Raw genomic sequence first — 72,089 nt, forward strand, 5'->3', positions numbered from 1 at the left:
TTTGTCCCTGTATGTGGTATTTGGTCATTATGTGGTGGTAATATGTGGTCTGGTCATAGTGTGACGGTATTTGTCCCTGAATGTGGTATTATTCGGTCACTATGTGGTGGTAATATGTGATTTGGTCATGGTTTGACAGTATTTGTCCCTTGTATGTGATATTATTGGTCATTTAAAAAAAATTATGTGACACATTCCCTTAAAGACACATAAATAAAAATATACCTAAAAAGAGTATTGGATATTTTAACAAATGTTTAATAGGTTAGAGTAGAGTATGGCCCTGACAGAAGAGTCTACCTTTCAGGGTGGTAGTTTAAAAAAATATTTTGGCCAAAACAAAAGCTGATGTCTATGTATGCGATATGGTGTTTGATGGGAACTGTAGGTCATGTTCACACGTTCAGTGTTTAGTCAGCATTTTACATCAGTATTTGTAAGCCAAAACCAGGAGTGGGTGATAAATGCAGAAGAGGTGACGTGTTTCTATTATACTTTTCCTCTGATTGTTCCACTCCTGCTTTTGACTTGTAAATATTGATGTGAACGTGGCCTTAATGTGTGATTGGTGAGGACGTGGTGCAGAAGTGGAGTTTTTCCAAGAGTGGGAGGTGGGACTGTGGAAGGTTCGAAGGGTGGAGGCGGAGCTGGGGTGAAGCCTGGGCGGAGTCTCAAGGGGGCCCAAAATTTTCAGCAGTTCCTGCTCAGACACAGAAGGAGTAAGTGCAGTCGAGCCAGAGCCTAGCAGTTCCTGCAGAAAGAGTTCAGTACAGTCTGTAGAGTGAGTCCAGACTAGAACTCACAGAGCTCAGGATAGAGAGCTAGGAGTGTGCCGACACTCTGAGAGCGGCGAAGAAGAGCAGCGTCCCGGCTGCAGTGTGTGTAGCCTAGTGAGGGCCCGAGCGGGGCTGAAGGCGAGTGGAAAGTGAGTAGCAGTGGGGGCAGAGGAGCTTACCCAGCTCACCCCGAAACATATACCGGACACCGGGTCCGAGCTTAGCGGGATCTCTACGACCCAGTAAGGCATAACCGAAATCCCTGGAGAACTACAGGTCCCAGGTTCACCAGAGAGCTGATACGTAACAGAGCCAGGAGACACATAGGCCCCGTAAACTGGGAGCGAGCACTCCAAGAGAAGGCCCTACCACAACGTTAGCCGGTGCAGGACAGAGATAAAGTTAAGCCTAGCTTCAGGCAGGTCAGAAACTTACTACGCAGAGGCAAGAAACAGGAGGCCCTACACCCGCTCATTGGGGAGGATCCTGATATGCACCTTTCACCCTACAGTGGTCCGGGATGTGCCTGATTTTCCAGCAGTAAAAGGTACTGAAGTGACTACCATGTCCGTCCCCGTTCTTGCTCTGACCCGGCTGGGTCTCGCCTGTCCTGCATCCCCCTCTCCGTACGCTGCCCTGAGGCCCAGCTCCACCTGTGGGGAGCTATACCATGGAGCTGCCTTATCACCGGCCTCAGTGGACTGCTGCAGCGCTGGTGATTCTCACCAGAAACCACAGGTGGCGTCACGAACTTTCATAGAGTTAACAAATAATCCCCTTTTAAAAGCTGACCCCAGGGTACGGTCCCGGGAGCCGACCACCGCGACATCCCCAAGGCCAGTCAAAGGCCCGGGTACCGAGTCGTCCCCATCCCCCTTGGCTTGTCAATAACAGCAAAGAATGAAAGAAATAAGAATTATAAAATAAAAAAATAATAATCTAAGGGGAATGATTTGCTAATTATTGGCTTTTTATCACTGTGATAGGGTCTATCTTGAAGTAGCTTGTAGTAGTGGGGACGTAGTAGGAAAGACATCAGCCGAGAGGCTGGACATTGAGGGCAGCCCGGCGGCGAGTGTACGGTCAGGCCATGATACTGTGCTGTCCTGAGAGTCCTGGTCCTCCCACAAAAGTGTTATTTTGTGTTTGCGCAAGATTCTGATGCTAAGTGTTAGCGGCGCCTCACAGCAGCTCGAGATCAGCGGCGCCTGGTATCAAACGGTAGGCAACGTTAATAACCAACTGATGACATGGAGGACACACATAAGACCAGGTTGCCTCCAGTTCTATGGAGGTGGCCAAGCCCCTTGCGCCTGATGATGCCAAAATTTCACCGAGTGTTATTACTGGTCCAGCAGGAGTGAATGTGGTGGTGTGTGTGAATGAGGCCAATTCTTTGTCTAGTGGTATCGTTGCTGGTTTGGTGGAGGGTGATATGGTGGTGGAGGTGGGTAATAGTGATGCTGTTGGAGCCGATGTAGTCACTGGTCTGATTGCCCCTCCGGTGGTGGCAGCACCTGTGAGGTGTTGTGCCAGTGTCACTTCTGGGGGGACTAGGGCGTCCTCCTCGTCTCTGGGCTCTGGGGACAGCATTTTGCAACTGTGTCTCCTGGTCAAGAGGGAGGTTACTTACCGTATGTGGAGACTAGGAGGGTTGGGTATGGTCAAACCTGTGGTATTCCTTGTGAATACCTTCATTAAGATCAATATTGCAAACCTCTGGAAAGAGAGGGCTACTCCGTGGGTATTCTCTTGTAGGGGATGGTTTCAGCCTTTCTTACAGGAATGGGAGACAGGAGGGCAAGTGAAGGATCTACGCACACCGCATGGACACCTCCCGGCTTACGCTACCCTGGTTCTGAAGGTAATTCGCTGGTGGGGTCTGGGAATGTGGGAGGTCAGGACTCTGCCGAGGAAGCTCCTTTACAAAAGGGTTCTGTTGACCCATTTTCAGAGGCCTCTGGCGATCAGGGATTGCCCAAGTAGGGATCTTGGGGTGGGTCTACATCTTTTGAATTCTATCAGGATCCCCTCGAAGTTTTGGGACTTAGCTTGGCGCTGCTTCCATGGGAAACTGTGTGTGAGAGACAATCTGAGGTGTAGGAGCTCTGAGGACAGGAACTGTCCTTGGGAGCATTGTGGTACCATGCTAGAAAGCATGGACCACTTCGTGCTTTGTTGTCCTTTTAACACAGAGGTGTACAACAGGGTGTGCGCCTCCATTGGCTGGCCGGTCTATCTTATGCGGAATGGGCCTATGGAGCATTTGGAGACCTGGGTGGTCGGGACCGCTGCACCTTATTTCTAGTTAGCGCAGTGGTTAGGTATCACACGTGGAAAGCACGGTGCTTAGTATCGACGCAACGGAAAATTCTCCCAGTGGACGACGTGTTTAGGACCATACTCGGTGACCTGGTGAAGGTGCGTTCTCTGGAGTATGAGAGACTGGGTACACGGAGGGCCGCTCTCCTCTGGAGGGGCTTTTCTTTTAGAGTGCCCTAGTCTGGTCATCTCCTCTCCTGGTGGTGGGCTGCTGCTGACACCATAGATTTTTGTTTTGTTTTGATCAGTAGACAGTGATGTAGGGCTGCAGGCACCCAACTTGGGCTTTGTTAGTTGTGGTTATTGTATTGTTTGTTATTGTATTGTTTGTTTCTGTATATATTGTATATAAGGATATGGATTTGGGTGTAGGTGTTAGGTTGGGTGGTGGGAAAAGGGGGGAGGTGGGTTCATCTTGTGGGACACTGGTTATTTGGGTGAAAAACTGGCACTGCCTGATCTGGCCTATGGACGTTGGACATGGACTGAGGCATGAGACGTAAGACCAGCTCTCAGGTCAGTGCTGGGCTTGGGACTGGTGGGCTTGAGTGTGGGGTGCTTAGTTTAGTCTTGTATATGTTTGTATAGTTAGTATTTATTTTATATTATTTAAAAAAATATATATATATAAAAAATGTATATGTATATATTAGTTTGTATATATTTTTGTCGGCTATTTTTTATTTTACTTATTATATTGTTATTATTTGTTTGGTAACCGGACCAGATGTCATAGTGTAAGTAGTTGTTATTCTATATATATGTATAATATGTGTGTAAGGAGAGAGGGAGCGGCTGGACCAGTTTCATTACATTGTTTATTTTGTGGTTATTAATTTTGTTATGTTTCTGTTATTATTATTGTTATGTTTTTCATTTTTATAATAAAAGATCTACAGGAGGTAACTCAGGATCAGTACAGGATAAGTAATGTATGTACACAGTGACTGCACCAGCCGAAGAGTGAGTGCAGCTCTGGAGTATAATACAGGAGGTAACTCAGGATCAGTACAGGATCAGTAATGTAATGTATGTACACAGTGACTGCACCAGCAGAATAGTAAGTGCAGCTCTGGAGTATAATACAGGATGTAACTCAGGATCTGTACAGGATAAGTAATGTAATGTATGTACACAGTGACTGCACCAGCAGAATAGTGAGTGCAGCTCTGGAGTATAATACAGAATGTAACTCAGGATCAGTACAGGACCAGTAATGTAATGTATGTACACAGTGACTGCACCAGCAGAATAGTGAGTGCAGCTCTGGAGTATAATACAGGATGTAACTCAGGATAAGTACAGGATAAGTAATGTAATGTGTCTACACAGTGACTGCACCAGCAGAATAGTGAGTGCAGCTCTGGAGTATAATACAGGATGTAACTCAGGATCAGTACAGGATAAGTAATGTAATGTATGTACACAGTGACTGCACCAGCAGACTAGTGAGTGCAGCTCTGGAGTATAATACAGGACGTAACTCAGGATCAGTATAGGATAAGTAATGTAATGTATGTACATAGTGACTGCACCAGCAGAATAGTGAGTGCAGCTCTGGAGTATAATACAGGAGGTAACTCAGGATCAGTACAGGATAAGTAATGTAATATATGTACACAGTGACTGCACCAGCAGAATAGTGAGTGCAGCTCTGCAGTATAGTACATGATGGAAGTCACATAATGGCTAGTGTACCTGCTGCAGGTTAAGGTTTGCTGGAACATGAATTAGCAGCAGTGATGAGGGTGTTGTATGGTCAGGGGTCAGCAGGTGTGACCTCTGCCCCCCTCCATCATTACATACTGCGTTGTTATACGAAAGGTACAAAACGCTACCTGTCTAATACTTCTCAGTAGAGGGTCCCCTTCCCCCTCCTGTCCACTTGCCCTAGGTCATAAGGGCAGGTAAGAGGGGCTGGGAACTGTCAGAGTGTTTTCTAAGCCCCTCACACTTAGGGTCCAGATGGGCATCTCAGCCCCTGCTCCGTCTATGAAGTCCTTGTCATCTTTGTACACTGTATGTATGAATGCTGTCCCCTGGGGCGGCCGCCCTCTGATATGTGGACTGGTGTGTGTGTATTTACCCTGCAAAATCTCTCATCTCACTTTAAAAGGACCTAGCCCCACCCCACGGGCCGCCAGTCCCTAAGGCAAGCACATAATGTGTCCTTTCAGGGACTGGTTGCAGAGCCTGAGAAGAAGGAGAAGGAGACTGCTGCACCACAGCCCACACAAAGACACCTTGTTATAATCATTTACAGAGCAGCATGTGACCACAGGCCGCCTGTACACAGAGTGAGGAGGGTGCCAAAACTTCTGCAAAGGACCCTGTACTGGGGAAGAACTTGTCCAGGGGTCCCTAAATCTCATACATGGTGGGCTTAGATATAGCTGCTCAGCAGACAGTATCACACAGGTAAAGATTAGATACACTGCTCAACAGGCAGTATCACTCAGGTTAGAATTAGATACACAGATGGAATGGTGGCTCAGTGGTTAGTACTGTTGCTTTGCAAGTGCTCGGTTCTTGGGTTGAAATCCCACCAAGGACAACATCTGTATATGTTCTCCCTGTGTTTGCGTGGGTTTCCTCCGGGTTCTCCGGTTTCCTCCCACACTTTCAAAGACATACTGATAGGGAATGTAGATTGTGAGCCCCAATGGGGACAGCGATGATAATGTATGTAAAGCGCTGTGGAATTAATGGCGCTATATAAGTGAGTAATATAAATAAAATACACATTAGATACATGGCTCAGCAGTCTGTAATACACAAGGAAAGATTACACTGTGTGCCGAATTATTAGGCAAGTTGTATTTTAGAGGATTATTTTTATTATTGATCAACAACTATGTTGTCAATCAACCCAAAAGACTCAAATATCCAAGCTTAATATTTTTGGAAGTTGGAGTGTTTTTTTTTTAGATTTGGCTCTCTTAGGTGGATATCTGTTTTTGCAGGTAACTAATACTGTGCAGAATTATTAGGCAACTTAATAAAAACCAAATATAATCCCATCTCACTTGTTTATTTTCACCAGGAAAACCAATATCAGTGCACAAAATTTAGAAATAAACATTTCTGACATGCAAAAACAAAAACCAAAAAAATTATTGATCAATAAAGCCACCTTTCTTTATGATGACACTCAACAGCCTTCCATCCATAGATTCTGTCAGTTGCTTGATCTGTTTTCGATCAACATTGCGTGCAGCAGTCACCACAGCCTCCCAGACACTGTTCCGAGAGGTGTACTGTTTTCCCTCCCTGTAGATCTTACATTTTATGATGGACCACAGGTTCTCTATGGGGTTCAGATCAGGTGAACAAGGGGGCCATGTCATTATTTTTTCTTCTTTTAGACCTTTACTGGCCAGCCACGCTGTGGAGTAGTTGGATGCATGTGATGGAGCATTGTCCTGCATGAAAATCATGTTTTTCTTGAACTGCTTGAAGAAGTTGTCTTCCAGAAACTGGCAGTAGGTCTGGGAGTTGAGCTTCACTCCATCCTCAACCCGAAAAGGTCCCACAAGTTCATCTTTGATGATACCAGCCCATACCAGTACCCCACCTCCACCTTGCTGGCGTCTGAGTCGGAGTGCAGCTCTCTGCCCTTTATTGATCTAGCCTCTTGCCCATCCATCTGGCCCATCAAGAGTCACTCTCATTTGATCAGTCCATAAAACCTTTGAAAAATCAGTCTTAAGATATTTCTTGGCCCATTCTTGACGTTTTATCTTATGTTTCTTGTTCATAGGTGGTCGTTTTTCAGCCTTCCTTACCTTGGCCATGTCCCTGAGTATCGCACACCTTGTGCTTTTTGATACTCCAGTAACATTGCAGCTCTGAAATATGGCAAAACTAGTGACGAATGGCATCTTGGCAGCTTCACGCTTGATTTTCCTCAATTCATGGGCAGTTATTTTGCGCCTTTTTTGGCCAACACGCTTCTTACGACCCTGTTGGCTATTTGCCATGAAACGCTTGATTGTTCGGTGATCACGCTACAAAAGTTTGGAAATTTCAAGACTGCTGCATCCCTCTGCAAGACATCTCACAATTTTGGACTTTTCAGAGCCCGTCAAATCTCTCTTCTGACCCATTTTGCCAAAGGAAAGGAAGTTGCCTAATAATTAAGCACACCTTATGTAGGGTGTTGATGTCATTAGTTAATACCCCTCCTCATTACCGAGATGCACATCACCAGATTTACTTAATTGGTAGTTGGCTCTCAAGCCTATGCAGCTTGGAGTAGGACAATATGTATAAAAAGCATCAAAGTGATCAAAATACGCATTTGCCTAATAATTCTGCACACAGTGGCTCAGAAGACAGTATCACACAGGATAGGATTAGATACACAGCTCAGCAGACAGTATCACACAGGATAGGATTAGATACACAGCTCAGCAGACAGTATCACACATGATAGGATTAGATACACAGCTCAGCAGACAGTATCACACAGGATAGTATTAGATACACAGCTCAGCAGACTATATTACACAGGATAGGATTAGATACACGACTCAGCAGACAGTATCACACTTGGTAGGATTAGATACACAGCTCAGCAGACAGTATCACACTTGGTAGGATTAGATACACGACTCAGCAGACAGTATCACACTTGGTAGGATTAGATACACAGCTCAGCAGCCAATATAACACTCGATGGGATTAGACACACGGCCCAGCAGACGGTACCACACACAATAGGATTAGATACACAGCTCGGTAGCTGGAGATATTCTGACAGTGATGTTCCGTACTATTATGTGGCAGGTAGTTTAGGGGGAAAATATTTTTAGGATTTTTGGATCTTTCTCTGGAGTCACATATAGAATGTATAGAGGTGCAGATTTCTGTCTAACAGATGAAGGGTTAACCTATAAAGCAGCCATTAGGAAGGTGTTATCTGGTCGGCTGCCTCCGCTCTCATTGCGCCTCGGTTGGCTGTCGCCGAGCGGCCGCTGATGTCCTGTTCTCCCCCCTGGCGGCTCCGGTGAGGACAGTGGCACCTTGTGAAGATCCAGGACACCTGCCGTGCCGGAGCAGCTGAGGGAGATTAGCCTTTTCCAGTAGAGAGGATCCATTAGAGCCGGGCAATAGACTATCACTTCCGCTAGGAGAGGCCCAGAGATGAGATATTGATCGAGGTCATCTTACGAGGCCTGACACGCTTACAGATCAGCCTGGGAATCCGCCGCGCCGGGAGGCAAGATGTGCGCCAGCGGGGGCCGCGACCTGCTCAGCACCGGGCCGATAATAGGACAAATCGTGGGTGATAACCGAGAAAATGACAATTCAGGAGACGCATAGTGTCCTGTGCAGCACCTCCTGCTCACATGTAGCTGTCGCTCCACAGAATCCGCGCAACTGCGCCTTTCCTCAGCCAAAAGAGCAAAGAGGTATCTCCGTCTGCCGCACTCACTGATCGGCACCTGTAATAATCATTTCAGCGGCAACATCAGTAGTCTATGGCCCTCAGATGAGAGCCCTGCAAACCGCCTCCTACCTGGTGAGATCTCTGGTGATCCTTTTGATCCGTAGGCCCGGTGCAACTTTCTGAGCATGTCAGGGCGCAACGATGATGCGGGGCCGGCAACTGAAAACTAGAGTCGGGGATCCTGGCCAGTACCACGTGAATCTCGGGGCTCCCAGAATACTGACCTGATCGCTAGATCTGGGTCCTGCAAGTTGATTCACTCATCTTTAACCTTAACCTGTTCTGATCCAATGCCAATGCTGAGGGGTCGTTACAATTGTATCCAGTTTGAACATCCTGATGCACCTGATGTGCACCAATACATTGTAACAACCGGCCAGCTGATAGGGAATTGTCCATACTGGATCCAGTTATAACAAACCCTCAGCTGTGAGCAGCATTAGTTTTCAACCTCCGCTTGCTGTCAGTGAATAGAAGCACTCTTATCCATAGAGATGTTGAAAATGGTGAGGAAGTGAAATTCAAGAGCCCTGATTCATCATTGTTGTTTGTTCACTTTTCTGGAGTAATTTGTTACTTTTTAGTATTTGCTCCTTATTCTCAAAGTTTTATGCTACATTTTAAGTTGTTTTTCTTTTAAGCCTTTTTCTTTATTTTTCCTCGATAACTTTGCTTATTCAGATGTTCTAGATGAATTCATAAAACGTGTGCGCCATTTTGAAGAATAGCACAAGACAAAAAAAAAAGAAAAGTGACTTCAATAAATCGTAAATGTTGAATTGGCCCAAGGTGGTTTAGAGAAGTGCAGAATCTTTCATTGCACAACAATTATAGGGAATGTCGATTGTGTAGAGCAGAGTCTTAAAGGGAACCTGCAGCTAGAATATGATGGTCCTGATGACATGTCAGTGGTGCTCTGCAGGAGCTGTCAGCAGGCAGCGGGGGGCGCGATACAGTGTGAAAAGGTCAGTGCATTCATCGTTATATCACTATTTTGCTCCGCATATGCGCACTCATTATTACCTTGAATCATCTGGTCCTGAGCGATGATGGTTTTGTGGAAAAGGGACTGTGGCTCTTTAAGAACCAGGATAATTTGGGGTCCTATCAGATTCGCCCCTTTTCAGTTTAATATCTTTTCTCATTTTTACACAATTAGCGGTACAATGATGTAGAACATGGATAAAATAACTGTAAAAGGTAAAATTCCTCTAATCCGGTAACCACAGAACCCAGATAGATGCCGTATGATCAGATATTCCGGATTATAGGACAGAGAGTTTCATTTCTGGTCTTCAATTTCTGTGCAGGAAACAGGTGGCGGATTACTGGATTGTCTGGATTCTCAGAGTATTGCCTGTTGGCTAAATACCAGAAATTCGCACAATCCTTATTTCTGCTTTTATATGTAGTTTGCTTTGAAATATTGTGAAAATCATTTTTAATTAAGAATTTTGTTATTTTGATTTCATGCTTTTATGTTATGTTCATATAGAAAACCAGTGAGCTACAATCCTAACTGTAATAATCAGGCAGTGTGAGCGGATGGGCCTGGTAGCCCTCTGGGACCTTCGTATATATGATCATATGGGAAACCCAAGTAATGACCACCTATGTGATAAGAAGGGGGAACCCAACTGGGGTTATCGTTGCGTTATGTCCTCCCACAGTGCCCCGCACAGTAGCGTCCCATTATTTGGGAGGGACGTATTGCTTTCCTCAGCCTGAGCTACCTGGTTCATGAATAGAATTCCAGAAACAGAAATGGGCGGTCACAGAAGAGAAGGAGATATATACCGTGTCCAGTGCTGACTGCTACTGGTGCTCTTCACAGAGTTTTTTTGCCCTTGTAAGACATAGATTCTATAATAAAGGGAAAAGGCAGCCTCACCCTGATGTTTTCTATAACTAATATATCACATACAGTGGTGTGAAAGTTTTTGCCTCCTTCCTGATTTCTTATTCTTTTGTATGTTTGTCACACTTAAATGTTTCAGATCACAAAACTAATGTAAATATTAGACAAAGATAACACAAGAAAACACAAAATGCAGTTTTAAATGAAGGTCTTCATTATTAAGGGAAAAATAAATCCAAACCTACAGGGCCCTGTGTGAGAAAGTGATTGCCCCCTAAATCTAATAACTAGTTGTCCCACCCTTACCAGCAACAACTGCAATCAAGCGTTTGCGATAACTGGCAATGAGTCTTTTACAACGCTCTGGAGGAATTTTGGCCCACTCATCTTTGCAAAATTGTTGTAATTCACCCACATTGGAGAGTTTCCGAGCATGAACAGCCTTTCTAAGGTCATGCCACAGCATCTCAATCGGATTAAGGTCAGGACTTTGACTAGGCCACTCCAAAGTCTTAATTTTGTTTTTCTTAAGCCACTCAGAGGTCGTCTTGCCGGTGTGTTTTGGGTCATTGTTCTGCTGCATAACAAAGTGTGTTTCAGCTTGAGGTCACGAACAGATGGCCGGACAGTCTCCTTCAGGATTTTTTGGTAGACAGCAGAATTCATGGTGCCATTTACCACATCAAGTCTTCCAGGTCCTGAAGCAGCAAAACAGTCCCAGACCATCACACTACCACCACCATATTTTACTGTTGGTATGATGTTCCTTTTCTGAAATGCTGTGTTACTTCTACACCAGATGTAATGGGACATACACCTTCCAAAAAGTTAAACTTTTGTCTCGTCAGTCCACAGAATATTCTTCCAAAAGTCAACATGTTTTCTGGCAAAACTTAGAAGAGCCTTTATGTTCTTTTTTCTCACCAGTGGTTTTCGCCTTGGAACTCTGCCATGCATGCCATGTTTGCCCAGTCTCTTTCTTATAGTGGAATCATGGACACTGACCTTAACTGAGGCAAGTGAGGCCTGCAGTTCTTTGGATGTGGTTGTGGGGTCTTTTGTGACCTCTTGGATGAGTCGTCGCTGTGATCTTGAGGTAATTTTGGTCAGCCGGCCACTCCTGGGAAAGTTCACCACTGTTCCATGTTTTCGCCATTCGTGGATAATGGCTCTCACTGTGGTTCGCTGGAGTTCCAAAGCTCTAGAAATGGCTTTATAACCTTTTCCAGACTGATAGATCTCAATTACTTGGTTTCTCATTTGTTCCTAAATTTCTTTGGATCACAGCATCATGTGTAGTTTTTGAGGATCTTTTGGTCTACTTCACTTTGTCAGGCAGGTTCTATTTAAGTGATTTCTTAATTGAGAACAGGTGTGGCAGTAATCAGGCCTGTGTGTGGCTAGGGATATTGAACTCAACTTCCCAAAGATGTGATAAACCAGTTAATTTATGTTTTAAGGGGAGGGGGGTTCACTTTTTCACACAGGGCCCTGAAGGTTTGGATTTCTTTTTTGTGTTTACTAGTGTTATCTTTGTCTAATATTTCAATTTGTTTTGTGATCTGAAACATTTAAACAGCGTGACAAAGTTGCAAAAGAAAAAGAAATCAGGAAGTCGGGCAAACAGTTTCACACCACTGTATATGTGACTGCGCATATTATATTTGGACTTAACCCTGGGATTAGTCCACATGGAATAATTTTGTTATTATACTCCAGAGCTGCACTCACTATTCTGCTGCTGCAGTTAGTGTACATACAATACATCATTTATCATGTACTAATCCTGAGTTACATCCTTTATTATACTCCAGAGCTGCACTCATCATTCCGCAACTTTATCTATGTATCATGTACCTCTGCGTGAAATCTCCTTGTTTCGTTACTCTATTAATACATCGCAGCTTTGTGATTTAATCTTCTGCACAGCCCATTACCCGTCAGTAACAGACGCCGCCATCGCTAACAACCTCGTTGAATACACAGCTTTTATTTAATTTTAATTGACTCTACAGAAATGATTTCCTTTAATATCTGCGCTGTTAACCCCTTCCATCCCGCACAACCTCCTGGTAATTGCTGCTCGTAGACTTATCTAACCTGCGATTTACAAAAGCTAAACATCTTCATTGATCACAGAGACCAATCAATGCGAGGAAGTAGAGACGGGATGAGGATAAGATACAGGCAGCCGCCGCTCTCCTCTTCTATCGCCGCGGCTTTGTTCGTTTTCTTTTTCTTTCCTTTTCTTCCTGTTTTTATTTTGCGGGAGCTGTGACCTTCTTCCCTAATCGGTGATATTCTTTTAATCTGTAGAAACCGAAGAGAAGAAAACAAAAGGTGGGGGAGGGAAAAGTAAATTAGCGAAAGGTCGATGTCATTCATGTAAATCAATGGCAACGAGTTACAAGGTCAATTTTATTTGTTAATAAGTCAGGTAAGCGCTTTATTATGGATGCATGAATTATATGGGGAGAGGGGTATTATTATTCCAAAACGCCTTGGAAGATGCGAAGGTGAATGCAGATCACCGGCAATTGATGGAGAGAAAGCCTTTCATGTAAATGCGTGGGAACCCTCTAAGAACCCATACAGGACCTGACTGAGGGTTAACCCTATCAGCGTGGTCATTCAGACCTACAGTATTTGTGCAAAAGGTAAAAAGCTTTCAGAAATAACAAACTATTAACAATTCTTCTATCAATTAACAAAATGCAAAAAAAAGAGAGATACTAATAGAATTTATATCTGAAGGCTGCCCATCATCTTCATCACTTCTTCTAGGTCACTTGTACAGTCCGGCATTTTGTAGGATTATAGTTGTGTGTGAATAAACAATTCTATCAAACAGGTAGTTACACTGCATCAGCTAGGTCTCTCCCAGGCAAACTTTTCACTGCAGACTGGGGTGACCTGCTGTTCAAGCTCTTTTGAAGTAGCACCAAGAAATGGACAACATTGAGGACCTGTATACACAGTGGTCAGCCAAGGAAACTTGGCACTGCTTGAGATCTTCATTATGTCTTTCATGTGCTGCATGTGCAGGAGGGTACTAAAAGTTTGGGGCAGCATTTTAGCAAATAAGGATTTGGTCAGGATTTAATGAGGTCTTGAATGCTGAGAAATCCCAGCAGATACATCCTCATCATAAAATACCAACAGGGAGGTGTCCGATTGGCTCCAAATTTATTCTGCAGCTGGACAATGAGCCCAACGGCGCTCACCATATACTAATGGGATTTACATTTTTCTTTTGTTCAGTCACTTTGCATTTTGTTAATTGTTTACAATAAACTATTAACACTTCTGTATTTTGAAGCTGAAGTTATATACCGGGGGGCAACGGGACCGGATACTATACACCAGGGATCAACGGGACCGGATGTTACACTTCGGTGGTCAATGGGGCCGGATGTTATACACCAGGGATCAGCAGGGCCGGATGTTATACACCAGGGATCAACGGGACAGGATGCTATACTTCGGTGGGCAACGGGGCCGAATGTTATACTCTGGCAGGCAACAGGGCCGGATATTATAGACCAGGGATCAACGGGGCTGTATGTTATACTCTGGCGGGCAACGGGCCCAGATATTATACACCTAGCATAAACGGGGCCATATGTTACACTCCGGCAGGCAACGGGGCTGGATATTATAGACCAGGGATCAACAAGGCCGTATGTTATACTCTCGCGGGCAACGGGGCCGTATGTTATACTCTGGCAGGCAACGGGGCCGTATGTTATAATCTGGCGGGCAACGGGGCCGTACGTTATAATCTGGCGGGCAACGGGGCCGTATGTTATAATCTGGCGGGCAACGGGGCCGTATGTTATAATCTGGTGGGCAACGGGGCCGTATGTCATACACCGGGGATGGTGGGACCTAATGAAAAAAACAGAATTTAGTAATTAAGACGTGTGGCCCAGTAGTTTTCTCCATATAGCACATATACTGGTGCAGAGGTGGCAGTACAAATGTATTAGTAACTATTAACCTATGTATAGTGATAAACTGAGGTAACTGTTTGGACCCGTTCACCTCCGTGTGGAGGACACGTTATAAAACACATTACATTGGTTCTCTGCCTCTATTAAAAAGCTGTTTTAGTTTGATTGTAGTCGTTGCTGTGTGATCTTGGAATTTTTGCAGTCACCAACAGGTGACTTTGCTTACCTTCAGCTGTTGATTAACTTTTCTCCTTTAATATCATGATGACTCATCCTATACCCCTCAGCTTTACTCTCGTCTTCACATATATTGGACTACATTTATCAAAACCATGTAATAGGCCTCATCTTCCCTAGAAACCAATAAGATTGCAACTTTCATTTCTTATCTTGCTCTGGAAAAATAAACTCCACTGTGATTGATTGCTAAGGCCCGTTAAATATCACACCCAAATACTAGCAGGTCTCAGCTCCCATAACAACTAATCACAGCACAGGTAACATTTTCCAGAGCAAGTTAAGAAATAAAAGCTGCACTCTGATTGGTTGCTATGGGAGAAGAGGCCTATTAGATTATTTTAATAAATGAAACCCAATGTATTTGAAAGAGAATAAATCTGATGAAGGGAAAGTCCAGTATGGAAAATACTGAAGGAGACAAGACAGTATTTTATAAAGGAGCTATGGAAACTGTTGGCATGGCTGCGGTGATTGATAAGAAACACCTGGAGGTGTCGTCCATAGCAACCACTGAGATAACTCCTAACTTGCGCCGGAAGAGTGAAAGCCGGAAGCTGATTGGTTGCCGTGGGTAACTACTCCACGCCGTCACCATCACACGCAGTCTTACCATATCCTTGTTGCCTATCAACCAGTGAGCACGCTTTAAATGGCAGCACACATATGCCTTGCTCCAAAAAATGAATGGGCCTCACCTGACAGCATTAATCCTGATGAATCCAGATGCGTCACAGGGCTCGTAATCTCCCTGCTTGTCCATGCTGCGGAGGGAAAGAGGAGTGTCAGTACAGGACAGTAGTGGCTTGTTACCCAGCTTTTCCAGACCCCAGGTTGTCAGGTCTGTGATTGACCCTGATGTAGGGGCAGAGGTTGATCACTACAAATCTGGCTAGTCAAAATTCTGGGAAAGCCAGATAACAATGGCATCCATATATAAAAGGAAGGTCCTTTACGATGCCCCTTGCCCCTTCTTTTCCCATCTCTATGTCCCTAACGTTCCCTACTCGCTTCTCTCTCGCTGTTAATATCAAACTTACAATTACGGGGAGATTGAAACATGGGAATTGTAAAAGCGAACCGCCGGCGTGCCCTGCCAGCACTGCTCCTACCCCATCATAGAAATTACCACCAAAAAAACGCTCCCAGAACGATTTTACCTCCCCTGACGTGAAAGTAAAGTATGAAGGAAAGAGACACAGAAGAAAAGCGGCGCCTTTTATTTTTGCTCATTGAAGTGACTGTGCCCTGCTCTATAATTACATTACTTTATACCCACTGAGCGGAGGCATTTCCACCCGGCGCTGGTTGCAGCGGTGCGCTCGTTCCCCCTGCATCCCGTTACGCTGTCATTCAAAAGCTTTCAAAGCAAAGATGCAAAAGTCAAGAAGAAGAAAGGCAAAATGGTTGGAGCCACAGCGAGCATAAAAGCCGGCTCTCTACTGATCGCGCTCGCTTTAGCGGGTTGTTGGTATTTTTTTTCTCCTCTTTTCACTTTATTCATCTAATCTCCCCAAGAGAGAGAGCGCAAGTGACATAATGAGAGGGGCTGGATGTGGATGGAGAAGAAGCTGATTTGGAAAAGGATGGGAGGAGGGATGGGGTATGGTGGAGATAATATGAGAGCTTCGCCTCCACTAAGGTAAAATAAATACAGGTGGGGTATCGCCTTCAGGTTGTGCTGCTCTTACTCTTGGCAGGCCTATCCAGAGATGATAAAGCCCTCGGGGATTGGATTGGTGGCGGTGTCATGGCCGACTTGGTAGCCACAATGTTGCCTTCCTTGGCCCTTTGTACCATCCAATCCTCTTTGCCTTTTGTAATTTGGTAATGGGCAAACTATTTCACAGGTAAAACTGTGGTATACAGTATCTGCAAAATTGTGCGGGCATTAACAATTTGCTTGAATATTGTACTGACCGCACGTCAGCATGGTTTTTGGCTAAGCATTGTATTGTCAAGGCACGACCCTAGCAGCACAATACATTTGATAGGGCAGGGTCAGACTACACTGACTGACCCTTATGTAGTCTGGAGCCGCCCCCCTCAGATGGTATTAAGAGGAGCTGCGGCAGAAAGGACGATAACTACAAATCTGGTGATTTCTATATTGCACCTTCCTGCAATGTAAAGATGCGATGGTCAGGAGTGACGGGAGCAAACAAACAATCTCAGAATGGGGTCTTACCTGACCAACTCCTCGTTATACAGAGACTGCGGTGACTCACGGCCCAGCACGTAAACTTGCCCCTTCAGGACAGACACCTGCACTTTGCCTTCCACCTGCTCCTGGGATTTGAAGATACAGGCACGGACGAACTCGCACTCAGGGCTATACCAGAAACCTGCAGAAATTAGACCAGGGGATTGATCAGGACAGAGAAGCTACAGCTGCTAAGAGGACAGAGCAGGCAGCCGGCAGCATTGGGTATTTGTCCATGTGGCCTGGTTGTCCATTCATGCAATGTGATGTACTAAGAGCTACCATCATTTTCTGGAAAAGTGGCCATCAGCATCTGTGTAGAGTAATAAATCATACCCGATGGTCCAGAAAGCTCACTAGTCCAGATTGGCACGCCAGATTTTTGGAATTTTACCAATAATTTACTAACTTTTCGTAAATCGAGGGGCTGTGTTTTTTTTTAGCATGAAATGTGAGCGCAGGGTTATTTGCTGGCGATTGCTCCTGATAAGTTCCCGTCTTTCATGCATGGCTGCGCTGTGTGCTCTAATTATCGACGTCCGTGAACCGCAGGAGGAAACGCGGCGGTGACTTGAAACGTTTGGATGGTAATCCTAGAAAAGCTGCGATCTATAGGCAGAGCTGGGGCCGCACAGGATAACTCTGCTCCCTGTATGAAAGACACCAGGCTGCGGCCTGACCCCGCGTCTTATCAGGGTCAGGAATCAGAGACCATATGGACGTGTGTGCGCTGGGAGCCGGCTCAGGTGAGCTCACCTTCCATAGCATTCTCCGAAGGTAACATTAGTCACAGGCAGAAGAAAGGACTTCAACTTTCCTCCCGGGAAAGGAATACCAGAGCACATCTGTCCCTAAGTCTCCGGGCGTTCCCCTGGGCTATGCGGACGTCATCAATTAACCGTGCAACTGGCGCTTTAACAGTAAAGGGGCTTTTTTTTTTGTAATAGTAAAAAGTCCTTAAATAATCACTTCCATCCAAATTTGTATCCTATTGATATATTGCAATCATCATATTATATAGCACTGTGTACTTACAATTGCTCATTTTACCCTTCTACCCAGATAATTCTTCTCTTTTCCATTAGGTCTATGACTTCACATGATTAAAAACTGACTAGCTGAATCCATCTAAGCTCTATGTAGAAACAGGAGGTCAATTTTCCATGTATGAGTCATAAGTGATTGCAAAAGTCCCTGGCAGGAGGAGGAGGGAGCAGCTGGGTCAGGAGTTGAAGAGGGGAATGATTTCTGCAGGCACAAGAGACTTCCTGTTATTACATAGAGCAGAGAAAAGGTAAAAATTAGCTGAGTAGAAAGGTAAAATGAGCAACTGTAAGTTACACAGTGCTATATAATATGATGACTGCAGTATATTAAGAGGATAAAAATGTTGATACTGCTTCTTTAAAAGGAACCTTCACGTTTCTTTGCTGTATCTATTCCAGGGAACCAATATGGCCAAAATGCATGCTCCCACAGGGGTTGTCACCCAGTCCTCCTGTAGTTCCACTGGACAATGGCTGCCACTCAGCAGCCTGGGTAATGCCGCCTAGTGGCAGCCATAATGTTTAGTCCTAAGAAAGGACAGTTAATTTGACTGCAGAGGAGGACCATATTGTTTTGTACATACCATGAGTTCTTATTTTTATTTTTTTTTTTTAACTAAAGGGTCTGTACAATTTTTTTTTTATAAAACATGGCTGCTTAGTTCAAGAAACAACGCCTCTGTCTGACCCTGGGTTGTGTAGGGCATTTCAGATTCATTGCAGTTAATGAGACTCAGCTGCACTACCACACACAACCTGTGGACAGGGGGGACGCTGTTTTTTTTTTTTTGGCGAAAGCAGCCATGTTTTTCTAAGCCTGTGTGACTTGGCTATGAACGTCAATTCTTATCTGAACAAGCTGCTTTCCCATTTATTTTCACTTGATTTATTAATTTTGAGAATGTTGATTGAAATCAATAAACAAAATCCAGTGTTTATTATTTTTTCTCCTTCAAACCACCAAATTGCTGTGAGCATGTGACTATTGTGCCTGCTCTGGGGGTTGCCGTGAAACCATCAACAGACTGAAGGTACATTCACAAGCATCTCTGTATGCAGGGAGCTCCCCCTAGTGGTAGTTGCAGAGAGAATGTTATCATGTATCTCTGTATACAGGGAGCTCCCCCTAGTGGTGGCTGCAGACAGAATCTTATGTATCTCTGTATACAGGGAGCTCCCCCCAGTGGAGGCTGCAGACAGAATCATATCATGTATCTCTGTATACAGGGAGCTCCCCCTAGTGGAGGCTGCAGAGAGAACCTTATCATGCATCTCTGTATACAGGGAGCTCCCCCTAGTGGTGGCTGCAGACAGAATATTATCATGTATCTCTGTATACAGGGAGCTCCCCCCAGTGGAGGCTGCAGACAGAATCTTATCATGTATCTCTGTATACAGGGAGCTCCCCCTAGTGGAGGCTGCAGAGAGAACCTTATCATGCATCTCTGTATACAGGGAGCTCCCCCTAGTGGTGGCTGCAGACAGAATATTATCATGTATCTCAGTATACAGGGAGCCCTCCCTAGTGGTGGCTGCAGACAGATTCTTATCATGTACCTCTGTATACAGGGAGCTCCTCCTAGTGGTGGCTGCAGACAGAATCTTATCATGTATCTCTATATACAGGGAGCTCCCCCTAGTGGTGGTTGCAGACAGGATCTTATCATGTATCTCTGTATACAGGGAGCTCCCCGTATTGGTAGCTGCAGACAGAATCTTATGTATCTCTGTATACAGGGAGCTCCCTCTAGTGGTGGCTGCAGACAGAATATTATGTATCTCTGTATATAGGGAGCTCCCCCCAGTGGTGACTGCGGACAGAATGTTATTTTGTTTCTCTATGACAATGCATTGCTCAGTTTACCAACCAGATCTCCAACCATTATAACATTATTATTATATTTACCATTGTGACGTTTTAGGTCTTCTGTATGTGCATCTTCACGTTGAGCTTTGTGTGGAGCTCTCCTTTAAGCCTCATAGTCACCATTGCTGGGGTGTGCAGCAATGACAAGCGGCACTGTTCGACGGTTATCACTATTGACACTTGTCAGTGGCACGGGTAACACTGGAGAGGCAAGGGTCACCTACCATTGTAGACCTGCTCGGAGAACCTCAGCGACAGCTGCTGCTTGATCTTCCGCACCTCGCGGTCCATGGTGAACGTCTCGATATCTAAGTGAGCGTGGTGCAGTATGGTTCCTGCTGGCGTCTCGTAGATACCTAGTCAGATGTTTTTTTTTTCCCAGGCAGGGGGAGGGAGAGAGGAAAAAAAGAAAAAGACAAGGATACATGAAGCCCAAATTGCTGTCAAATGACACCATTAATGAGGCCCGTGACAGCAGAACTGCAGACGGACTTCATTCACTCTCAGCTTGCTGCAAAGTGTGTGTGTCATTACTACCCCGCTGGGGGCAAAGACAGACCACTTCGCACCTTGTGGTGAAAATGTGTAGATTCCTCTTTTTTTGAAGAGGTTGAAATGACAGGTTTCAAGAACTGATCGCTTCACCGTCTCTAGCCCACCGGACTCCCGCAGAAAGGCTGTAATTAAAGCCAAGGAGAAGGAGAGGAGGCACAGAGGAGAAGGGCCTGAAATAACAGTTCTGTATGGACCCCCCTCCTCGCCTCCCCTCCCTTTATTCCTCTACTTCACTCTCACTTTCGGCCAAGCATAAGCGCTTAGGAAATAATACTATTTAAAACAGCCGTGATTGGAAGCCGCGCCGGCTCACGCCGTGATGGAGAGCGATACGCCAGGCAACAAAGCTGAAAGTATCTCCCTCTCGAGGATAACTGCTCATTTAGATAAGTGTCCGCCGGCTTTGGAAGGCAGCCGAGCGGAGTGACAGGTTAATTCTCCGCCTGTCAGAACAATGTTAAACTATGTTGGACACAAAGCCTGTAACTTGCTGGGTTCTGAGCGCTGCGCCAGCGCCGGTTTGGAGAGGCGGCTGTGAGGACGGTGAAAAACATCGCCTGGTGTCAGACACACAGAAGAATGCCATCCGGGCCCGTGATCCAACCTGATCGGGGCAGGATGTGTCATTTCCCCTTTCAAAAGGAGTTTAGGGACTGTAAGTTGCTTTTACTTAAATGTATTTTGGGCTAAAAATCATTTTTGCAATTGGGTTTAATTCAAAGTTTTGCACAGTTTGGCTTTTACAGGCTATTTGTTTTCCTGCATATTCAACTTAGCTGATTTATGACAACATCAGAGAGGAGCTCAGAAAAAAGACAGATAAAAATAAAAATTCTCCCATTGAGCCATCAGAATGAGCTCACTGACAGATACTCAGTTAACTCATTCTGCAACCAGCAATACACAGTGCAACACAAAGGCTATAGAAGGTAATCAGTGCTAAATGTTTATTGAAACCCAATTGCAAAAATTATTTTTAGTCCCAAATACATATACTGTCGGTAAAACAATGGTCTCCAAAGGTGGGCAACCACTTAAGAGATCACTCTATTTCTATATATTTAAAGTTGTTAGCCAGCTTCCCCAAGAGATGACATAAACCCTACACTCTCGTTTTAAAGGGATTGAACAGAATTATAAAAACATAGCTGCTTTCTTCCAAAAATAGCGCCACCTCCGTCCACAAGTTGTGTCTTGCAGCTCAGCTCTGTTCCCTTCTCCTCATCGGCTCCTGCAATCAATGAGGTCAGAAAGCCATTGATTCAGTACAGACCCGCTTTACCCCTGGTGGCAGGAGCCTCATACGAATTTCTCTATGAGAGTCGCAGTGCAACAGCACAAAGAGGGTTAAACCCGAGCTGTGCCACCATGGTCCCCCAGCTGCAGGGCTGGCTCTATGGTATGGACTGTGGCACCTCTGGCACATGGTGAGCGGGCAGAGCTGCAGTCATACCCGTTCCATGGCATAGACCATCAGTCGCACACGTGGTGGCAGCTGATGTCTGTCAGTCGCCCGGCACACGCCTCTATTTGCTGCTGACCCCACTGTCATCCTGAAAGCTTATTAAGGACAGGAGTTATCAGGAGAGATGTTGTGTTAAACCAGCCGCAAAGTGACATCTTCCCATCTCTACTGTCTCCAAAATTACTCCCTGTACAGTCCTCGAAATTCTGTGCAAAATGAAGTGCAGGAAATGGAGAGCGATGACAGGTCCAAACGCGAGGGGAGGGAGAGAGCCGGGACTGGGGGCAGCCGAGCTGGATCTAATCCTGTCAGTGTGATACTGGCTGCTGAGATGTATCTAATCCTATCATGTGTGATACTGTGTGCTGAACTATGTATCTAATCCTATCCTGTGTGATAAGCGGTGTATCTAATCCCATCCTGTGTGATACTGTCTGCTGAGCTGTGTATCTAATCCTATCCTGTGTGATACAGTCTGCTGAGCTGTGTATCTAATCCCATCCTGCGTGATACTGTCTGCTGAGCTGTGTATCTAATCCTATCCTGTGTGATAATGTCTGCTGAGCTGTGTATCTAATCCTATCCTGTGTGATACTGGCTGCCGGGCTGTGTATCTAATCCTATCCTGTGTGATACCGTCTGCTGAGCTGTGTATCTAATCCTATCCTGTGTGATACTGGCTGCTGAGCTGTGTATCTAATCCTATCCTGTGTGATACCGTCTGCTGAGCTGTGTATCTAATCCTATCCTGTGTGATACTGGCTGCTGAGCTGTGTATCTAATCCTATCCTGTGTGATACTGTCTGCTGAGCTGTGTATCTCTAATCCTATCCTGTGTGATACTGTCTGCTGAGCTGTGTATCTAATCCTATCCTGTGTGATACTGTCTGCTGAGCTGTGTATCTAATCCTATCCTGTGTGATACTGTCTGCTGTGCAGTGTATCTAATCCTATCCTGTGTGATACTGTCTGCTGAGCTGTGTATCTAATCCTATCCTGTGTGATACTGGCTGCCGGGCTGTGTATCTAATCCTATCCTGTGTGATACTGGCTGCCGGGCTTTATCTAATCCTATCATGTGTGATACTGGCTGCTGAGCTGTGTATCTAATCCTATCCTGTGTGATACTGGCTGCCGGGCTGTGTATCTAATCCTATCCTGTGTGATACTGGCTGCCGGGCTTTATCTAATCCTATCATGTGTGATACTGGCTGCCAAATCAAATCCGACCATGTATGTAAACACTGGGGTCTGTCTTGTTGACTGCACGGACATTGCGGGGTCCCATGATCCTGGCATGTGGGCAGGTGTGGGGGGCACACGCCCATTCCTGGCACTGCCCTCCACACCGGGGCCTGCTTGCTGTTGTGTGTGATCCTCCCTCTCCGCAGCGGATGGTGGGGGTTCTTGTTTTCATGTTTTCTCTGCTGTGACATCTGTCAACAGTTAAAAGAAAGTGCGCTGAATCCACTGACAGCACTGGAGGCGCAGCCCCCTGCCAGCACATGAGGACGGCGGAGATGTGACACGGCCCCCAGAACACGCGGCTGCCTCACCGCTACACCCCGCAAACATGTCTGCACGCGGGAACACGCCTGTCATATGTGTGATCAGAGCACTGCACCGCAGACAGTATCACACAGGATAGGATTAGATACACAGCTCAGCAGACAGTATCACACAGGATAGGATTAGATACACAGCTCAGCAGACAGTATCACACAGGAGAGGATTAGATACACAGCTCAGTAGACAGTGTCACACAGGATAGGATTAGATACACAGCTCAGCAGACAGTATCACACAGGATAGGAGTAGATACATCTGGTCAGCAGACAGTGTCACACAGGATAGGATTAGATACACAGCTCAGCAGACAGTATCACACAGGATAGAAATAGATACACAGCTCAGCAGACAGTATCACACAGGATAGGATTAGATACACAGCTCAGCAGAGTATCACACAGGATAGGATTAGATACATAGCTCTGCAGACAGTATCATACAAGATATGAATAGATACACAGCTCAGCAGACAGTATCACATAAGATCGGATTAGATACACAGCTCAGCAGACAGTATCACACAGGACAGTATTAGATACACAGCTCAGCACAGTATCACACAGGATAGGATTAGATACACAGCTCAGCAGACAGTATCACACAGGATAGGATTAGATACACAGCTCAGCAGACAGTATCACACAGGAGAGGATTAGATACACAGCTCAGCAGACAGAGTCACACAGGATAGGATTAGATACACAGCTCAGCAGACAGTATCACACAGGAGAGGATTAGATACACAGCTCAGTAGACAGTATCACACAGGATAGGATTAGATACACTGCACAGCAGACAGTATCACACAGGATAGGATTAGATACACGGCTCAGCAGACAGTATCACACAGGATAGGAGTAGATACATCTGGTCAGCAGACAGTATCACACAGGATAGGATTAGATACACAGCTCAGCAGACAGTATCACACAGGAGAGGATTAGATACACAGCTCAGCACAGTATCACACAGGATAGGAATAGATACACAGCTCAGCACAGTATCACACAGGATAGGATTAGATACACAGCTCAGCAGACAGTATCACATAAGATCGGATTAGATACACAGCTCAGCAGACAGTATCACACAGGACAGGATTAGATACACAGCTCAGCAGACAGTATCACACAAGATGGGATTAGATACACAGCTCAGCAGACAGTATCACACAAGATGAGATTAGATACATAGCTCAGCAGACAGTATCACACAAGATGGGATTAGATACACAGCTCAGCAGATAGTATCACACATGATGAGCTTAGATACACAGCTGAGCAGTATAGTACTGGCATACAGTAGGTAAATGGGAGTATTCTGCGGCGGCTCCTTCCCATCGCCTCCTTATACTTGGTAGCACTTCATATTTTTGTGTTTGGGGTGTAATTTATCAGATTTTTGGCTCGGTTACAAGCTCGGCGTTCGACTGAATTATTTTTACCGTTTGATGAATAAACATGTTGTTCCCCGCTGTATCCGAACTGACGAGTGTAACTCATTATACAGCGGAGAGAGCAGAAATAGAGCAGAGAGGAGGCGGTGAGCCGCCATGTCACGCCAATCAGAGGGGCTGCACGGGAGATCTATGCCTAGGACCCCGTATGTCCAACTCCCTAGATCACTCCTATACTGACCATAGAGAGAACTGAGCTGAGATAACAGGTCCACATCCCTGGTGGCAGCTATGACCACTCTAGGCCACCAGGGATGTTTGCATTAAACTCTTGAATGCCTAGGATCATCGGGTTATTATAATCTATGCTTTTTCTACCAAAGACCACCAGGGACCTAGCAGTGAACACATTCCCTTCCCTAGACCACAGGGGGGTGTTACCATTAACCCTTCACTACCCCTGATCACCAGGATAATTACACATACCCATTCTTTTCTGTAGACCACTAGGGCTGTTACAGGTGCCTCCCAAGGGTATTATGTTAGACTACTAGGTAGAATAAAATAAACTCATCCATGACCCTAGGCCACCACAGAATTTACAATTACCCATACCTATGCCACTAGGGGATGTTACTAATAACCCTTTCTCAACCCTAGACCACAAGGGCTATTACCACCAACCCCTTTATTACCTTAGACCGCCAAGGAAAAAAAATTACTCCTGTACAAACCTAGATCATAAAGGATTTTACAGTTAACCCATTATACTCTTTAGAGAATCAGGTGATGCTACCATTAACCCCTCTAGAGTATTATGATTGATCCATTTACTACTACCTTAGGCCACCATGTAAAATAAAATAAACTCCTTTCCTGCCCTAGACCACCAGGAAACTTATAATTAATCCGTTCTTTTCTCTAAACCACACGGGGAATGTTATCAGTAACCCATTCACAACCCTAGACCACCAGAGAAATTACATGTACCCATTCTCTTCACTAGACCAGTAGAGGATGTTATCATTAACCGGTCTAACGTAGAAAAAATCATTTTTATTAGATATATGTTAAAATATATACACAAGGACAAAAAACACAAAACCTCACCAAAATCAGATCTATTTTCTGACACTGCATCAAGCAGGTATACAAAGATTTCCCCTAGGATTCCAGGGGAGGTCCACTACATAACAAATAAGGAAGAGTCAGTGCTACTGTATCCCTCCAATAGGCCTCAATATGGTACCTGGCTATCAGCGGAGGCTGGCACCCTATTGTTTCAAGGAGAATGGCGCCCGCTCCTCTGTGGCTTTCCCTCCATAACCCTTGATGTCCCTAACGTTACCTTGGGGTGACATGTGCTCAACATTCTCAAGGCCCAACGCAAGTATCAGAAACAAAGTGACTATGTGCAAAATATAAATATAAAAGATCCTCAGCTTTCTGCTAAATCCTGATGATAAACCAAAAGCCAGCCTTTATCTGATCCTATACATTCAAAAACTGCCTCTCCTGCGGATACTGGCACCCTATCCGGGATGACAATAGCGTCCTTGTCGATTTTCCATAGTTAGCTATATCTAATAACCAATATCAACCAGAGAAATCATCTATTAAAGGCAGTGTAATAAAGTGCTATGGTTACCAATAGAGGATACGGAGCTTGATCACAAGCACTGCTGTTGCTCAGGTAAAAGCCTCAACGCCTTTCCCCATGTCAAGGTTCCTCAGGAGGCCGATATGTCTGATGAATAGCCCAGCCCATGCGCATAGGTTTTGTTATATGATGTTATCATTAACCCAGGACTCCAGACCACAAGGGCCGCTATATCACCTTAGACCACCAGGGAGAATAATCTGAACCCATTTTTATAACTTTAAATCACAAGGGACTTTAGAATTAACCCATTATATTCTGTGGAAAACCAGGGGATGTTACCAGGGAATTACAATTAATCTCCTTACTATACTAAAATTAACTCCTTCACTGCCACCAGGAAATTTACAATTAAACAATTCTCTTCCATAGCCCATTAGGGGATGTTACCAATAACCCTTCCACAACCCTAGATGACCAGCTTCATTTCCCCTAACCTCTTTATCCACTAGGAAAATTACCGTAACTATCTTACTTTACTTCACTAGACCACCAGGGGTAAATAGGATTAAGCTTTAAAAGTATCAAATACCATACTATATCATTAACCCATAAACCACCGCAGATCTCCAGAAATACAATCACCATTCCATATGAAAAATATTAGGCACTGTTCTTCAGATCACCATAGACCACTAGGAATAATATGATCAACCCCAAAGTCCCACTAGACCAGTGGTCGGGAAACTCAGGCCCGCAGGTTGTTTACGGCCCTTGATCACCTTTTATCCGGCCCCCGGGCAGATTCCCAGGGACCGCAGTGCTTGGGCTGGCAGTTGTACGTTGCCGGCCCTTTAATTTCTTCTTGCTCAGTGAGCACGCACACGCAGTGTTCACTACTGAACGTTGAGGCTCGTGCAATGAAAGATTACATCCTGACACCAGTGCCAGCATCAGTACGTACTTTGTGGGCCAAGTTGGTGTGCGATATATACGGCCCCCGAAGGATGGTATAAATATCCAAATGGCCCTTGGCAGAAAAAAGAGCCCTGGTCTAGATTATCAGGAATATTTAGTGTTAACCTAGGACAGTCAGTAAAACCCTTCCACAATGATCTATCCAGGCAGAATTCTTCCACAAAGTTCCCCTTTTGTATGACAAAAAAAACACACAAATTCTCGGGTGTTAAAGTGCCAATCTAAGGGAATTACACAGACCCCCGCCTGCAGGACGACCTTGACTTCACAAAACGCAAAACAAACTTTTCAGAAACTTTTTTTTTTTCAGATGGTAAATGATCCTGCTTGTTTTAACGGAAAATGGAGATAAAAAGAGAAATTAAAGCAAAAAAGAAAAAAAAAGAAAAATCGCCTTTGTTCTTTTGGCAGAATTAAAAGCTGAAACGTGCCGCACTTTTTCCCTCCCACAGATTTAATTTACTAGACTTAATTAGGCCTCCTTCAGCGCAAAAAACATAATTTGATAATGAGGTTGTGAAAAGACGGAATATGCATCAAATCTACTGTAATTTCAGATGCCCGAGCGCCGAGCAGGGAGCAGCCTATTGTCAGAGGCGCGCAGAGCGAGCGCCGCATGCAGAGCGACAAGCGAGCCCTGCCCCCGCCACACACACCACAGGCCCAGGCTCCGCTTCTTAACTCTGCATTTTCAAGATCTCTGCTTGCTGTCAGTAATGGAGAATACTATAATTGTATTTTTTTTTTATTTCCAGAGGCTGAAAACCCTGTATAGGCCCAATACTTTTTACAGCAGAGGTTTTGTTCTAGTGAGCTATAAACATCAGCAGCACAAATCTACTGCCTGATTGTTACAATGTATCAATCTCCAAGGTTGATTGTTTACATTGGGTGCAATTGCAAATGTGGCTGTAACAAGTCTTATACCCGGCTGTAACAAGTCTTATACCCGGCTGTAACAAAGTCTTATACCCGGCTGTAACAAGTCTTATACCCGGCTGTAACAAGTCTTATACCCGGCTGTAACAAGTCTTATACCCGGCTGTAACAAGTCTTATACCCGGCTGTAACAAAGTCTTATACCCGGCTGTAACAAAGTCTTATACCCGGCTGTAACAGGTCTTATACCCGGCTGTAAGAGGTCTTTATACCCGGCAGTAAGAGGTCTTTATACCCGGCTGTAAGAGGTCTTTATACCCGGCTGTAAGAGGTCTTTATACCCAGCTGTAAGAGGTCTTTATACCCGGCAGTAAGAGGTCTTTATACCCGGCTGTAAGAGGTCTTTATACCCGGCTGTAAGAGGTCTTTATACCCGGCTGTAAGAGGTCTTTATACCCAGCTGTAAGAGGTCTTTATACCCAGCTGTAAGAGGTCTTTATACCCAGCTGTAAGAGGTCTTTATACCCAGATGTAAGAAGTCTTATATCCGGCACAGGGTTTTCACAATGTAATCCATGATGCTTCCATTCAATGATGGCAAGCAGAGATATTGGAAATGGTCAGGAACTGATACACAAAGACCCCGAGTCATCAAGACTGGCATTTTATATACTTTTCCTGGGACTGGTGTAAAAAAAGTCAAAAGTCCCAAAATCTTTGTGCAAATAAAAAAATTGCAACATTTTAATCCGTTTTACACCAGAATTCTGGTAAAAAAAAAAAAAAGTTTAATGAATGAATTGGCCCAAAGTTTTTTTTTTTTTTTTAGAAAGTTTAACAACTTTTCCCCAAAAAGTAGAAACTTATTTAACTCCTTCCCTGCCATCAAACTGGGTTGATAGGATATGGACAGAAGAGATGTCTCGTAGGTAAGTGCTTACATTACAATTCCCTACACACCAGTAGAGTTGCAATTACTTCAGACATGATTCTTATATATAGAGTTTCTGAGCTATTGTATGTGAAGGTGTCAGTAGTTTGTGCTTCGGAGCTGCCAATCATTCTGTAACTGGGGAAATAAAGTTGCAGACATGCAGCAAATCCTTCTGGCAACTGAGGGAGGTGCTGACAACTTAATAGCTGCTGATATACTGACAGTAGTATATGCAGAGGGTGCATTTATATGGGTGGTAGGTAGCGGTATGGGAAACTCAGATCTTGGTGATGTGACCTTAATTTTCAGCACTTTAATAGGGGAACTTACCCCGTGACTTCATCCCGATGTACCGGTTCTCCACGATATCGATTCTCCCCACACCGTGCTTACCCCTGTAGAGATGACACACATTAGTGGTTCACAAACATTTCATCTATTAACATGGCAATATGAAAAATATAATGGGCTAATATGGAGTAGGGGGTCCTCCCTATGACCACAGTCATAAGATTTTATCCTCTACAGTAGCTTTATCCTCCAGTAGGGGGCGCTCACTATATAATGGAGATATGAAGTAGGGGTCCTCCTTGAGGCCACATTCAGACTAGGCACAGCAGCCTTATCCCCCTGTAGGGGGCACTCACTATATAATGGAAATCTGGAGTAGGGGTCCTCCCTCAGGCTGAAGTCAGACTAGGTGCAGCTGCTTCATCCCCCTTTAGGGAGCGCTCACTAGCCAGAGCTGAAGACAAGGCTCTTGATTCACAATAGGCCATTTATTACAAGGTTGATCTGCTATTGTGACGGCTCTTCATTATCTCCGCAGTATAAAAGTGCATTATAACATCCTCTCTCCTGCACTTTAACGCTGGTACAGTTATTGTTTCTGGAAAGAACCATGGAAGCCGCACCGTAATGTAAAGTGGCATTGAAGGTTCACAGGTTAATAGGCGGCTGCAGGGTCATAGAGGCCTTGGTTTAATTGCACTTATTGCCTGATGTCATTTTCCAGGGGTGGGGGCCTGGTCAGAGCCCTAATGGTGGTCTTGTACATTCATGTCTGTGTTCAGGACCATGAGGCATGAAGAAACCATTGTAAATGTCACAAGTCAGGAAAACTCACCTGAGGGGGGGGGGCAAGGTGGTGCTGATTCATCATAGGACCAGAAGACCCTTGAGTGGGCCGTGACCGAATAATAGTACGAGGGTCCATAGGTTTACAACATATCTGAGAGAAACTTCCAACTTGTTGATAGGGCATACTGCTATCCAAATGATTATTATAGGATGACTCCTGGGGGGGCCCGAGTTAACCCCAGGATTCATTTTAGGAGAAATCGGAGGTGCTGGGAGATGCAGGACTAGGAGGGCATGAAGGTCCCAGGGTCTTAAAGTTGATGAAAGTTAAAGCTTTCCCGTGTGCTCTACCAACTGTTGAGGTGTATGTGGAGAGGAGGAGCGGTACTCGGGCTCACACCATTAGGAAGGTATATGGCATTAATCTGTGGCGGGACTTCATGGAGGCTGCTGTGATCAGGGGTAAAGCAGGACAATGTGATGGAGAGAAGCCGCGGACAGGTCTACATCACTTGACCCCATCTCCATTGATTGGTTCAATCTTCTTTGCTCTGTGGAGACTTTTAGATTCTAGATTGCAGGGGCATTGCAGGTAACGACGTTCCCTAATCTGAGTCCAGGTACCCCCCCCCAAACTGGATTCGTTCTTAAAAAGGACAGTGCATAGTTTTACATCTCACACTTTACCAGCTCTTCATTTCTGACTTACGCAACTTCGTTGAGATAGGAGAAAAGCTCCAGCGCGGAGTGATGCCGGCTCCCATCCCGGATGTTTGCAACTTGCACAGGGACACCTGTAATTGAGAAAAAAAGACAATATAAATGGTGTATATGTGAGCGAATGGGCAATGAGACGGCAGCTCATCCACACAGCAGCGTTTAATGGATGAGACAGATATGAACTCTAAATAACTCCTTAAGAACCAGAAGGTGGCGGGGAAGAGAAGGGAACAGGGGGGAGAGTGTACAGATTTAGGGTAAAATAGAAACTGCAATAAAATGAGCCCCTCTAAGCCCCCCGGGCCCGAGGCCTGTCTCTACTGTCACCCGGTCTTTCATTTCATACACTGTGAAATTGCCACCAGCCCCATTCTTAATTGCATTTCACGGTCCTCCATTGTCTTATGGCCCGGCACCTTCTGTCTCACCACTCAGAGATTTGAGCCTGACAAATGGGGACAGAGGAGGGGGGAAGCTGGTGGCCAGTTGCTCGGTGGGTTTCCGACCCACCCATCCATCCAATCCTCCCATAATGTCTGTTTCAATGAGCGCCAACCAAGTTCTAGACCTGTCAACACTCAAAGAGGGAATAAGGGAGGGGGTCCGCCAGTAAGAAGTTAAAGCCATCGAGAGACCCCATGAATTAATTATTACACCTTCCACAAGAAAGGCAGAGGGAAGGGTGTGGTGTACGGGGAGGGCGACTGGGGGGAGATTTTCGGATGGAAGGGCTATGGGTGGGAGGGAGAGGACAGACTATGAAAAGAAAGGCCGCATTATTCTTTTGCAAAGTGAAATGAGCAATAAATGTATCAGCAATCTGACAAGGGCTTGTTTCGCCACAAAGCGGAGCCGGGACTAGTTTTGTGCTTAATCTTTTCTCCATCTGTTGCCCCCATTAGTATTGATTGCACCATTCAATGCCAATCACCTCTTAACAAGAGCACTCTCGCTCTCTTATGCTATTAAATGTAATTCTTTGCAATAATGAACTTTAAGCCGCCTTCATCAGTCTGCAGATCCTATTTAGATTTAAAGGTTTTTTTTTTCTGGGTGGGGGGAATGATTTTTTTTTTTGGGGCCGTATTTTCCTCATCACTTTTGCCTGTCCTGGACTTGATCCACGGCTTATAGTTTTCAAATAGTCAATAATTAGATTAAAACTTCAAATAAATAAAGCATGGGAGATGAATAGATAAATCTGACGGACTGCGGCTGAATGGAGACGCCATTGTCCCGGTTGGGATGACGATGGGACTTTAATTTCTCGGGGATAATTCCGTGACAATAGCATAAGGTGCTATAATGCCACGTGTAAATGAGTCACTGGATATGACGGCGCAGGCTCCCAGCAGCTGCCAGTCTGGTATTAGAAGAGGTGACAGCGGCAGCGGTGTACTGAGACAGTGCCGACAATCAATCCGCACACAATCCTGCATTTATATATTATGGGGTTTCCCAGTAATGGATTTGGGAATGGTGGGGGATGGGGACAGACGTTCAGATATAGATATTACGGATGCATGGACTTCATATCACATAGCGAGGGTCGATATTATCGAGAGCGTGAGGTGGCGGATTGGGAAAATAAAAGTAAAAACAATACATATTGTTATATATAAATTATTTCATAATTTTATATTAGTGTTTACTATACAATATATAATCATTTAGATTTTTAGTAATAGATAATTAAAAGGAGTAAAATTTTATTGTATGAAGTTATTATTGGCGTTTTGTGTATTAGTAATAATTATAGGCGTGGTTATATCACACCATATTGCGTTATAGATGGAGCATTATTATACTTCTGATCATGATTAATTATCAGGTGTATGCGGACCCTCGGGCATCGGGGACCCCTATTCACTTCAGATTTTCCCTCCTCATCTTCCAAGATCTATTACTTTTTCTATTTTCCGGTCGGTGGGGTTGTATCAGGGTTTGCTTTTTGTGGTACGAGCTGTAGTTTTTATTATTGCTTATTTTAGGGTCTGTACGACTTTCTGATCTGTTTATTCCATTTTCTTGGGGAAACAACGTGATAAATTCTACAGTTTCAGCGTTTACTGAAATATTCTGCCATTTTACTACTTCAGACAGTCACACACGCGCCGTTACCAAATGTGGGAATTCTGATCATTTTTGGGGCCCCGCAGGCACTAGGACATCAATGCATCTGCTTATTTAGTAACATCACCATCGGTGACATTAAGATATTTAAGTTTTGCCCCCGGACTTCATCACGAATGACAAGAATGGATGGGAACGCCCACCTTTGGGCAGAGTTCAGGTAAACCATGCCCTTTCCAATTTTTCCAGGATGGTTTACAAAAATTTGGGACTGTTGGGAACTCAGTCACAGACACCCACCTTTCTTAAACTCAATCTCCAGGATGTCGGGGGTGTTTGGTGAGGCACTGGGGTCCTTCGTTTTCACAAACAGCCCGTCCGGTGCATTGTTCTGTTCAGAAATAAAAACAGTTGAGGACTTTGGGAAGTTTTGGGGTAGAAATATCCAACAAAGCGACACGGACACAAATAATTATAACAACCAATCCACAGCCTCCAGGAAAGACCACTGGTTGGGCTATTTCTCCTGTCTATTGGCCTTTGTAACCAATCACATCACTTCTCTTATTCTTCCAGAGTAGGCTTAAAAATGAAAGAAGAAATCTGATAGGTCATTATGCCTAACACTGATTATCCTGTAATGGAAGTGGCTTTCAGTCAAATGCTGCCCCTAACAACCAATCAGATCACTTCTTTCATTCTTAAACCTGTGCCGAAAGAGTGAGAGAATCAACTGATTGGTTGCTATGGGCGACCCTGGCTGTTATTAATGGGGCACTTACTGAGATGTGCCCCCTAACAACCGATCGGATCACTTCTTTCATTTCTAAACATTCTACAGAAATGAAAGAAGGAATCTGATTGGTGGCTTTAGGCTACAGTTACTATTTTGTTACGGATGAGGCCTCTGTGATAGGTGCAGCCCTCAACAACCAATGAGAATATTTTTTAAATTTTCAAACTTGTACAAACACAATGAAAGCTGCAATCTGATTGGCTGCACTAGTCTCTATATTTAGTGATTATATTAGGCTATCAGAACATGCTGGGAGTTGTAGTGTCACACCTGCTGGCGTGCCACAGGTTACTTATAAGCATACCTCCATTATAATGTCCCTCTAATAACTGTAATAAGTGACATAATGGTAAAAAGCGCAGGCCGAGCACGGGGAGGGGGTGAGCGCCCCCATAGCGGATGTACGAGCCACGTCTATCACAGCAGTTTATTCTGCAGAAATCCAGAAAGAAATCAGAGCGGGTGACCCCAGCAGGTGCTCCGCAGGAACGCACTCGTACCGTGTCCCCGAGGTTAATACATCCGGGGGAGCGGAGAGGAACAAAGCAGAAACTCATCTAAAAACAGATCAGCCTAATGCCAGCCTTGGCAGCGGCACAATGAGAAGGCGCCTTCTCTCCGCGCTCATCATTCACGCCCTTTCTGGGTTACTGGCTGAAATCTGCGGTGGCCGTTTGATTGCTCGCGGTCCCTGACTTGTGGGCGTGGTGATGGCCGTCAATCACTCCAGCACCCTGTGCTCCACGCTTGGAAAAACCACAGACACCTTAAAAAAAAAGTGCCAGAGACGCATTCCTGGCCGGGAGCGGGGCCGGGACTACCAGGGGCCCGAATGGGGGACGGCATCCTATACTCTCTACATGGGATGTCATTTTCTATATTACTGGGCCTTCCAATAGTCCAGAATAAATGCACAGGCTTCCAGTTGTCCATTAGCCCCTCCGATAGTCCAGATCCACTTAGTTACTTGGACTCAGCCTAAGTGAGCAGCACGTGGTAAATGAATGGACTGGACTAACGAAGGGAGCCTCTGTAACTGAGGGGATCAGATGATGTGACGGCCCCTGGCTAAGTGAGGGCGTCTGGTTTAGCAAGAGGGTCGGATTAAGGAAAGGATTTGGACTATGTGATGGGTATAAGCTAATTGAGGGGTAAGGATGAGAAAAAAGGGGCCTGACTTAGTTTGGCCTAAGTTAGGGGATCATGCTATGTGAGGGAATAGGACTAAATGTGGGGGTCAGGCGAGGGTTGTGGCAACTTAGGTAATGCGGTCAGGCTAATTAAGAGGGTCGGGTTAAGTCGTGGAGTTATGCTGTGAATTTATGAGATTCCCGCCCTTTACTAAACCCTAGAAATGAAAGTCACTCCGAGCCATCTTCTTGACCCAGCTTCCATTAAATAAAACAACCAAATAAAAATAAAAATGACTTTGTTGCCTTCCTGACGGCCATATTGTTGTCGCTGATCTCGAGGCCTCAGTTAATCTGATTAGCGACCACTATCACAAGCCTTCCCATCCATCTCCCCTAGCAAGGTGGCTATGACAGAGATGTCATGGAGAAATGAGGTAAAGCAGAAAAAAAAGAGAAGATAAAAACTATTCAGAAAAATAAGATTAGAAAATGTGATAAAGTGTGCGGAGGAAGAGAGCGGCATTGTACAGGAGAGGGCGAGAGAAGAGAAGGAGGTTAGGAGGAAATGGGGCGTGAAGTAAAGGCTGGTGTAGGGTGCACTGCCGTCAATGCTTTATTCACCCGCTGATCTTGTTGTGTCCGAGGCTGAATGAACTCTTTCAAAGCGACAGATGAAGTTAAAGCAAGTAAATTTCTATCTTTCTAACATTAGGACGCCTCATTGCCCCTCAATCGGGTCTCATGGAGGCAGAAAATGGCCCAACCATCTGTTTTTTTTTTTTTTTTTTTCAATAAATCTCTGCAGTTGGAGAGACGAGGTACGAGAAAAGGAAGGGAAAGATCATTAGATATTATGTAGTCACAATTGCCCCCACCCTTCCATAGTAAATTTGGTTTATTAGCAAAATGTATAATCTTTCTGCTGTTTGTAATAAACCAATGAAACAAGAACAATGAAAATATCTGAACAACTAATATACCAAGTGATTTCTCCAAACTCACCACAAAATGGCACTTTCTCCCCATCCTTCATGACCAGTATCTTTAGAAGTTAGTAGAGCCCTTCTAGCTGTTATAACCTGCTGCCCCTCTTGCTGCTATAACCTGCTGCAGAAGGGATACATCTCCAGGCACCGGCTTCTGGCAGCATTGTAATCGGTAATGGCCTCCACGACACTAATATTCTTAGGTTTGCTGCCACGGCATTCTTCACTTTCCACCAAAGATTTTCCATGGGGTTTAGGTCAGGTGACTGTGACAATCGCCCCAGAATCTTCCAGGATTTCTTCTGATAACAAGCCTTGTGAACTGTTAGGCTTCACTGTAGGCATCACCGAACTCCCGCCATGCTTCACATAGACATCTCCGAGCCCCCACCATGCTTCACCGTAGGCATCACTGAGCCCCTGCCATGCTTCACTGTAGGCATCACTGAACCTCCGCCATGCTTCACTGTAGGCATCACCAAGCTCCAGCCATGCTTCACTGTAGGCACTATGGAGCCCCCGCCATGTTTCACATAGACATGTCCGAGCCCCCACCATGCTTCAACGTAGGCATCACTGAGCTCCCACCATGCTTCACTGTAGGCATCACTGAGCCCCCACCATGCTTCACTGGAGGCATCACTGAAACTCCGCCATGCTTCACTGTAGGCATCATGGAGCCCCAGCCATGGTTCACTATAGACATCACTGAGCCCCCACCTTGCTTATGGCTGTAGGCATCACTGATCACCCGCCGTGTTTCACTGTAGGTGTCACTGAGCCCCTGCCATGCTTCACTGTAGACATCAGTGAGCCCTTGCCATGCTTCACTGTAAACATCACTGAGCCATTACCATGCTTCTCTGTAGATATCACTGAGCCCCCGCCATGCTTAAGGCTGTAGGTAGGGTGCTCTCCCAGCGCATGCCTCATTCTTCTGCCTCCAAGCTCTGCTGATCCATAGAAAAATTCCAGATTTGTTTCATCTCTCTATAGAACAGAATCCCAGAACTTCTGAGGTCATTGCTATGGTTTTGCACATTGGAGGCGACTTTTATTGTACTTATGGGTCAGTAGAGGGGACATCTTGGAGTTTGGGCACAGAGATGGTCAGCGTTTAGAATGCGCCTTACTGTACAAATTGAGACTCAAGCGCCAGCTGCCACTGGATCTCACTGCATGTTTTGCATTCACTCGCAGGTTTTTCAGCACCAACTCCTCAGGAATCTGGTGGCAGCCAGTGATGGCCTCCTCTTCCTGCTAAGTTCAGGTAGTGCAGCAGGTGCTCTTATGTGACCACTGATTCCTGCCATATCTGTAGGAACAGTCTCTGACACGGCATCTTGTATCCTTCTCCTTGTTTGTACAATTATCTCTTCTCTGCTCTTTTTGGACCACTCTCTTGACAACCCAATATTAGAGGGAGCCATTGCCCATGAGGTATGGGATGAGATTCCTCAGAAATGCTGACTATGCATTACTTCGGCAGCAGGTTATAACAGCCAAAGGGGCAGTAAGTGCTTAAGACGTTGGTCTTCAAGAAGTGAATAATCCCGAGACTGTGGGAGTCAGTAAAAATGGAAGTTTGTGGTGAATTTTGAGAAATCACTTGTTCTATTAGCTGCTCAGACATTAACATCCCAGGAATGAATTTTCTGGGCTTCAGTACTATGAAGCAGCCGCTCAGGTGACAGTGATCAAAGACTGAAGTGTTATCACAATACTGGAGCAAAGTGGATCCTGCCCTCAGGCTGTGGCACATGGGAGCAGCGGTGCCATCCTCTGCACGCGCTCATCCTGATTAGTGCCGGCAGATTATTTGTCTTCACTGCTGTCAGACATGGGAGCCGCTGCAGAAAAAATGTCAGCTTCATCCAGGTAAGCCAACATCACTGCCGTACACTGAAGGGACATATGATAGATTGTAAGCTCCTGGGACACCTCTCATGGTATTATAGGCAATAGGGGAGGGGGTCACACAGCGGAGATCAATGAGACTGAAGACTGTCATATCACAAACCGCTCTGTTATGGAAACTATCCAATCCAGAATTACATTGTCACTCACCTTAGGGTTCTCCAGGATCCCCCCCTCATAGCTGAAAGAGAGAAAAATCACATGTATTATCTGCAGTCACCCTGAGTGTCATTATCCCGCACCCTGGGTGTTAGAATCAGCCTGTACCCCAAGTGCCAGCATCATTATCATGCACCCAAAGTGTCAGTGTCATTATCCTGCAGCCCGAGTGTCAATATCCTGTACCCCAAGTGTCAGCAATATCAGCCTGTACCCCGAGTGCCAGCATCATTATCATGCACCCAAAGTGTCAGCGTCATTATCCTGCACCCCGAATATCAGAATCATTATCCTGTACCCTAGTGTCAGCATCATTATCTTGCACCCCGAACATCAGAATGATTATCCTGCACCCCCGAGTGTCAGCAACATTATCCTGCACCCCGAATATCAGAATCATTATCCTGTACCCCGAGTGTCAGCAACATTATCCTGCACCCCCGAGTGTCAGCAACATTATCCTGCACCCCGAATATCAGAATCATTATCCTGTACCCAGAGTGTCAGCGTCATTATCCTGCACCCAGAGTGTCAGCGTCATTATCCTGCACCCAGAGTGTCAGCGTCATTATCCTGCACCCAGAGTGTCAGCGTCATTATCCTGTACGCAGAGTGTCAAAGTCATTATCCTGTACCCAGAGTGTCAGCATCATTATCCTGCACCCCGAACATCAGAATGATTATCCTGCACCCCCGAGTGTCAGCAACATTATCCTGCACCCCGAATATCAGAATCATTATCCTGTACCCCGAGTGTCAGCGTCATTATCCTGCACCCAGAGTGTCAGCGTCATTATCCTGCACCCAGAGTGTCAGCGTCATTATCCTGCACTCAGAGTGTCAGCGTCATTATCCTGCACCCAGAGTGTCAGCGTCATTATCCTGCACCCAGAGTGTCAGCGTCATTATCCTGCACCCAGAGTGTTTTGTTGGTGTCTCTTACCTTATATGCATGATATTTTCATCCATGCTCCAGGGGCTCTTCGGGGTCACTGGTACGGGGATGCCATGTTTCTGTTGGATATATTTTATTGTTATTCTGGAGCAGATATTTTATAAAAATCCAATAAATCCTAAATAACGAGCTTCATCGTCTACATGTAGGCCTTGTGTACGTCCTGCCGGCAGCCATGTTTGTGTTTGTACACTGATGAAGATGGTTGCTATGACAACACCTGACATCAGACTGTCAGTAGTTCAGCCTCAGGCATCGGCCTACACACACTAAGATATCAGATACCTGGCATCGTCTGTGTGTTCATCTTAGCTTCCACCATGGTCCATTATACTATTTTGTGAGGGACTTTTGGGTGGCCATCTTCCCTTATACGCCGTGTACATGAGCACGAATGTCGCTTATTGTGCGTCCTGGGGTCTATTGATGCTCGGGGGGAGGCCCCCGATGCCAACATTTCAGGAAGCAAATCTATAAAATCAATTGTGTCTTCCCCAGTCAATCTGTCATTCTGGTGGCCGTGTGGTGGCGGCCATTGTCCTCTGGTTTATAAGTAATCCGGGTGATTTATGGGGGCCGGGACGGCCAGATAATGGGCTCAATGGGGGCTATTGGGTATGGGATGAGTATGGCGGTGTGAGGCGTGTCACCTGGGCCGGGTATATAGACAGAGGTACCAACGATGGTGATGGGGCCCTTAAAGGGAAAGCTAGATCATCACATCTTCATGGGCCCTACACCACTGAAAGGGCCCCGGCCCGAGGGTCTTCACGATGGGTACGTGGGGGATTTGGAGAACTCTTCCCCGCCACTGATCAGAATGTATGAATTCACCACCTGTTTGGACTTTACATTTTTACATTTCCACAAATGTGCAGTAAATGGAAGCACAAAGCCGACATAGCGCGCCGCCAGTGCCGAAGTGCCGCACGTCATGTACAAGCGAGCGAGCAGACAGATGGATTCTATGCATTATAAACACCGGGGGAATTTAATGACAAGTGAAAAACACTCACACTTCACGGAATCGCCAGAAAATGTATTCCTCCCTTCCCACAGAAAATCCGTAAAAATCTCCATTTTCCCCGTCTGGGCCGGGGCATCAGAATAACTCAGAGTCGCTTCCGTCTCAGTGGGGACCCTAATATGTTAACAAACCCATCACGGGAAAAAGAGGATCCCGACTGGGGCCTCGGAGGACCCCCATAGGTGGTCGACAGGCTTCTCCAAATGCGTCCCCCCCTAAATTGGGCGAGGCAATGAGGGGTAAGCAATGCACCCATGATGAACACAACAAAGGACCCAAAGCTTCCGGTTAATGGAGCGATGACACCCACACATAGAAGAAAGGCCGGTAGGTGATGTTCAGCAGCGCGGCCCCCGGAGCAGCGCTCATACTAACGAGCTGACACTATATAAAGGACTGAAATAATGAAGATGTCACAAGCGGGAAGAAACTTCATTGTCTCATTCACTTCATTATAACGCACCGATGATCGCCCCTCACAGCAGCAAGATGCTGTGCATGTGTCCCTGGCTCACTGAGTAAAACAACCCACACTACCAGCAAAGTTAGCAAGACAAAGTGCATGTGTTCCCCCGGCTCAGTGAGTAAAGATATCATCAAAGCTAGAAAGTTGGTGTGCATGTATCCCCGGCTTAATATGCAAAATACCTTAAATGCGTACAAAACCAGTAAGTTGCACTGCACGTGTCCTCTGGCTCAGTGGGTAAAATTTACAAGCGTAAAAGTAATAAGACATAGCCACTACATCCTGGAAAACTGCACATCTTATTCCTTAAGAGGCATTCCCCTTTATTTTAATATCTGGAATTTATTGATCGAGTCACAGCATCTTAATCACAGAGTCACACTAACCACTCAGTATACATGTAAATTACATTCATTATGGTGCTCTGTAATTTAACACATTCCTATGAGAGGTCCTTGGATATCCTGTAGTATAAGGTCTCCTTATGTCTGGTGCTTGAATGTGCCCATGGCTCAGATACATTGTAGTACCTTGTAATGTATTTCTATGCCCAGGGCTCAGATACATTATGAAACCCTGCAATATTACGTATCCCTATGCCAAAGGTTCAGATACCTTGTGGTACCATATGATATAAAGTATCCCTATGCGCAGGGCTCAGATACCTTGTGATACCTTTTAATATAATGTATCCCTATGCCTATGGCTCAGATACATTGTGATACCCTGTAATATAATGTGTCCCAATGCCCAAGGATCGGATACATTTTTGGTACCATATAATATAACATATCTCTATGCCCAAGGATCAGATATCTTGCGATACCCTCTAATATACCGTATCCCCATGTCTATGGTTCAGATACATTGTGGTACCTTGTAATGTAATGATGTAATGTATCCATACCCCTGGGAGAAAGATACCTTGTGGTACCATACAATATAATGTACCCCTATGCCCTGGGCTGTGACATGCCCCTCCGGGACCACTTTGATGGCCGCTGCCTTTATTTCCTTTTCCTCATTGTCCCTCTGAGGATTTTATAACCGGCCGAGAACAAAACTCCAATTTGTATCTTTTCTTGCTGCGGTGAATGTATTGTCCCTGCGTTGAATGGCCTGGAAGCCCCTAGGAATGCAGTGAAAGGCCACCGGGCCAGTGTGAGCCCGGCCAGTTAATTAGAAGCCGGGTCTGGTGTTAACTCATCCGAGGCCCCGGGTGCTGACGGGACACATAAGTTTATCTATTTCCAGAATGACAACAATTATCAGAGGGGGGTGAGACCCTCCAAAAACCAGGAGGGTCTCCTGATAGCGATCTGCACAGCACTGCTCATATCCCTGTGATAAGAGGCGGCCTGGGGGCAAGAGGAGTGAAGGCATAAGGAGAGATGCGATGCAGGGAAGGGGGGGTACTTACTTTGCCTCTCATGGAAAATTCCAATAAAACACTTGTAATGCACTCACCCGGGGTCAAATCAATGTTTGGGGGGACTCTGGACCGGACATTGTGGGGGACCTCTAATCTTTATAGGATTTAAATGACCATATAGTGCACATAAACCACTGGTATTTAATATCGAAATAATACTGATATACCGTGCGAATGTATGTCTTATATAGTGTCCAGAAGTACCGCATTGCAATATGTTATTACGTAACTAATTCTGCCATACCATGCCAATATTTTGCCGTTATACAATGCTCAAATCATACCGCCATCTATGAATTTTCCCAGCCTTCTGGCGGATGATTCACTACATTACTGGACAGATCTACTTCTGGAACATGTAGATAGCTCAGGTAGCACGTTCGCCAGATTACACGACACCCAGCTTTCCTAGGACCAGACAGAAGTAAGAAATGACTGACATTCTTGTAAGTGAGTGTCACAGCTGGGCCGGCAGTGCGGACCCCAGATGGGACAGGGCAGAGGATTGTAGCATTGCTGTAGCAGAGGGAGAATTGGAGAAGCGTTGCGCTCCAGCGGCTCCACAGCTCTGGACTCATTAGTTTTCAAGAGCTTGTTAGTCAATTAATGACGCCCTTTGTTTATTCTGAATGGGTAATAATCAGCGGCTCGGGCTGTGCCAGGGGGCAAATCTGTCACATCCTGACACCAGCTCATCACAATCCCACACACAAACACAAAACCCGCAACCACCACTCACTGATCATCTGTATGAGAGCTAATGACCCCCTAGATGTGACACAGGAGCTGCCCGGCCAGGAGCAGGGGTGAGAGGAGTCAATGACAACCACAATCCTCACTAATGATGATTGATCACCGGATTCATTACAGTCACTGATTGATCCACATTACACACATGCAGCACAGCAACCAGTCAGGTGAAAGCGACACAACCTGTGCATAGGACAACTACTGCAACCCACTTCCATCATCCTAAACATCACATATTACTAATAATAAATAACTACTATAATACTGCCCCTATGTACAAGAATATAACTACTATAATACTGCCCCTATGTACAAGAATATAACTACTATAATACAGCCTCCTATGTGCAGGAATATAACTACTATAATACTTCTCCTATGTACAAGAATATAACTACTATAATACTGCCCCTATGTACAAGAATATAACTACTATAATACTGCCCCTATGTACAAGAATATAACTACTATAATACAGCCTCCTATGTGCAGGAATATAACTACTATAATACTTCTCCTATGTACAAGAATATAACTACTATAATACTGCCCCCTATGTACAAGAATATAACTACTGTAATACTGCCCCCTATGTACAAGAATATAACTACTATAATACTGCCCCCTATGTACAAGAATATAACTACTATAATACTGCCCCCTATGTACAATAATATAACTACTATAATACTGCTCCTATGTACAATAATATAACTACTATAATACTGCTCCTATGTACAATAATATAACTACTATAATACTGCCCCCTCTGTGCAAGAATATAACTACTATAATACTGCTCCTAAGTACAATAATATAACTATTATAATACTGTTCCTAAGTACAAAAATATAACTACTATAATACTGCTCCCTAATAAAAAAACAAATACAATAATCTTGAACAATGCAAGTCACAGACTGGTACAGGAGGAGAGAGGACCCTGCCTGCGAGGACTCACAGTCGACAAGGGATAGGTGAGGATACAGTAGGTGAGGGTAGAGGTGGTCGTGCAGCAGTATAGTGGAATAATAATAATAATTTTTTTATTTATATAGCGCCAACATAGTCTGCAGCACTTTACAATTCAGACAATTTACAGACATTATGGGCACCGTCCCATTGGGGCTCACAATCTACATTCCCTATCAGTATGTCTTTGGAGTGTGGGAGGAAACCGGAGAACCCGGAAGAAACCCACGCAAACAGGGGGAGAACATACAAACTCCTTGCAGATGTTGTCCTTGGTGGGATTTGAATCCAGGACCCCAGAGCTGCAAGGCTGCAGTGCTAACCACTGAGCCACCCTGCTGCCCTGGAATGTGGGTTACAGCAGGTTGTAGGCTTTTAGGCTACTAGAATACTGACCCTATGTACAAGAGTATAACTACTATAATTCTGATCCTATGTAAGAGAATATAACTCCTATAATACTGCTCCCTATGTACAAGAATATAACTCCTATAATACTACCCTCTATGTACAAGAACATAACTACTATAATACTGCCCCCTATGTACAAGAATATAACTACTATAATACTGCCCCTATGTACAAGAATATAACTACTGTAATACTGCCCCCTATGTACAAGAATATAACTACTATAATACTGCCCCTATGTACAAGAATATAACTACTATAATACTGCTCCTATGTACAAGAATATAACTACTATAATACTGCTCCCAATGTACAAGAATATAACTACTATAATACTGCCCCCTATGTACAAGAATATAACTACTATAATACTACCCTCTATGTACAAGAACATAACTACTATAATACTGCCCCCTATGTACAAGAATATAACTACTATAATACTGCTCCTAAGTATGAGAATATAACTCCTATAATACTGCCCCTATGTACGAGAATATAACTACTATAATACTGCCCTCTATGTACAAGAATATAACTACTATAATACTGCCCCCTATGTACAAGAATATAACTACTATAATGCTGCTCCTATGTACAAGAATATAACTACTATAATGCTGCTCCTATGTACAAGAATATAACTACTATAATGCTGCCCACTATCTAAAAAAATATAACTACTATAATACTGCCCCTATGTAATAGAATATAACTACTATAATACTGCTCCTATGTACAAGAATATAACTACTATAATACTGCTCCCTATGTACAAGAATATAACTACTATAATACTGCCCCCTATGTACAAGAATATAACTGCTATAATACTACCCTCTATGTACAAGAACATAACTACTATAATACTGCCCCCTATGTACAAGAATATAACTACTATAATACTGCCCCTATGTACAAGAATATAACTACTGTAATACTGCCCCCTATGTACAAGAATATAACTACTGTAATACTGCCCCCTATGTACAAGAATATAACTACTATAATACTGCCCGCTATGTACAAGAATATAACTACTGCAATACTGCCCCCGATGTACAAGAATATAACTACTGCAATACTGCTCCTATGTACAAGAATATAACTACTACAATACTGCTCCTATGTACAAGAATATAACTACTATAATACTGCCCCTATGTACAAGAATATAACTACTATAATACTGCTCCCTATGTACAAGAATATAAGTACTATAATACTGCCCCCTATGTACAAGAATATAACTACTATAATACTGTCCCCTATGTACAAGAATATAACTACTATAATACTGCCCCCTGTGTACAAGAATATAACTACTATAATACTGCCCCCTATGTACAAGAATATAACTACTATAATACTGCCCCAATACATGTATATAGTAGAGAATTTCTGTACCTTGGCATAGTCCATTAAGTCAGTGCGTCCTCTGAAACGGTTGTAAAATTCTGGCATCCTCCATGGAGCAATGATCTACAGGGAAAGGGAAAAAAGTCAAAAAAATAATTTCTCAGGATTTTCTCTCTCCTATACAGTACAGACCAAAAGTTTGGACACACCTTCTCATTTAAAGATTTTTCCGTATTTTCATGACTATGAAAATTGTACATTCACACTGAAGGCATCAAAACTATGAATTAACACATGTGGAATTATATACTTAACAAAAAAGTGTGAAACAACTGAAAATATGTCTTATATTCTAGGTTCTTCAAAGTAGCCACCTTTTGCTTTGATGACTGCTTTGCACACTCTTAGCATTCTCTTGATGAGCTTCAAGAGGTAGTCACCGGAAATGGTCTTCCAACAATCTTGAAGGAGTTCCCAGAGATGCTTAGCACTTGTTGGCTCTTTTGCCTTCACTCTGCGGTCCAGCTCACCCCAAACCATCTCGATTGGGTTCAGGTCTGGTGACTGGAGGCCAGGTCATCTGGCGTAGCACCCCATCACTCTCCTTCTTGGTCAAATAGCCCTTACACAGCCTGGAGGTGTGTTTGGGGTCATTGTCCGGTTGAAAAATAAATGATGGTCCAACTAAACTCAAACCGGATGGAATAGCATGCCGCTGCAAGATGCTGTGGTAGCCATGCTGGTTCAGTATGCCTTCAATTTTGAATAAATTTCCAACAGTGTCACCAGCAAAGCACCCCCACACCATCACACCTCCTCCTCCATGCTTCACGGTGGGAACCAGGCATGTAGAGTCCATCCGTTCACCTTTTCTGCGTCGCACAAAGACACGGTGGTTGGAACCAAAGATCCAAATTTGGACTCATCAGACCAAAGCTAAGATTTCCACTGGTCTAATGTCCATTCCTTGTGTTCTTTAGCCCAAACAAGTCTCTTCTGCTTGTTGCCTGTCCTTAGCAGTGGTTTCCTAGCAGCTATTTTACCATGAAGGCCCGCTGCACAAAGTCTCCTCTTAACAGTTGTTGAAGAGATGTGTCTGCTGCTAGAACTCTGTGTGGTATTGACCTGGTCTCTAATCTGAGCTGCTGTTAACCTGCAATTTCTGAGGCTGGTGACTCGGATAAACTTATCCTCAGAAGCAGAGGTGACTCTTGGTCTTCCTTTCCTGGGGCGGTCCTCATGTGAGCCAGTTTCTTTGTAGCGCTTGATGGTTTTTGCAACTGCACTTGGGGACACTTTCAAAGTTTGTCCAATTTTTCGCACTGACTGACCTTAATTTCTTAAAGTACTGATGGCCACTCGTTTTTCTTTACTTAGCTGCTTTATTCTTGCCATAATACAAATTCTAACAGTCTATTCAGTAGGACTACCAGCTGTGTATCCACCAGACTTCTGCACAACACAACTGATGGTCCCAACCCCATTTATAAGGCAAGAAATCCCACTTATTAAACCTGACAGGGCACACCTGTGAAGTGAAAACCATTTCCGGTGACTACCTCTTGAAGCTCATCAAGAGAATGCCAAGAGTGTGCAAAGCAGTCATCAAAGCAAAAGGTGGCTACTTTGAAGAACCTAGAATATAAGACATATTTTCAGTTGTTTCACACTTTTTTGTTAAGTATATTATTCCACATGTGTTAATTCATAGTTTTGATGCCTTCAGTGTGAATGTACAATTTTCATAGTCATGAAAATACAGAAAAATCTTTAAATGAGAAGGTGTGTCCAAACTTTTGGTCTGTACTGTATATCGTAGTGGATGATGATCACATTTACCTTCACCTCCGGATACAGAGAATAGCAGGTCAGTTCAAAGCGGATCTGGTCATTCCCCTGCAAGAAAAAGCAGGAGGTGAAAAGAGAACACACAGTGCACTGTACTGATAGAGCAGAGTGTTACCTGTGTTCTTACATAGGACTGCAAGTGACATCTACTACATTATCTGTACTCAGAGTTATCATGTGTTATCTGTTGTGTTACATAGGACTGCAGGTGACATCAACTATATTATCTATTACCCCGTATGAGAGTACAGGATTGTATGGAACGTGGTCTGTGTCTCCCTCTAGTGGTCATATCCTGATATAATCTGAGTCTTTGCATACAAGACTGGGTGAAAGACTTACAGCTATACACAGGAGGGATCTGACAATAGGGATGTTATCTGCACCCCATCAGCAGCGATCGAATACTTTATCAGATTTTGTGTCTACGGCTCCACAGGCAGGTACAGGTTACCTTAATCTCCCAGGATGACAGAGAGAATCAATATTCCTGTAATAAGAAGCTATTGAGGAATTGTTATTCATGCAGTTTCTTTCTGTATGGTTCTCAGCTATGTAATGAGTAGGGATGGGTGGACCCGTGGATGTTCGGGTCCGACGGGCTCTGCCGAACTGTATTAAAAAGTTTGGTTTGGGTACCAGAACGGTACCTGAACCAAATGGGTTGCCCGAATATCCGGCGGTTCCCACACTGTCATCTGTGTGACAGTGTGGGAAACACTGGCTCTGACCAACTGTAACCTTACTGAAGTCACCACCGGTCACAGCCGCTGGGTATCCCGGTTCTCACGCTGTCACACAGAGGACAGCATGTGAAAGGCGGTGAAAAGGTTACCGCCGGTCATGCGTCGACTGATGACTACTACTCTGGTCAGTGTCGCCTGGTAGGAGCGAGAGCGGGCGATGCTGATGAGAGTATTCAGCAGCCGGCGTCTGTACATAGTGGTAGCTTTACTACTATCCACAGGCGCCAGAGACAAAGAAGAAAATGGACATGGAATCGGGATTACTTTGTGGGATCATTTTATTAATAAATGGTTGTACGAGGTGTGAGGGAGTCTTTATTCAAATAATTTTTTTTTCTGTGTGTTAATTTATATTTACTACTGGGTTAGTAACGGGGGTGTGTGACCGACACCTCTCTGTTACTAACCCCAAAAAACAATTACCCCGATTGCCACCTCACTAGGGCAATCGGGAAGAGCTAAGACTAAGCTTCAGAATTGGCGCATCAAATATGACGCGCCACTTCTGGGGCAGATGAAGGCTGATATGTGTCGGTTAGGAATGGCCCAATAACCAGCCTATTAATATAAGCACACAGCCGTCTGCTTTCCCTTAGCTGGGTATTAAAAATAGGGAGGGCCCGCGTTGGGTTTTTCATTTATTTATTACTAATAAATGAAAAATACTAAAATAAATAAATGAAAAAAATGCCAAGGGAAAGCAGACAGCTGTGAGCTGGTGTTATTATTTTGGGGAGGGGCCAATATCCATGGATCTTCTCAGCCTATTAATTACAGCTCACAACTGTCTGCGTAGCCTTTACTGGTTATTAAAAAGGGGAGCCAAAAAAATTAAGTTGGGTCCCCCATATTCTTGATAACCAGGAAAGGATAAGCAGACAGCTGCGGCCTGATATTAATAGGCTGGAAAGGGGCCATGGATTTTAATAACACCAGCCTGCAACCGCTCCGGAAATGGTGCAATAATTAGATACGGCAATTCTGGCGCTTAACCTCGGCTCTTCTCGCTTGCCCTGGTGCGATGGCAATCGGGGTAATGGTTTTTGGGTTGTTGTCAGCTGTGTAATGTCCGGTGACATCAAGCCCAGGGGTTAGTAATGGAGAGGCGTCTATCAGACTCCCCCATTACTAAGCCAGTAGTCAAAAGCAATAAACACAGACACAAAGTCCTTTAATTGTAAAAAGCACTCCCCAACAATTACCCTCTTTTACCTTTAAAAAATAAAATAATCTAAAGAGGTCTGCTGTAAATCCATCCCACAAAACTTCTCAAGCTTTGAGCAGTGACGTCAGTAAGGTTAAAGCAGTTCATCGGCTGAGAACAATAACCTTACTGACGTCAGCGCTCGTCGCAGCAGCCGGATTCGCATGCAACTGTCAGTGTGTTCCAGCCGCCGTGCTGAGAGGTCACATTACTGATGTCACTGCTCAGCACTGCATCCGGATGTAGCAGAGTCGAGGATCGTCATGGCACATGGGATGGATTTACAGCGGACCCCTTTGGATTATTTTATTTTTTAAACGTAATAAATGGGTAAAACAGGGTCGGGGAGTACTTTTTACAATTAAAGGACTTCTGTGTGTGTGTGTTTATTGCTTTTGGTTACGGGGATAGTAATGCGGGTGTCTGATAGACACCTCTCTATTGCTAACCCCTGGGGTTGATGTCAGTGGATATAACACAGCTGAGAACAACCCCAAAACCATTACCCCATTTGCCAACGCACCAGGTAAAGTAGGAAGAGCCAGGCAAAAGCGCCAGAAATGGGGCATCCAATGGATGCGCCTTTTCTGGGGCGGCTGCGGGCTGCCATTTTTAGGCTGGGGAGGGCCAAATATTTATGGACCTTCCCAGCCTGAGAATACCAGTCCCCATTTGTCTGCTTTACCTTGGCTGGTTATCAAAAATAGGGAGAACCCCATGCAGTTTTTTTAAAATTATTTATTAAAATAATTTAACAAAAAAAACCACGACGTGGGGACCCCTCTATTTTTGATAACAAGCCAAGATAAACCAGACAGCTGAGGGCTGCAGCCTTTCAACAAGCTTTGTTCAGGCTGCCGAACCCGAACAGTAACATGGACTTACTGGAGAAGTCCTTGTTCGGAGTTCGTACTTGGTACGGACCCCAAACTTTACTGTTCGGGTTCGTCCATTACTAGTAATGAGGGGCAGGAGAATAGTTTTGGCCTTGGTACTTTAGGAACTGTCCACAAAGTGGTGCTGAAAGTGCTACAGTGGGTGTATATTATATATATATATATATATATATATATATATATATATATACAGTTATATGAAAAAGTTTGGGCACCCCTATTAATCTTAAGCTTAAAGTTTTATAAAAATTGGTGTTTTTGCAACAGCTATTTCAGTTTGATATATGTAATAACTGTTGGACACAGTAATGTTTCTGCCTTGAAATGAGGTTTATTGTACTAACAGAAAATGTGCAATCTGCATTCAAACAAAATTTGACAGGTGCATAAGTATGGGCACCCTTATTTTCTTGTTTTAAATACTCCTACCTACATTTTACTGACTTACTAAAGCACTTTTTTTGGTTTTGTAACCTCATTGAGCTTTGAACTTCACAGCCAGGTGTATGCAATCATGAGAAAAGCTACTTAAAGTGGCCACTTGCAAGTTGTTCTCCTGTTTGAATCTCCTCTGAAGAGTGGCATCATGGGCTCCTCAAAACAACTGTCAAATGATCTGAAAACAAAGATTATTCAACATAGTTGTTCAGGGGAAGGATACAAAAAGCTGTCTCAGAGATTTAACCTGTCAGTTTAAACTGTGAGGAACATAGTAAGGAAATGGAAGAACACAGGGACAGTTCTTGTTAAGGCCAGAAGTGGCAGGCCAAGAAAAACATCAGAAAGGCAGAGAAGAAGAATGGTGAGATCAGTCAAGGACAATCCTCAGACCACCTCCAGAGAGCTGCAGCATCAACTTGCTGCAGATGGTGTCACTGTGCATCGGTCAACTATACAACGCACTTTGCACAAGGAGAAGCTGTATGGGACAGTGATGCGAAAGAAGCCGTTTCTACAAGCACGCCACAAACAGAGTCGGCTGAGGTATGCAAAAGCACATTTGGAGAAGCCAATTTCTTTTTGGAAGAAGGTCCTGTGGACTGATGAAACCAAGATTGAGTTGTTTGGTCATACAAAAAGGCGTTATGCATGGCGGCAAAAAAGCACAGCATTCCAAGAAAAACACTTGCTACCCACAGTAAAATTTGGTGGAGGTTCCATCATGCTTTGGGGCTGTGTGGCCAATGCCGGCACCGGGAATCTTGTTAAAGTTGAGGGACGCATGGATTCCACTCAGTATCAGCAGATTCTTGACAATAATGTTCAAGAATCAGTGACAAAGTTGAAGTTACGCAGGGGATGGATCTTTCAGCAAGACAATGATCCAAAACACCGCTCCAAATCTACTCAGGCATTCATGCAGAGGAACAATTACAATGTTCTGGAATGGTCATCCCAGTCCCCAGACCTGAATATCATTGAACATCTGTGGGATCATTTGAAGAGGGCTGTCCATGCTCGGCGACCATCAAACTTAACTGAACTGGAATTGTTTTGTAAAGAGGAATGGTCAAAAATACATTCATCCAGGATCCAGGGACTCATTAAAAGCTACAGGAAGCGACTAGAGGCTGTTATTTTTGCAAAAGGAGGATCTACTAAATATTAATGTTACTTTTCTGGTGAGGTGCCCATACTTATGCACCTGTCAAATTTAGTTTGAATGCAGATTGCACATTTTCTGTTAGTACAATAAACCTCATTTCAAGGCAGAAACATTACTGTGTCCAACAGTTATTACATATATCAAACTGAAATAGCTGTTGCAAAACACCAATTTTTATAACACATTAAGCTTAAGATTAATAGGGGTGCCCAAACTTTTTCATATAACTGTGTATATATATATATATATATATATATATATATATATATATATATATATATATATATATATATAGCGGGTGCTATGTGGGTCTATATATAAACCAGTTATTGTTCATGAGAGAAGCTAATGCTCTGCAACCAACCAAATGTTATCCAGCGTGTAGGAACCACAACTCCCAGCATGTCCTGACAGCAGCAGCTACTAATACGGATTTCCAATGTGCCAGACTAGAAATGAAATGTTTATCTGCATCACCATCTGGTGGCCATTTATAGGCATTACATTATATGACTTCGAGTTTCTCATGCTCTGTCCATGGGTATTAGATCAGGGGTCTCAAACTCGGCTGGGTATATGGGCCGCACACGGAAAAATTTTTAATTTGGGGGGCCCCATTCTTTGCAGGACAAAGTGACATTTTTAGTGATACCATTTTTTTTCTATATACCTTTTGAACATTTTTGCTGTTTTATTTTTTATAGCTTGGGTCGTTATGGATGTGGCGATAATAAAACATGCACTTTTTTTGTTTACTTGAGTTTATATATAAAGCAGCATTTTTAGTGGCAAAATATTTTTTCATGCTTTATTTTGAAGTTTTTCTGCCAAAATCTTGTAGTAATGTGCCCCACCCTGGTCTGCATTTGTAATGTCCCCCATCTTTGTCCCCATCTTGTCGTAATGTCACATACCGGTCCCCATCTTTTAGGACTGTCCCCAGCCTGGTCCCCATCTTGGAGGACTGTCCCCAGCCTGGTCCCCATCTTGGAGGACTGTCCCCAGCCTGGTCCCCATCTTGGAGGACTGTCCCCAGCCTGGTCCCCATCTTGGAGGACTGTCCCCAGCCTGGTCCCCATCTTGGAGGACTGTCCCCAGCCTGGTCCCCATCTTGGAGGACTGTCCCTTGTGCCGTTCTACACATACAAGAGAAAAAAAAAATTCTTCTCACCTGTCCTCCGTTCCCTCGGCGTCCTTTCTGCACCTGTGGCCCGCAGGCACCATAGACCCCAATCGCGGCCCGGTCCAGGAGCCGCCGACAGCTGCGCTTCAGTTCAGTGTATTGCCGCGCAGAGACCGGCTCTCTGCACAGCAATACCAGTGTCAGCCGCCGGCCTATCAGAGGCCAGCAGCTGACATCTGCGCGTGTCAGTGATGTCATACACCGCTGCGCTGGGACGCAGATGTCAGCTGCTGGCCTCTGATAGGCCGGCGGCTGACACTGGTATTGCTGTGCAGAGAGCCGGTCTCTGCGCGGCAATACACTGAACTGAAGCGCAGCTGTCGGCGGCTCCTGGACCGGGCCGCGATTGGGGTCTATGGTGCCTGCAGGCCGCATGAAGCAGCCTGAAGGGCCGCATGCAGCCCGCGGACCGCGTGTTTGAAACCCCTGTATTAGATAATTAGTGGTGTCAGTGGGGAAAATCACTGCTCAGGGGTGTCAGTCGGGAAAATCACTGCTCAGGGGTGTCAAAGGAGGGGGGGAGTACTGCTCTGGAGTGTCAGGGGCGAGGGTCACTGCTCCAGGGTCAGGATTGATTGCCTGTCCTGTAAGTTCTGTAGGAGGTGATCTGGGGGGTCCTTACAATGGAATATTAGCAATAATATTTACCTTCCCAGTGGCCCCATGGGAGACGTACTTCGCCCCCTCTCTTTTGGCGATCTCCACCTGTTTCTTGGCGATACAAGGACGCGCCAGCGCGGTGCCCAACAGATACCGGTCCTCGTAGATGGCGTTGGCTTGGACCGCCGGCCAGATGAAATCCTCCACAAATTCCTTCCGTATGTCCTCAATAAAGACCTGCAGGGGGAGAAGGAGCAGAGCTCAGATACAAGGGGGTGCATACTGTAGGAGCTCAGATGCAAGGGGGTGCATACTGTAGGAGCTCAGATGCAAGGGGGTACATACCACAGGAGCTGAGATACAAGGGAGAATATACCCACCACTGCTGGGGAGAGGTGAATGCAGGACAGGTGAGTACAATCTATTACTCCCTGTTATCAGCCATTACTGGGGAGAGGAGACTGTAGGACAGGTGAGTACAATCTATTACTCCCTGTTATCAGCCATTGGAGGCAGGGTGAGATCAGCCGCTCCTACATTATTATACGAGTTACCAGTAGAGATGAGCGGATCGTTCTGTGGTACTCCGGTCCACGTCAGTGATGCCTGGCAGCTAGACGTGAGGCCCTGGAATCTCTTACCTTCCGGCGTCCCCGGTGCTGTACTTGATTTGTCGGGGCTGGGGCAATGTCACCTGTGCAATGTTCTGTACAGATGACGTTGCTCCAGCCTCAGCTAATCAAAAGCTGCTCCAGAAGGTGAGAGATTTGGGGCATCTCATCTCGGTGCCGCTGACCTGGATGTTGGAGCAGATCCGCTCATCTCTAGTTATCGGCCCTCCATGTCACAATAGTAGTGGTGGCGTCACCTTCTTCGCCCCCAGGCTCAGCGCTTTCTTCCTCGCTTCCTCAAAGTCTTCGTTCTGCCCAATGTTTGCCTGTGGTGGAGACAGATAATTAGTAAGGAGTCTTGTGACGCTCCGGCCGCGGCGCTGATTATTACGGAGTCATTATAATCCTAGGCTGGAGCTGATTGAGATCACCCCTCCGTCCTATGGGGAACCACAGGGGTCCGGTCCCTATATTTGCCAACCCGAGGTCAGGATGGGGGACTATAATCCTCTCTGAAGCTTTCTATACACTTTGGCCTGGATTCATCAGGACGTGTGTTGTGCTGCCATTATCACTGGTTGCATCTTACTGTTGTGCGCCTGCAGTACTCCATCCCATTTATGGCTACATGTACACCACTAGCACTGATAAAGTATATGGGTGGGTTTAGCCATGCCCAATTCTGCCTATATTAGGGTCAGACTCGGAATATTAACAGGAACGTTTCCATTCACTGACAGCAAGCAGAGATCTTGTGGGAGGAGACCACAGTGGGACCTGCGCCATAACTGTGCTGGTGCCCTGGTGTCGGCTCCCTGCTGGTATCTGTACAGACTCGCTGTCGGGCGGCATCCAAGATTTACCTGAAGGAAATGAGTCCGCCGCACCCCGTCCTGGAGAAATGACTCAGCTTCCTCAATGTGGAGCCTGGACCTCACAGCTACTCCTCCAAAATCCAGACTGCAGAGCCACCCCTACCCCACACATGTACAGAGAATCTGACAACCCCAAATCCTATGCTGCGGCACTCTCTGGTTGTCACTTCCCCTCCCCCACTCCACCGGAACTGATCTCTGCCTTTAGTAGTGAAGGATTTTTGGGCTCTACGGGGCATCAAGGTCGTCTGAGGAGGGCAACCCCGAGACATGGACACCCATATTCCCCCATGCGCATACTTCCCTGCCCAAAACTCCTCTCTGTTATCTGCTATTTAAAGTGACAGCGCAGCAAATGTGAGACTGGTCCCAAAGGTGAATGTTTATCTCCAGATCTGCAGCGACAGCAGAATCTCAGTGACAGCTGGCAGGCGACACTTGTACACACCCGATACAACAGGGGAGGTCGGGGCTACTCACCCGCCAGCCACTACAGCTTTCCCAGGCTCCTGAATGACAAACCTGCAAAGCTATCAGCTCACAACTCACCAGGTAAGCGATGACGTCATAGCCCTGCTCCTTCAACCACACCAGGATACAGGAGGTGTCGAGCCCCCCGCTGTACGCCAGGACCACCGTGCCTTTACTCTGCGACATCTTGTCTGTGAGAGAGACGGAGAAAACTCAGCAATGTGGCTCCATTATCCATCCCACATCTATGCAAGTGTGAACAGGTACAAGCGGCTGTGACTGCGGTATATACAAAGCGTGAGCAGACGGTGACCGGAGAACTGTCAACTGTGTCACGGCCGTACACACGACAGAGCACGGACCGGCCAATCTGTGTGCACCCACCGGCCATGTGCCCCCCCCACGTATGGGACGCTAACCCCGGCTAAAAAAAGAACTAATGGGAAAGGCAGGTGGGCTCCAGCGCTAATAATATATAATGTGTATTGGGGGAGGCGGAGAGTGCCGGAGGGTGAGCGAGGGTCTCTATTTTACAGGTGCCTGGGCGCACGGCTGCTGCACTCTCTGGTATATACAGTATATATACTGCAGTCACGTCAGCTCCTGTGCACACTGGCCTCATCCTGGCAGGTCAGGTGTCCATGTTCCTCATCTCTCCCATCCATCTTCTCTGCTACAACTTACCCAGATCTTAGCGCCTGGAGATGAGCCTTTTTCTCACTGATCGGCTGTGTGATCACCGGCTCCTGCAAAGAAGGAAACGTGTCCGTCACCGTGGCGGTCAGGGACCATTGAGGACCAGCGGTTGTCACCTGCCACCGAACTCACCTCTTCTATAGGTGTCCTCAGTTTATCTGTGTCTGGGAAAGCTGGGTGACCACAGCGGGATAATCGTCAGGTATTATAAGGACTAACCCCTACATTGCCCTAGACCACCAGGGATACGGCAGGATAATCGCCGGCTATTATAATTGTCTGTGCCGGGTGGAACTTCCGGATAAAACACCAGAAGTGGAAACTGATTAAATTCCCTGATCGTTCTATCACCCAGAGGGCAAACTACAAAGAGCGACGAGCGCAGACCAGACAGCGGCATTACTGCACATGAGATCATAAAGGGAGCCACATATATATGGCCCTGGGGCCCCATATCAGCAGAACAAATGGGCCACAGCCCTCACCAGGCATTATGTAACCCAGCATAGCGCCATATGTACCAGTGTGGCCGTATCTGGTACTACAGCTCCTTCCTATTCTGTAGTTATGTTTATATGCATAGACCATAGATGCATAGGAATCCTAACATTAACCACTACGCTGCCGTAGACCACCAGGGATTCGCACATTAATCCCTATACTGCATTAGATCCTGATATTAACCCCTACACTGCCCTAGACCACTAGGGATACACACATTAAACCCCTCCCTACACTGCCCAAGACCACAGTTAATCCTCACATTAACCCTTAAACAGCCCTAGACCACCTGCAATACTCGGATATAACCCTACATTGCCCTAAACCACAAGTAATACTCATATTAACCCCTACAGGGTCCTAGATGTGGATTATCTGCGGTCCTGTATGTCTCACTGCTTTACAGAGGTTAGGACTCGACATTTTTGCTTCACAAGGTTCTTATTCAGCTTAGATGGATCAACGCCCCAGACTCGAATCCACTTCGATCACCAGGTACAAAAGCTCGGAGGACACATTGCCCGGAGGCAGACGTGTGATGTCAGGTCGTGTAGCCCCAGGGGCAGCCATGTGTAGTCTATGGCACTTGTCAGCTCACATTAGAGGCAGAAGGATGGGACGTGTGTGTCCGTGTGAGGGGCTGCAGCGGAATAAGCAATAACCATAACACAGCGACTCATCTGGAAATGACAGCAGAGGAAGCGGCGCCTGCTGACCGCCCGGACCCACTGGCCTGGCAGACCCCCTGGACCCAAACCAAATATGAACCTCATATACGAGTGACCCAGAAGCAGAAATGATTAAAAAGCAGCTAAAACTTTTACAACTTCACAGAAAAGAATGATTCAAAGACAAAAGGGGCATGTGGGGGCGAGAAGAGAGACAATACACGCTATACAGGACTCCTGCCCCGCAAAGTAGACAAATGACACTGAGACGATTCTACAGCCCCATCTAGAGGACACAGAAGGAACTGCAGGCAGTGTTGTAAATCACTGGTGTAATAACATCATCTATAATGGAGGATCTTAAGACATAGATATTCCAGTGATAATGTTACACAAGACAATAACTAGTTCTGCAACTAGCTAAAAAAATAAATGGCAAAAAACACAAAAGGAGAAGGGGCAGAGTTCAGTGAACCTGCAACCACCACTAGGGGGAGCTCCCAGCATACAGAGTTACAGGATAAGATTCTGTCAGCAGCCCCCACTAGGGGGAGCGCCCTGCATAGATAGATACATGATTAGATTCTGTTTGCAGCCACCACTAGGGGGAGCGTCCTATATACAGAGATACATGGTAAGCTCCCCCTAGTGGTGACTGCAGACAGAACCTTATCATGCATCTCTGTATACAGGGAGCCCCCCCCCTAGTGGTGGCTGCAGACAGAATCTTATCATGTATCTCTGTATACAGGGAGCTCCTCCTAGTGGTGGCTGCAGACAGAATCTTATCATGTATCTCTGTATACAGGGATCTCCCCCTAGTGGTGGCTGCAGACAGAACCTTATCATGTATCTCTGTATACAGGGAGCTCCTCCTAGTGGTGGCTGCAGACAGAATCTTATGTATCTCTGTATACAGGGAGTTCCCCCTAGTGGTGGCTGTAGACAGAATCTTATCATGTATCTCTGTATACAGGGAGCTCCCCCTAGTGGTGGCTGCAGACAGAATCTTATGTATCTCTGTATACAGGGAGTTCCCCCTAGTGGTGGCTGCAGACAGAATCTTATCATGTATCTCTGTATACAGGGAGCTCCCCCTAGTGGTGGCTGCAGACAGAACCTTATCATGTATCTCTGTATACAGGGAGCTCCTCCTAGTGGTGGCTGCAGACAGAATCTTATCATGTATCTCTGTATACAGGGAGCTCCCCCTAGTGGTGGCTGCAGACAGAATCTTATGTATCTCTGTATACAGGGAGCTCCCCCTAGTGGTGGCTGCAGACAGAATCTTAACATGTATCTCTGTATACAGGAAGCTCCCCCTAGTGGTGGCTGCAGACAGAATCTTAACATGTATCTCTGTATACAGGGAGCCCCCCCCCTAGTTGTGGCTGCAGACAGAACCTTATGTATCTCTGTATACAGGGAGCTCCCCCTAGTGGAGGCTGCAGACAGAATCTTACCATGTATCTCTGTATACAGGGATCTCCCCCTAGTGGTGACTGCTAGTAGACATTATTTTAATATGCATGGGGAACAAAAAAAGAGTGAAATAACATTGCCTTTAGGACACATGCACTGATATGATATAGAAGTGACTTTCTATCCCTTGTGAGGAGCCACAGAAAACAACTTAGAAGACAATCGCTTATCTAGCAATTCCCTGATTTAATCACAATTCCTTCCATTAGTTCTCTTCCCTTATATAGGATTCTGTGAAGAGCTGCAAAGTTTCCTGAGGAGAAGTATAAGATGCAGCGATGTGTGATGAGGAGGGCAGGATGAGATCAGTAGCTTCATGGCTACTGAAAACCTACAGATTGACTAAAGTCTGAGGTGAGCAGCTCGTGTCCCCCACACGTCAGGATCCGGGCAAGGCAGCATGAAAGCAGCTCAGACAGGCAGAGATACAGGAGGGTGCAGAGGCATCAGGCAGGGAGTAGAGATACAGGAGGGCGCAGAGGCATCAGGCAGGGAGCAGAGAGACAGGAGGGCGCAGAGGCATCAGGCAGGGAGCAGAGATACAGGAGGGCGCAGAGGCATCAGGCAGGGAGCAGAGAGACAGGAGGGCGCAGAGGCATCAGGCAGGGAGCAGAGATACAGGAGGGCGCAGAGGCATCAGGCAGGGAGCAGAGATACAGGAGGGCGCAGAGGCATCAAGCAGGGAGTAGAGATACAGGAGGGCGCAGAGGCATCAGGCAGGGAGCAGAGATACAGGAGGGCGCAGAGGCATCAGGCAGGGAGCAGAGAGACAGGAGGGCGCAGAGGCATCAGGCAGGGAGCAGAGATACAGGAGGGCGCAGAGGCATCAGGCAGGGAGCAGAGAGACAGGAGGGCGCAGAGGCATCAGGCAGGGAGCAGAGAGACAGGAGGGCGCAGAGGCATCAAGCAGGGAGTAGAGATACAGGAGGGTGCAGAGGCATCAGGCAGGGAGCAGAGAGACAGGAGGGCGCAGAGGCATCAGGCAGGGAGCAGAGAGACAGGAGGGCGCAGAGGCATCAGGCAGGGAGCAGAGATACAGGAGGGCGCAGAGGCATCAGGCAGGGAGCAGAGAGACAGGAGGGCGCAGAGGCATCAGGCAGGGAGCAGAGAGACAGGAGGGCGCAGAGGCATCAGGCAGGGAGTAGAGATACAGGAGGGCGCAGAGGCATCAGGCAGGGAGAAGAGAGACAGGAGGGCGCAGAGGCATCAGGCAGGGAGAAGAGAGACAGGAGGGCGCAGAGGCATCAGGCAGGGAGAAGAGAGACAGGAGGGCGCAGAGGCATCAGGCAGGGAGAAGAGAGACAGGAGGGCGCAGAGGCATCAGGCAGGGAGCAGAGATACAGGAGGGCGCAGAGGCATCAGGCAGGGAGAAGAAAGACAGGAGGGCGCAGAGGCATCAGGCAGGGAGAAGAGAGACAGGAGGGCGCAGAGGCATCAGGCAGGGAGAAGAGAGACAGGAGGGCGCAGAGGCATCAGGCAGGGAGAAGAGAGACAGGAGGGCGCAGAGGCATCAGGCAGGGAGCAGAGAGACAGGAGGGCGCAGAGGCATCAGGCAGGTAGCTGAATACTCACAGTGCGGCTGCTGCTGGATACTGTGCTGCTGCCTCCAGCAGATCCTTATAGCAGAGGAAGGCAGGGGAGGGCAGAGGGTGTGTGTGTGACGTCATGTGCCCAGTACATGCCCCAGTGAGGAGGGGGGTTACCTGGGAAAGTCTCAGGCTGCAGGGACAGCACTGGAACTAATCACCATCATATTAACTATGTCCTTCCTGGAAGCATTCATCAGCCAGCTGCCCATAACAGTGCGTCATCTGCAGATCCCCCATAACAGTGTGTCATCCGCAGATCCCCCATAACAGTGTGTCATCCGCAGATCCCCCATAATAGTGCATCATTCACAGATCCCCCATAACAGGGTGTCATCCGCAGATACCATCATAACAGGGCACCATGCACAGATCCCCCATAACAGCGCGTCATCTACAGATCTCCCTTAACAGCGCGTCATCTACAGATCCCCCATAACACTGCATCATCTACAGATTCCCCATAACACTGCGTCATCTACAAATCCCCCATAACAGCGCGTCATCTACAGATCCCCCATAACAGCGCGTCATCTACAGATCCCCCATAACAGCGCGTCATCTACAGATCCCCCATAACAGCGCGTCATCTACAGATCCCCCATAACAGCGCGTCATCTACAGATCCCCCATAACAGCGCGTCATCTACAGATCCCCATGACAGCGCGTCATCTACAGATCCCCCATAACAGCGCGTCATCTACAGATCCCCCATAACAGCGCGTCATCTACAGATCCCCCATTACAGGGCATCATCTACAGATCCCCCATAACAGCGCGTCATCTACAGATCCCCCATAACAGCGCATCATCTACAGATCCCCCATGACAGCGCGTCATCTACAGATCCCCATGACAGCGCGTCATCTACAGATCCCCCATAACAGCGCGTCATCTACAGATCCCCCATAACAGACCGTCATCTACAGATCCCCCATGCCAGTGCGTCATCTATAGGTCCCCCATAACAGACAGTCATCTACAGATCCCCCATGACAGCGCGTCATCTACAGGTCCCCCATAACAGCGAGTCATCTGCAGATCCCCCATAACAAAACGCCATCTGCAGATCCCCCTATCAGTGCTTCGTCCACAGATTCTCCATAACAGGGCGTCTGCCGCAGATCCCCCATAACAGTGCATCATCCACAGGTCCCTCATAATAGTGCGTCATCTACAGATCCCCCATAACAGCGCGTCATCTACAGATCCCCCATAACAGCGCGTCATCTACAGATCCCCCATAACAGCGCGTCATCTACAGATCCCCATGACAGCGAGTCATCTACAGATCCCCCATAACAGCGCGTCATCTACAGATCCCCCATAACAGCGCGTCATCTACAGATCCCCCATAACAGCGCGTCATCTACAGATCCCCCATAACAGCGCGTCATCTACAGATCCCCCATAACAGCGCGTCATCTACAGATCCCCCATAACAGCGCGTCATCTACAGATCCCCCATAACAGCGCGTCATCTACAGATCCCCATGACAGCGCGTCATCTACAGATCCCCCATAACAGTGCGTCATCTACAGATCCCCCATAACAGACAGTCATCTACAGATCCCCCATGACAGCGCGTCATCTACAGATCCCCCATAACAAAACGCCATCTGCAGATCCCCCTATCAGTGCTTCGTCCACAGATTCTCCATAACCGGGCGTCTGCCGCAGATCCCCCATAACAGTGCATCATCCACAGGTCCCTCATAATAGTGCGTCATCCACAGATCCCGAAAACAGTGCATCATCCACAGATCCCCCATAACAGTGCGTCATCCACAGATCCTCCCATAACGGCGCATCATCCACAGATCCCCCATAACAGTGCATCGTCTGCAGATGCCACATAACAGTGCATCATCCACAGATTTCCCCCATAACAGTTCGTCATCCACAGATTCCGCATAACGGTGTGTGGTATAGTGTGTGGTTGGGGGTCACAGGACTAAAAATGGTCCCCCATCTTCTACAATTAAATGGGTTTTCCCACGAACAAAAGTTCATTTTAGTCAATAGCGCTTGGAATAATAACTTCTTCCACAATTGGATGTGTATAAATAAAATGTTCCTGTGCTGAGATAATCTTATAAATGTTCCCCTGCTGTGTACTGTGTAATGGCTGTGTCTGACTGTGTACAGAACACGGTCTGATCATACCGCAGCTCCTGGGCAGGGGGGGAAGCAAAAGAGAATATACAGATAGGACAGCATGGGATCACAGCTGATTCTTTCTTTGAAGTAAAAAAATCAGCTGTGATGATAATAATAATAATAAGGTGGGTGGCGAAGTGTGGATCCTTCACAAGTGGTGGCAGCGGTGGGATTCTGCGGGGTCCCTCTGGTGCCACTCACCACAAGTGATCCTATGCTGTCCTGTCTGTATACTCTTTTGTTTCCTCCTCTGCCCAGGAGTTGCGGTATGATCAGACTATGTTCCTGCACGGTCAGACACAGCCATTACACAGCACACAGCAGGGGAACATTTATAAGATTATCTCAGCACAGGAACATTTTATCTACACACATCCAATTGTGGAACTTATTATTCCAAGATCTATTGATTAAAATGAACTTTCGTTCGTGGGAAAACGCCTTTAAAGTTTTCACTCATTTTTGACAACTTTTTCACACACTTTGTATTTCATTGTGTCACTCTTTTAGAACCACTGCTTGCTCTCAGTGAATAGAATTATTCGTTCTCATTTTAAAATCATACTTCTCTCAGCTGAGGGTTTGCTACAGTTGTATCCGGTCCAGACAATCCTCTGCCAGCATCAGACATCAGCAGCACAAAGCTCTCCCCTGACAGTTTGTTACAATGTATCAGTCTGCAGATGGGGGATTTTCTGGATTCCCTGCAGTTTGGGGGTCACCGTCTCTTCTTCACTTGTTTTATCTCCCAGTTGATGACGTGACCTCTGATCCCTCAGCGAGCCGCCAATCATGTGATGTGAGATTTAGAAAGAAGCGGCTGATAATGTGACTGCAGATCAAACAGTGCCTGGCTGTGTGCCACAAGGTTGTGCAACCCGCCAGCAATTGGGAAATAAGCCCGCGAACCTGGGAGCACGTGTACGTAGGAACCAAAAATTCATATCCTGGCCCTGTGGACAACAACCTCCATCACTGTGCTCGCCACAGTCGTCCCTCAGGTTTATAGAGGTAGCGAAATACTGCCACATTGTAGGGTCTGTATGATGCCCACCATAGATAGCAGAGGATAGGAGCATCCTGCCTTTAGTGGTGGTGTGTCTGAGAACTGCACAAAATCACCTGCTCTCCACCTGCCCATATTCTATGTATTTAGTCTATTACTCCCTGTTATCAGCCATTACTGGGGAGAGGCGACTGTAGGACAGGCGAGTACAATCTATTACTCCCTGTTATCAACCATTACTGGGGAGAGGCGACTGTAGGACAGGTGAGTACAATCTATTACTCCCTGTTATCAGCCATTACTGGGGGGAGGTGACTGTAGGACAGGAGAGTACAATTACTCCCTGTTATCAGCCATTACTGGGGAGAGGTGACTGTAGGACAGATGACTACAATCTATTACTCCCTGTTATCAGCCATTACTGGGGAGAGGCGACTGTAGGACAGATGACTACAATCTATTACTCCCTGTTATCAGCCATTACTGGGGGGAGGTGACTGTAGGACAGGTGAATACAATCTATTACTCCCTGTTATCAGCCATTACTGGGGAGAGGTGACTGTAGGACGGGTGAATACAATCTATTACTCCCTGTTATCAGCCATTACTGGGGAGAGGTGACTGTAGGACAGGTGACTATAATCTATTACTCCCTGTTATCAGCCATTACTGGGGGGAGATGACTGTAGGACAGGTGAATACAATCTATTACTCCCTGTTATCAGCCATTACTGGGGAGAGGTGACTGTAGGACAGATGACTACAATCTATTACTCCCTGTTATCAGCCATTACTGAGGAGAGGTGACTGTAGAACAGGTGAGTACAATCTATTACTCTCTGTTATCAGCTATTACTGGGGAGAGGTGACTGTAGGACAGATGACTACAATCTATTACTCCCGGTTATCAGCCATTACTGGGGGGAGGTGACTGTAGGACAGGTGACTATAATCTATTACTCCCTGTTATCAGCCATTACTGGGGGGAGGTGACTGTAGGACAGGTGAATACAATCTATTACTCCCTGTTATCAGCCATTACTGGGGAGAGGAGACTGTAAGACAGGTGCCCACAATCAGTTTCTCCCTGCTGAGAGTGGCAGCTGTCTGTGGAGCTCCAGGACTTCCAGGAGGAGGGTCGTCGTCTGCCTCTCTTCTCCCCAGGGAGAGGCAGGCTTACTGGGAGGCCGGCATGGCTTCCCAGCCTCCTATCCCCCGGTCTATGCCGGCGGGGGACAAGGAGCCACAACAACCGGCCCAGGAGGGAGTGAGGAGATCGGGTAGGGTGAAGAAAAACATACCCACCTACTCCAACCCCGAGACGATTCATCGCTCGCCCAGAGAGGGAGACCGGGGCACCCCAGGCCCCAGGAACAAGAGCCCAGCAAGATCCTGGGGGGAGATGAGCTCCAGCGAGTGCACAAGTTCCTTCTCCTCCCGAGTGGTCGCCATGCTGCGAGAGTACGAGGACGCCGGCAAAGCACTAACCCAGCTGAAAGAGGAGCTGAGGGAGGCCCGGGTCCTGAACACCCGGGCGTCCAACAAGGAGAGATCCGCGACCTCCCAGAGGTTTAAAGCCCTCAGAGACGAGGTGGTCAGGTTAGTGCTCCTCCGGGAGGGGATTGAGAAAAGCGCAGGTCCCTTCCTGGAGAGGTTTAAGAACCAGCGGCGGTTCTCAGAAATGAAGGGGTTAAACACCTCAGGAGAACCGCCAGCCGGCGTCCTTAGTGAAGAGGAGGGGGAGGATGAAGAGGTGACTGGAGTCTCAGTTGCTGGAGCCAGTGAGGGACAGAGCCGGAGTTCCAGTGGTCTCCCTGCAGGGCAGAGGACTCCGACTGCAGAGGCTGGAGTGTCGGGGGAAGAGGAAGGAGGACTGCTGAGGGAAATCCGACTGCTGGAGTCTCCAGTGGACCTGACGCGGTTTTCCTTCGGGGAGGACGATCCAGTGGAGGAGAAAAAAAAGAAGAAGAAGAAGACCGGAGGAGCCGCACAGGAGGTGGTGAGTTACAAGTATGTACCAATGTCTGATGTTGCGCCTGCCACCTCCTGTGTAAACCCCACCAAACCTAAAGGCACGGGCTCTGCAGTGGGCTCGAGGCAGAGGCAAGGTGGGGAGAGGAGAAGGACGTCCGGCGATGCTGCCATCTGTGCGGGGAACAGTGCAGGGGGCGAGGCTGTGGAGGTACTCACAGCGCCGGACATAGGAAGTTCTGTGGAGTTTCCCACCCTGCCCTCTGCGGCTAAGCCGGTTATCACCGGGGCCGGGGAGGCCGGGAGGGATGTGAAAAAAACATCCGCCAAGAATACTGGGCGCACTGCTGCGACAGGGGGGCAGTGTGCCCCAGCGCGCAAAAAGGACACTAAGACCCCAAAGTCTGTGGGTGCAGGGCGGGCAGCAGTGCCCAACAAACAGTCTGCCCAGCACAAGGACCAAAATGCTGCAGTAGGGGGGCGGGGCGCTCCAGCAGACGACCTGCAGAAAGCCAGCAGCAACCAAAGGGAAACGGGTGTGGTGCTGCAGGGAAAGGAGTCTCTGGGAGTGCTCCCCTCCCCCGGCCCAGCAGGTGTGAGTGCAGAGACACCAGACACAAGGGAGGAAGGAATGGAGGTGACTGTGGAAGGTGCAGAGAACAGCCGAGGTAATGGGGTGACAAGTAAAGGGAATGGAAGTAGTGGTGCAGTGAATGATGGGAGTAATGGTGGAATGAATGCTGGGAGTAGTGGGAATGATGGGGGTAGTGGTGGAATGAATGCTGGGAGTAATGGGAATGATGGGGGTAGTGGTGGAATGAATGCTGGGAGTAGTGATGCCGCAAATGGTGAGAGTAATAGTGGAGTGAATGGTGGGAGCAGCATTGGTGTTGGTGGGGGGAAGTAGGCGCTGGTCCCGCTGCCCCCCCAGCATTGGCGGGGGCTTCAGCCCAAAGCTATTCAGGAGCTGTCAGTGCTGGGGGTAGTAGTGCGCCCTCGTCTGGTGGCCCTGGGGACGGTGACTTGCAACAGCAGCTCCTGGACGCCCTGAGGAGAGGGGAGAGCTCCATCACTGTAGAGGGGAGGGAGGTTGATCTGTTTTTCTGGATAGAGAGACATGGTCTTTCAGCCTTCCGAGATAGAGGGGCAGAGACTGTCTGGTCTCTGCCGACAACGGGGCAGAGGAGTAACCGTAGGAACGTGGTCCGTCTCCAGTGGGTAAGCAAGGATGCCTGTCCTGATAGGGCAAAGGTGGTTGAGCTCCTGCTGGGGATGGGCTTTGCGGCATATGACATCTTTGCCTTGATTCATCCCTACGGGACCTCCTACTTCGATGTCAGCTTCGTGAGACCGGAGGGCCTTGAGCTTTTCTGGTCTCGCCATGAGCTGGCTCGGAGTCGCCCCGAATGGCATGGTCTCTTTCCCCTGGCAATAACTCGCCAAGATTCAGTCAGGAAAGTGACCGTTTTGACTAGTAACGAGTCGCTTTCCTGTATGGACATTACCACCTGGGTGAGTCGATACGGAGAGGTCACCAATATTCCCGAAAAGAATCTGGATGACCATGGTATCTGGTCAGGGGCCTGGACCTTCATGGTGAAATTGAAGGTTTGTTACCCATATCCCCTCCTCAGCCTTTTTGGGGAGGGATAGGATCTTGATTTTCTACCGGGGGCAGCCTAAGGTCTGTCACAGGTGCGGTAGCCCCACACACTTCAGTGCGCAGTGTACCACCCAGAAATGCGCACTGTGTGGGGACCTCGGTCATCTTGCTGCTGCCTGTCGCAGGATTAGGTGTAACTTGTGTGGTGACCTCGGTCACCCGTTCAGTCGCTGTCCGCGTTCCTTCGCCAATGCGGTCCTGAAAGCGGCGAGTGCGGGACAGGCGAAAGCTGGAACTAATCTTGCCGGTGAAGGGACCAGTAGGGGCGGGGGAGGCAGGGAACCGGTGAGGAGCAAGCTGCCGCCATCCACCATCAGGCGGCAGGAGAAGCGCCGTGGGGACAGGGGGCAGGGAGTAATGTCCCTAAACTCTGACCCAGGTACTTCACTTGCAGCTGAGGATCCTAAAGACAGCGAATTGAGCGAGGAAGTCAAGAGACTTGAAAGGGAAGAGCGAGAGGACGCCACGTCTTCCCAGGAACCCTCTTCTGGTGACAGTCTTGATGAGGGAGAGGGGGAGTGGTCACAGAAAAAGAAAAAGGGTAACAGGAAAACGGCCAGAGGTAGGAGGGGGACCAGGTCTCGAGCTGCCTCTTTGGAGTGCGACCCCTCTGACTCTCTGGCCGTGATCCAGGCGCCATTGGAGGGTTCAGCCGCCCCCCCTCTGGTGGATCTCTCCAACCGGTTCGGGGCTCTCCAGGACCTCCCTCTGGAGGGGGGAAGTGGGGACCCGGGGCCGGAGGTTGCGGACAAGGTGGTTGGGGCTCAGGAGATGGCTGGGTCTTCCTCTCGGGGGGCAAATACAAAGCCCTCTGGGGGGACGACTAACCCAGGACCACCAGACGAGGGCAAGAATGTATGTAAGGAGAGAATGGACGAGTCTGTTTGTCTTAAGCGCACTAAAAACCCGTCATTATCAGAGGAAGAGGTTGGGACTGTCAGTGGTGGGAAGAAAAAGGCTATCTAATTCAATCAATCATGATGGCGGCACCCACCCCGTTGACGCTAGCAACTATTAACGTTTGCAGCATAAAGTCAGATGCGGCAAGGTACACGGCCTTTCATTTTCTCGGCCAACTTGACGCCGACATTTTGTTTTTGCAGGAGACCAGGTTGACCGATATATCAACCTTGCATAAAGCAAGGCGGGAGTGGAGGCATGGACCCTCCTACTGGTCTCTTGCGGCCGAGCCGTATAGCGGGGTGGCGGTCCTTTTTAAGACCGCAGCGGTTGAATGCAGACGAGTGATCGAATTAGAAATGGGGAGATGCTTGATCCTAGATGTCTCCATGGGGGGACAAGAGCTTCGGCTCATTAACATCTACGGTCCCCAGTCCAAGTGGGACCGCAAATGTCTCTTCCTGAAGATCAAACCTTTTTTATTTTCAAGTCGGCAGGTGGTCTTCGGAGGGGATTTCAACAACGTCACGAGATCCTGTGATAGAGGAGGTTCCGGAGACCGGCTGGCTTATGACTGCGTCGCGTTAAACAGGATAGTGAGTGAGGCTCGCCTGGTGGATGTCCACATCCGGCACAACCCGGGCGACACGGGTTTCACCTTTTTTAGAGGTAGTCAGTGCAGGTCTAGGCTAGATAGGTTTTATTTGAAGGAGGAGGCCGTCTCTTCACCGTTGTCGGTTGTGGAGGTGGAGTTCTCCGATCACTGTTTGATTATGTTTTCTCTGAACGTTACAGAGACTCCTCGGATGGGAAGAGGCTATTGGAAGCTGAATTCGTCACTCCTTGAGGAAGAAGCTGTAAGACGGTCTTTTGAGGAATTCTTTCAGAGCCAGGTACCATTGCTGGGCCTAAGTAACACTAAGTCAGAGTGGTGGGAGATGTTCAAACATCGGGTGGCGAGATTCTTCCGGCAGCTCTCGAACCTCAGAAGCCTGAACAGGGATCGCCTGTATCAGAGCCTGAGGAGGAAACTCGAGCATCTTGTCTCGACTGGAGGTAGCCGTGAGGAGATCTCCAGAGTGAAGTTCTTGCTGAAGAGGTGTCAGTACGATAGGCACGCATCTTTGGTTTTCGAGAGGGACTACGGGAAGTACTGCTCGCCCGACCCTTACAGAAACTGTAAGATGTCAGTGAATAGTAAGATAGTGACGGGGCTGGTGGACAGTACGGGGTCCCTGAGAAGGTCCAGATCAGGGATCTTGGAGGTCGTCAGTTCCTACTACTCGCACCTCTTGGGAAGGAGGGAGCTGGATCGTGACGGGATGTCGGTTTTCCTGGCTGAATCCGTTCCTGAGCCAGGGGCTGACCTCTCGCTGGGCGATTTGGCAGAAACGATCAAAGAAGAGGAAGTGAGACTGGCGATCGATGGGCTTAGGCCCAAAAAGTCGCCAGGTCCGGATGGCTTAACATCCGAGTTCTTTAGGACCTTTAGGGACTCTTTGGTCCCCCTCTTGACTCAGGTGTTTAACGAGTGTCTCTCCTCGGGCACTCTGCCGAGATCATTAAGGAGGTCAGCTTTGATCATTTTGTCAAAGGGTAAGGATTCGTCACGCATTGAGAACTGGCGTCCCATAGCACTTCTCAATGTGGACAGGAAGATTTTGGCTAAGATACTTTTCAACAGGCTGGTGAAGTTTGCACCCCGGCTCCTTTCGGAGGTTCAGCACTGTTGCGTTCCTGGCCGTAGCACTTTTAGTGCTGTTCTAGGTGTCCGAGAGGCCGTGGAGCAAGGCAGGGCGGGCCTTTGGAAGGGGTTCTTGCTGACCCTGGATCAGGCAAAAGCCTTTGATCGGGTTAACCACGAGTACCTCTGGTCCACTCTTTTGAGGTATGGTCTGCCTGGAGGGTTTGTGGACTGGCTTAAGACCTTGTATGCAGGGGCTGAGACTTTCCCTCTGGTGAATGGGTGGATTGGACGACCTTTCGGGGTAGGATCCGGTGTCCGTCAGGGCTGTCCTCTTAGCCCTTTGCTTTACGCGTTTGCGATCGATCCCTTCCTCAGAAGGATCGATTGTGGACCGTTGGCGGGGGTGCGGATGGGCGGGGCGGCGCCGGAGGCTATCCTGAGGGTGGTGGCCTACGCGGACGATGTCACCGTCTTTGTTTCTTCGCAAGAGGAGGCAGCGGCGGTGATGTCAGAAGTGGAGCGCTACTCGGAGGCATCCGGGTCCAAGGTCAACCAGGATAAGTGTGAGAGTCTCTGGCTGGGAGGCGGAGATCCCGGGTTTGATCTTCCGGACACCCTCCCCGAACCCCAAGAACATGCCAAAGTCCTGGGCATCGAATTCGGCCAGGGTGATTACCCCACGAAAAACTGGGAAGGCAGAATAAAAGGTGTCGCCCAAAGAGTGGACCAATGGAGGGGTTGGTCTTTGACCCTGAGGGAAAGGGTTGGCCTGTGCAAGGCTTTCCTGCTCCCCTTGCTAATCTACCTGGGCAGCGTCTGTGTCTTGCCAGAGCCTCTCTGGACACGGGTCTACAGTCTGTTCTTCCAGATGTTATGGGGGAACAGACTGAACCTAGTCAAGCGGGAGGTCACTTACCGCACGAGGAGACTAGGGGGTTTGAATATGGTGAACCCCGTGGTGTTCCTAGTGAACACCTTCTTGAAAGTGAATGTGGCAAACCTCTGGAAAGAGAGGGCTCCTCCGTGGGTATTCTCCTGCAAGGGATGGTTTCAGCCTTTCTTCCAGGAATGGGAGACAGGGGGAAGAGTGAAGGATCTCCGCACACCACACGGGCATCTCCCGGCTTACGTTACCCCGGTTCTGAAAATGATCCGCCGGTGGGGTCTGGGAATGTGGGAGGTGAGATCCCTCCCGAGGAAACTCCTCGATATGAGGGTCATGCTTTCTCATTTTCAGAGTCCATTGGTCCTCAAAGACTGCCCAAGTCGGGATCTGGAGGTTGGGTTGAGTTTGTTAAATTCTAGCAGGATCCCCGAGAAGTACTGGGACTTGACTTGGCGCTGCTTCCATGGTAAGCTGTATGTGAGGGACAATTTGAAGTACAGGAGCTCCGAGGACAGGAATTGCCCCCGTGAGGCTTGTGCTAACGTGCTGGAAAGCATGGAGCACTTCCTGCTTCATTGTCCCTTTAATACAGAGGTGTACAACAGGGTGGGGGCTTCCATTGGTTGGCCGCGGCTGGCTACTCTGTCCTACGCCGGGTGGGCCTATGGAGTGTTCGGAGACCTTGGGAGAAGGGACCGAGACACTTTATTCATAGTCAGCGCAGTGGTCAGGTATTTCACGTGGAACGCACGAGTTTTAGTCTCGACGCAGAGTAAAATCCTCCATGTAGATGAAGTCTGTAGTAACATCCTAGGTGACCTGGTGAAGGTACGTTCTCTGGAGTATGAAGGACTGGGTGTCCGGAGGGCGGCCCGTCTCTGGAGGGGCTTTTCCTTCAGGGTGCCTTAGTCCGGTAGTACTCCTATATCCTGGTGGTGGGCTGATGTCTTTCCACCCTAGATTTTTGTTTTGTATTTCTGTCTCCTGAATAGAAGGTTTTCCGGCATCGAACTTGAGCCTTGGATGGTGAGTGTGTAGGTTGTGTTCTGTATATATTGTATATAATGTATAATAGGGGGTTTTAGTTAGGTTGGGTGGGGGATTTGGGGGGGGGTTCTTCATCAGCGGTGATAAGAGGACTGATCTGGCCTGGTCCAGGCCCCGCCTGGGGAAAAACTTTGGGGCCTGATCCTAGCTCGGAGTAATCCTGAACTTTGTGGCCAGAGCTGGATCAGGGGTGGTGGGATAGTTAGTGTAGGGCTGTGTTTTATATATATATTAAAAATTAAAAAAAATATATAAAATATAAAAAAAAAAAAAAAAAAAAAATTGTCCATGTCACTATTGTATATATTGTTATTTTTGGTTTTCTGTGGTGTGAATGAGGTGCGGTAAGGGGGTGACTAAGGTCAGGCAGTGGGACCAGTAGGTTAGTGTTAGTTCCCGGTTGTATATGTGTTATATTAGGTTTAGTGTTTTATTGTATATAATCTTGTATATAGGACGGTGTTTTAT

At 46.7% G+C, this 72,089-nt stretch overlaps 1 protein-coding gene across 2 annotated transcripts; it reads right to left on the minus strand.

Moving 5' to 3' along the window:
- Positions 1-12,378: 12,378 nt before the first annotated feature.
- Positions 12,379-60,384, minus strand: ASS1 (argininosuccinate synthase 1). Of its 2 annotated transcripts, none has more exons than XM_073640739.1 (16): positions 60,286-60,384; positions 56,051-56,112; positions 55,445-55,557; positions 54,278-54,346; positions 53,458-53,646; positions 47,166-47,222; positions 45,375-45,449; positions 38,898-38,968; positions 37,946-37,976; positions 33,264-33,354; positions 30,880-30,964; positions 29,421-29,485; positions 19,939-20,070; positions 16,787-16,943; positions 15,297-15,362; positions 12,379-12,718 (listed from the first exon to the last, which is right to left on the minus strand). In XM_073640739.1, the coding sequence occupies exons 3-16, from the start codon at positions 55,550-55,552 to the stop codon at positions 12,667-12,669; spliced, it is 1,248 nt and encodes a 415-aa protein (XP_073496840.1). In that variant the 5' UTR covers positions 55,553-55,557; positions 56,051-56,112; positions 60,286-60,384; the 3' UTR covers positions 12,379-12,666. The 2 variants fall into 2 exon arrangements, with proteins under 2 accessions (XP_073496840.1, XP_073496841.1); XM_073640740.1 differs by lacking the exon at positions 60,286-60,384 and adding an exon at positions 56,195-56,358.
- Positions 60,385-72,089: the final 11,705 nt, after the last annotated feature.

The sequence above is a fragment of the Phyllobates terribilis genome, unplaced genomic scaffold (assembly GCF_046119375.1).
Source record: "Phyllobates terribilis strain yellow unplaced genomic scaffold, ASM4611937v1 Scaffold_7__3_contigs__length_470593459, whole genome shotgun sequence".
Classification (NCBI taxonomy): Eukaryota; Metazoa; Chordata; class Amphibia; order Anura; family Dendrobatidae; genus Phyllobates; species Phyllobates terribilis.

Excerpts from the sequence above, each read along its gene's own strand:
- ASS1 (XM_073640739.1), bottom strand. The coding sequence starts at position 55,552 with ATGTCGCAGAGTAAAGGCACGGTGGTCCTGGCGTACAGCGGGGGGCTC. Across the intron at positions 38,969-45,374 it reads ACTTAATGGACTATGCCAAG|AAACATGGCATCCCCGTACC; the intron begins GTACAGAAATTC and ends TATATCCAACAG. Across the intron at positions 37,977-38,897 it reads GAAAATATCATGCATATAAG|CTATGAGGGGGGGATCCTGG; the intron begins GTAAGAGACACC and ends TCTCTCTTTCAG.